Source organism: Acinonyx jubatus, chromosome A2, assembly GCF_027475565.1.
Source record: "Acinonyx jubatus isolate Ajub_Pintada_27869175 chromosome A2, VMU_Ajub_asm_v1.0, whole genome shotgun sequence".
In the NCBI taxonomy this organism is placed as follows: Eukaryota; Metazoa; Chordata; class Mammalia; order Carnivora; family Felidae; genus Acinonyx; species Acinonyx jubatus.
In genome coordinates this window covers 163,350,277-163,411,224 of record NC_069383.1, presented here as the reverse complement: position 1 = coordinate 163,411,224, position 60,948 = coordinate 163,350,277, and the positions used below count along the sequence as shown (strand labels likewise).

General features: G+C 60.1%; 3 protein-coding genes and 1 long non-coding RNA gene across 7 annotated transcripts; 2 read left to right on the top strand and 2 right to left on the bottom strand.

Annotated features, from left to right (window-relative positions):
* Positions 1 to 4,862: 4,862 nt before the first annotated feature.
* Positions 4,863 to 14,843, top strand: TLE6 (TLE family member 6, subcortical maternal complex member). Its single transcript, XM_053220144.1, has 17 exons — positions 4,863 to 4,920; positions 5,513 to 5,619; positions 6,158 to 6,216; positions 6,572 to 6,617; positions 7,618 to 7,659; positions 10,627 to 10,755; positions 10,843 to 11,161; positions 11,274 to 11,296; positions 11,576 to 11,636; positions 11,716 to 11,819; positions 11,890 to 11,927; positions 12,495 to 12,747; positions 12,841 to 13,091; positions 13,379 to 13,520; positions 13,942 to 14,092; positions 14,332 to 14,408; positions 14,564 to 14,843. Exons 2-17 carry the CDS (start codon positions 5,551 to 5,553, stop codon positions 14,666 to 14,668), a joined length of 1,869 nt encoding a protein of 622 aa, XP_053076119.1. The 5' UTR covers positions 4,863 to 4,920; positions 5,513 to 5,550; the 3' UTR covers positions 14,669 to 14,843.
* A 1,752-nt stretch (positions 14,844 to 16,595) lies between these two features.
* On the bottom strand, positions 16,596 to 39,314 carry TLE2 (TLE family member 2, transcriptional corepressor). Of its 3 annotated transcripts, none has more exons than XM_053220139.1 (20): positions 39,137 to 39,314; positions 38,965 to 39,062; positions 38,444 to 38,507; positions 38,006 to 38,050; positions 35,749 to 35,811; positions 32,778 to 32,852; positions 32,379 to 32,562; positions 32,005 to 32,024; positions 28,193 to 28,300; positions 26,926 to 26,970; positions 26,233 to 26,382; positions 24,637 to 24,781; positions 23,703 to 23,863; positions 22,562 to 22,638; positions 21,571 to 21,820; positions 21,131 to 21,378; positions 20,894 to 21,041; positions 19,198 to 19,348; positions 18,212 to 18,288; positions 16,596 to 16,916 (listed from the first exon to the last, which is right to left on the bottom strand). In XM_053220139.1, the coding sequence occupies exons 1-20, from the start codon at positions 39,158 to 39,160 to the stop codon at positions 16,809 to 16,811; spliced, it is 2,241 nt and encodes a 746-aa protein (XP_053076114.1). In that variant the 5' UTR covers positions 39,161 to 39,314; the 3' UTR covers positions 16,596 to 16,808. The 3 variants fall into 3 exon arrangements, with proteins under 3 accessions (XP_053076114.1, XP_053076115.1, XP_053076116.1); XM_053220140.1 differs by having other exon boundaries at positions 32,379 to 32,559; XM_053220141.1 differs by lacking the exons at positions 32,005 to 32,024; positions 32,379 to 32,562; positions 32,778 to 32,852; ... (3 more) ...; positions 38,965 to 39,062; positions 39,137 to 39,314 and adding an exon at positions 28,665 to 29,006.
* A 364-nt stretch (positions 39,315 to 39,678) lies between these two features.
* LOC128314976 (uncharacterized) lies at positions 39,679 to 43,994 on the top strand. Its single transcript, XR_008297355.1, has 3 exons — positions 39,679 to 40,519; positions 40,790 to 41,123; positions 42,742 to 43,994. It is a non-coding gene; the product is annotated as an uncharacterized LOC128314976 (long non-coding RNA).
* An 8,425-nt stretch (positions 43,995 to 52,419) lies between these two features.
* Positions 52,420 to 60,768, bottom strand: TLE5 (TLE family member 5, transcriptional modulator). 2 transcript variants are annotated; one of them, XM_053220142.1, is made up of 7 exons: positions 60,620 to 60,768; positions 59,408 to 59,505; positions 56,988 to 57,051; positions 55,591 to 55,635; positions 54,928 to 54,990; positions 53,481 to 53,555; positions 52,420 to 53,398 (listed from the first exon to the last, which is right to left on the bottom strand). In XM_053220142.1, exons 1-7 carry the CDS (start codon positions 60,644 to 60,646, stop codon positions 53,177 to 53,179), a joined length of 594 nt encoding a protein of 197 aa, XP_053076117.1. In that variant the 5' UTR covers positions 60,647 to 60,768; the 3' UTR covers positions 52,420 to 53,176. The 2 variants fall into 2 exon arrangements, with proteins under 2 accessions (XP_053076117.1, XP_053076118.1); XM_053220143.1 differs by lacking the exon at positions 53,481 to 53,555.
* Positions 60,769 to 60,948: the final 180 nt, after the last annotated feature.

Here is a 60,948-nt window from a genome sequence, read left to right as displayed (position 1 = left end):
TCAAGGGCGCGTGGGTAAACACAATGGGGTCCGTCCACGCAGCGGAATGCTCGTGGGCAACGACAAGGCACACGACGTGCTGATCCACGCAGAAACGTAGATGAACCTCAAAAAACTTACCTCCAGTGAAGGGAGCCAGATACAAAAGACACACGTTTATAAGCCCATTTATATGACATTTCTAGGAAAGGAGATACCCCTGGAGGACAGAAAGCTAGGGAATGGGGGGGGGGGGGGGGGTCAAAATGGACCAGAGGGACCCTTCTGAGGTGACGGAAACGTGCTAAGGTTCGGTTGTGGTGATGGTTGTGCGCCGGGACAAATTTACTAAATTTACGTGCGCGGCTGCAAGCTGGCGGCCTCACCGGTGCAGAAACGCTGCGGCAACAGCGCTGTAATAAAATATCTCGCCAGCAGAGGGAGCCAGAGACCACAAGTTCAACTATGAATGAACTTATAGGGCCTAGTAGGATCCACCTTCCCCTGTTCCCACCTCCTAAAGGCAAGGAACTGGCCCCTCCGGAAGGCGAATGCAGCCTCTCCCTGCCTTGGGGGGGTCTCTCCGGGACAAGGCTGCTGCCTTCACTGGGAGGACGTCACTGGTATTCACAACTGGCCACGTGCAGATCTGCTGGGAAGCCCTCAGCAGCCCAGCGCTCAATTAACCAGCCTGGGTTACACTTCGTCTTAAATCTCCCAAGAGCTGGCTGCATGCGCGAGTCTCTGCACTATGTCACAGGAAGCGGTGATAGGGGGGCCTCATTCGGGTCACATCTCCTCCCCAAGTCCTCTGACAGCCTCAGCACGAGCCCCAATGGGGGAGCGTGTCCAGGGCGGGGGAGGTGAAGTCACCTTGGACCCCACAACTGAGACACCGACATCCGAGGGAGAAGAACACGAAAAAGGCATGTGGACGGATGCAGGTGTTATCCACTTAGTCACCCTTAGGGCCGCCCATGAACAGGACAAAGAAGAATGAACTTAACAACAAAGCACTGGGTTGGGAGTAGGATTAGGGACGCAGGAAAGTGATGGGGCCTCACTGAGATTTTCAAATGACTTCTGGATGGCAGACCATGTTCACTGGGGAGGGGGGCAGGGAAGCTGGAACAGCTATTTTTTTTTTTTAATGTTTTTTTTTTTATTTTTGAGACAGAGACAGAGCGTGAGCAGGGGAGGGGCAGAGAGAGAGGGAGACACAGAATCCAAAGCAGGCTCCAGGCTCCGAGCCGTCAGCACAGAGCCCGACGCGGGGCTCGAACTCACAGACTGCGAGACCGTGACCTGAGCTGAAGTTGGACGCCTAACCGACTGCGCCACCCAGGCGCCCTGGAACAGCTATGTATCAGCCACCCAACGATGACCCAGCAAAGCCACCTCCAGATTCCTGACTACCGGAGCCTGTGTGAGACGATACATGTTTATTGTTTAAGCCACTAACTTTGGGGACAGTTTGTTATGCAGCAGTAGCTAACACATCTGGATTTCATCGGAAGCGAGAGCCAGGTCCAGGTGATCCCAAATCCACTCCTAGAACGGACACACCTCCCTCCATGTCCGGGTCCAGTTCAATGACAGGAACCTACTTTAGACCTGAGCATAATGGTGTCAGGGTTACAAGGATACTTCTCACAGCAAGGTGACCCGGGTTCAAATCCTGGATTAGCCATTTAATAACTGTGTGACCCTGGGGAGGTCAGTTAACCTCTCTGGATTCACGGAGGATTGAATGGGTTGATTTATCCACTTAATTTCTCTTTGAGCTCAGAGAGAATATAACTGTGCCCTTCAAACAGTTGCTTTCACACCCTCATCTCTCGTCTCTGGGAATGTGACCTTGTCTGGAAACAGAAGGACTTCGGGTGTAACTATTTAAGATGAGGTCCTACTGGAGCAGAGTGGCCCTAAATCCAATGACCGGTGTCCTTATAAGAGGGGGATCTGGACACAGACACACACAGGGAGGACATGTGGAACGGGAGGCCGGACAAGTGAGGACAGACACAAAGATTGGAGAGATGTGTCTACACGCCAAGGGACACCAAGGCACAGTGGCCACGCTAGAAACAGGAAGGGCAGGAAGCATCAGCACTGCTGACACGTTGGTTTTGGACTTCTGGCCTCCAGAACGTGATAGAGTAGATTTCTGTTGTGTCAGGCCCCTGGGCATGTGGGGACTGTTAGAGCAGCCCCGGAAACGAATATCAGGCTCTCTCCACCGGATGGCAGAAGGCAAACTTCAATCAATTCTGGGTAATTCAATCAATTCGCTTTTCCTGGGGCCAGGTCTAAGTTCAAGGGTGTTCCTTGTGGCCTTGGAGAGGGGCAGCTGAGGGGCCTCCTACCCTCGAGTGTCACTGGGCCCCGCCACTGTCTTGGGAGGGTCCCTGTCCTTCTGCCTGTCAGTCATTCATCTGCTGGCCGGACACCGAGGTCCTTCTACCCGCTGGCTTTCTACACCTGCTCCTTCACCTGTGTCACTTGCCTTTTGTCTCTTGCCCACGAAGGCCATTGAGATGTCCTGGGGATGGGGGAGAAAATGGAGGCCCAAGGCTGAAACCTGTCACCACCTCCCTGCTGTCACCTCCCCGTAGTCCCTTCACAGCCCCCTCTGCACCCCGGGCTTTCTCTTGAGCCTCCTGCCTGGCCTGTCCCCAACGCAAGTAACCCTGGGCCTCGGGGGGCTTGAGGCCATCTCCAAAGCTTTGGAAATGGAAACCCCTTTTCTGTCAAACTTTCATCCAGACCCTGGGGCTTCCCGGGCGACCGCGACTCAAAAGCCAAGAAGGAAGTCTTTGCTTCCTCCCTGCCCCCGCCTCCTCTGTGCCCTGAGCCCTTCCAAAGGGCTCAAGGAAGCCTGCGTCCCTGCTAGCCAGACCAGGGCAAGCAGGGGACAGCGAAAGGAAGGACAGGGTGAGCACAGGCCAGCCCAAGTCCCAGCCATCAGCCCACCGGCATGCGGGGCGTCCACGGGCAACAGGAGAATGGATCCCGTGGACGGCTCCTGACCTCTGTGCGGACCTAGGGATTTTTCTTTTTTAAGGACCTCAGATCTGCACTGTCCAGTGTGGACGGTCGTCCCCAGCCGCGGGTGACTGTGCAGAAATTGACACGCGGACAGTGAGCCTGAGGCACGGAGTTTTAAATTCTGTTTAATTTTAATGTGTTTGAATTTAAATAGCCACAGGTGCCCAGCGGATACCGTATGAGACCGACTGCCTTGGATAAACTGGTGTGCCCAGCAACCACGGAGAGGAGAGCCAAGCGCACAGGGGGAGGCAATCGGCAGACTGGCCCATAAATAAAATACGCTTCAATTAAGGGCCAGTTGAGGGATCGTGGGTGAAAACCTTTTCTGCGGCTTCTACGCGGCAGCCCTCGCTTTCTCCTCCATAGACCAGCCACAAAAGCCAAGTTGTGTGTTTACATTAGGACCTCTGGGGATGGCGCATCCCAGGATCTGAACTCCCAGGGTGCCCACCTCCCCCAGCCCCAGACAAAGCGCAGATGATGGGCAAGCGGACTGTTCACTCACTCACTCACTCACTCATTCCTTTGGATCCCAAGCCGGCACACCTACCCAGGTGCCCTGGGGCCTGTGCAAGGATGTCTGAGAATCCTATCAGCGTTGCGTGTTATGTGAATTTTGAACACAGCAGGACCTATAGCCACTGAGATTGCAAGATTAGTGCCAATTCAAGCCGCATTTGGAGAAAAATTAAATAAGAAAGGGAGAATGGGGGTGGTGGGGGTGTTGGAAGTTCATTTTTTAAAGGGAATGTGAGGGGAGGCCTCCCGGAGGTCTGGTGACCTCTGAGTGGCTGTCAGGGGGAGACTATTCCTGGCAGAGGAGAGAATGGTTAGTGCAAAGGTCCTGGGGTAGGCAAGACCACGGCACACCTCCAGTAGGCATTTGCAAACCAGGCCAAAACAGAAATCGAGAATCCCTGGCCTCCTACAACCCAAACTCCTGAATTTTCCCAACTCCCCCCCCCCCCCCCCCGGCTTATCTTTTTACCATCCCAAGCCTGGAATACCCACGACCCATTCCTACCCTGGCCTTGAAAAATGGTGCCAGAGTCAAGGCCTCTGCAGTTCCCGCTTTTGGTGCCCAGACGCCGGGCTGGCGGGGGGGCGGGGCGCGGGGGAGGGCAGTTGGGAAAATTCACTGACAAAAATACAGAGCCCAGGGCTTGGTGCTGGGTGAAAGAGACCTGTTATGTTTTCCCCATTAAGGGGGCTTGTAGCGTCCTTCGTCTGCACTGCACGTTATTAATATTGAGGGAAAAACGTTATCAGCCCCCGTGTGAGGACTGGAATGAGTGCGAAAGATCCGGCCCCCAGCCCCAGCCCCACCCCTAGCCACAAGCCAGTCCCGGGCAAGGCTAAAGACGATCCTCTCTAAACAATGCAACTACACGCCGCCCAGCTCCTTCCCAGGTTGCACCCTCTGACCCCAAGCCCCAGACCCTTCTAAACATCCTCGCCCCTGTCTGGACCCCAAACTGCCCGCGGCTCTGCCCGCTGCCCCCCCCCCACAGCGGTACCGCGAGGGTTAAGCGACGGCGCCGGGCGCGCTGATTGACAGCCCGGCCGGCGGCTGCGGCGAGCCGGCCAATCAGCGATAGCGGCCGTGGGCCACGTGGGCAAGCGGCCTCGCGATTGGCCAGAGCCTGCAGCGGCCGCCCGCGGAGTCCGAGCCCACGTGCAGCTGCTGCGCGTTCATTGATCGTCCTCGTGGTGCAGGTGGCGCCCGGCGGGGCGGGGCCGGGGCGGGCCGGGGCGGGGCCCGAGGGGTCAAAGGGCTCTGGGATGAGGGGAGAACTGGAGGGGCGCTCATTCTCAGCCTGAACTTGGTTGTCCCCCCCCCCCCCCCACGTAGCTTCCTTCTTGCTGTTCTGGGCCTCCGTCCTAAGGGAGGTGAGTGGGCAGGCGAGTCTCCTGGGGGACCCCAGAGTCCGCGGGTTTGGGGAGGAGGCTGGAAGGCTGGTGAGGGGCAGAAGCCAAGTAAAAAAGGGGGCTTGGTGCCACAGGAGCGACTGGGGTGGAGAGCGGTCCCTTTCCTCGCGTCTGAGACGTCCTAATTCCCCTGGCCAACTCTTACTCATCCTTCAAAACCCCTTCCCAGTGACGTTCACCCGCACTCAAATTTGTCTCACACTGTCTCAAAACTGAGGTTGAAGTTTAGCGTCCTTCTTGGGGGGGGGAGGGGGGGTCCCCCAGCCCTGGCAGCAGCTGGTAGGGGGGTGTAAGTGTTTGACACCATCTCCCTCCCAGCCCATGGGATGAGGCCCCTGGATGCGGCCCAGCATCCGTTGGGGCAGCTGGAGGCCCCGGCGTTTGGTAACTGAACACAGGATATAGGTCATGCAGTGCTCAGGTCAGGGAGGTGATGGGGATCCAGGCCTGGGTCCTGGAGGGGAGACTGGGTGGGGGGTGGGTGGGTGCTGGTTCTGTCCCTGGCTGCTTGGCCTTCTGCCCTCAGGACCTGCCATCACTTTGTCGCTTTTAGAGTCTCCTGGCTAAAGTCCTTGTGGCTACTGCCTGAAGATGACCTCTTGGGACCATCTCCGCCCCCAGGAGCACCCTCAAGGCATGAGGAGGCCCCCAGGAACTTTGGTGAGGAGGGCCTGGTGAGGCATTTACCCCTGTGGGTGCTTATTCCTGGAAGCTGGGCTCAAACCTGGCTGTCCTGCTCCTGCTGGAGGGTCACGGGCAAGTGGCCAGGCCTTCAGGCCGGGGGGGGGCGCTAACCGGTCACACCTCCCGACAGATGCCAAGGCCCTTTGTAAATTACACTTGCTTCTTATCCCCCAGGTGACGAGCACATGACTGCAGCATCTCTGGTTAATATTTTACAAGTAGAAGCCCCTTGCTCCAGAAACGACCCCTTTCCAACAGTGTGGGCAAACTTTCTCGCGAGGACTTTGCAGAGAGTCCGTGTTTGAGACTTTAGGCCAAGCTGCAAAATGGGAGATACTCCCGGGGTGAGGGGGGCTGGGTGGGGACTCACGTGACCGGAGAAAGCGAGGTCCCCCGGAGGTTTCAGGAGGCCCCAGCCCACCCCCTGGGGGGCGGGGAGGGAGGCGCGGATGGGAGCTGTGGCCTGAGGGCGGCGGGAGGCCGCGGTTCATCTACCTCCTCTGCCCTTCCCCAGGCTTCTCCAGAACTGAACTCCCCGGACGTCCTGGATCAGCTCCGGCGGCAGTTTCCCAGGTGACGGCCGCGCTCAGGGGCTGGAGGTCCCGCTGTGGCCCCCGGAGGGAGAGAGCGTCCCGTCCGCGCTCTCGGTGGCCCCGGAGCCCCTCGCCCCAAAGACAGAACGAGTAATGGCAGGCGGGGAGCCGCCTTGGAGCCCGAAGCAAACGGAAAACCGGCAACACCAATCCGGGCCCCCGCGTACATTTTCGAGTTGTGTTGTTTAGCGCGAATGTACTTGCCCCGATTGTCTGTTTCAAGACCTATAATCGCGTCTCCTGACGCCGCCTCCAGGGCCTCCCCGGGCGGGGGCGGGGCTGGCTGGGGGGCGGGGCTTGAAGGCTCGTCTCACCGGAGGTTTTCTTCCGCTCAGGCTCCCCCCTCACCTGACGGCGCAGGTGGAGAGCACGTACCACGCGGTGAGCCCCAGCGGGCGGCCCCCGGGCGGCCTGGCGAGCCGGGTTTGGGGACCCCCTCTCCTGGGCCTATTCCTGCTTCCTTTGGGCCAGTTTCTTCAAGGGGGTTCTTCGTGAATACTGGCCTCGCTGCAAAAGTTAGAAATTCCACGCGTTTCTTTGGCTGACAGTTCATCCTTGAAGGATAGGTAACAGGAGCCCCTGCTCCTGGGGAGGGTATGCGCTAGTATGGTGCCGTCTTCTAGAACTTTCTGCAATGAGAATGTTCTATATCAAAGGTGCCCAATATGGCACCCCGCCGGCCACACGCGGCCCATGGAGAACTTGGGAGGAACTGAATCTTTAACTTGACTAAGTGTACACTCTTGACTCGCGGCGAGCTCCTTGGACACAGGGCACCTCTAGGCGGGGGGAGAGAGAGAAGTGAACGGAGAAACCGGATTCATAAGCCGTAACCGCTATAAAGAAGCCGGAAGATGATGGGGGTGGACGGGAGTAAAGATTTTGAGCTGAGATAGTCAGGAAGGGCTTCCTGGAGGAAGTGATGTTCCCTGTGAGGTAGGGAGGATAAGGAGCTTTTCAATCCAGAGAGAGCAGGGAAGGGCATTCCAGGCTGAGGGTGTAGCCTGTGCAAAGGCCCTGGGGCTAGGAATGGGCCTGGAGGAGGAAAAGCCAGGAGGCCCCTGTGGCTGGAGCAGGGAGAGAGGGAGGGAGGCAGGGAGGGGACAGGGACAGGGGCAGGTGCGTAGGGCCTTGTGGTTCTGGGGAGTCTTTGAACTTCACCATAAGAATGAAATCCAAGGGTGTCCCTGATTAGCTCCCACTCTGTGTGGTGGGTGGTGTCCCATTTGATAGGTGTAGTGACCAGAGAGGTAGAGCACCTTATCCAGGATCACGTAGTTGGGGAGAAGCACGCACAGCGTTCGATTCCTACTCTTGTCCGCTTCCATTCGCCACCCCACCCCTCCCCCACCTCGGTGCAATCCCTGCCGTTCCCTTGCAGCTCCAGAAGATCCGGCAGGGTCTCCAGGAACATCACAAGCAGGTGAGTGATTGATGACCAGGAGCCGGGGTGCGGCTGCCCCTCCTTGAAAGACAGCAAAAATGGGGGGAGAGACAGAGGCTATGACAGGGGCAGGTTGTGGGGGCCCTTGTGGGGCCCATGGGGAGGACATGGGCTTTCACCCTGAAGGCGGTGGGAGCCCTGGAGTGCTGTGGGCAGAGGAGGGCAGCCTGACCCGGAGCCCCCACGCACACGCACATCGGAGCCCGTCCCCCATCCTCTTGAGGCTCCTCCCCGGCCTGCTCCCAGGTCCCTGCGTGGCTCAGAGGAGGCCAGGGACCTTTTCAGTCAGCACTCTGCAGGCCTGTCACTTCTGCCCCAAAGGGCCTGTCATGTGCCAGGCACACCCGGATTGTGGCCTTCCGTGCGCCTGAGGGTTCTCAGGGCCTGGATCGCACATGAGCTTGGGGGGGGGGGGGGGGCAGGTCTGCACGGGGGCCCGGGCTCCCAGCACAGGGCTCCGTGCCCGAGCCGAAGCCTGTCTTCCACTCCTGCCTGTCCTTCCGCCACCTGGCCCCTCTCTCCTGGGTGCTGGCAGGACTTGCTGCCTGTGCCAGATGTGACTGGCGGAAGGCCAGGTCCGTGTCTGCAACTTAGCAGGGCCTGGGGTGGGCAGTGCACAGAACAGGGAGAGACTGATGGGGGGGTGGCGGGGGGGGGCGGCAGGGAGCAACCAGAACACGGTTGTTCATTCAACAGCTCCTTATCCATCACCTTCTTGCCCAGTGTGGTTGCAGGCGCCAGGGAAATAGCAGAGAAGGACACAGACGAACCTGTGCCCTTGGGGTGATGAGAGCTTGGTAAACAAGAGTGTCGGATGGTGAAGGCTGGGCAAGGCGCGGGGATGGGACCGAGCCGCCCAGGGGGACATGAGGGCAGGGGTGGGAGTGAGAAGGCCTGCTGGGAAGGTGACCAGAGAGGGAGTGCAGATGTCCAGGATGGGAGGAGCAGAATGGGCAGAGGACACAGCCGGTACAAAGGTCCTGGGGCAAGGCCATGCCCTTGTAAGTGTCTGGAGCCTAGTGATGAAGGGACGAGAGGAAGGGAGGGGAGGTGGTGCAGGGCTGTGGGGGCCTCGGGGAGGACTGGGCTTTTCCCACAGGGTGCTGCAAGCCTTGGAGGGCTGCAGGCAGGGAAGGGCAGACCTGACTTGGGCGCTCATGGGCGCCCTTTGGAGGATGGACTGTGGGGGCAGGGCAGGAGAACGGGACCATCTGGGTGGGGTGGTCACTTAATGCTTTGCTGGTGAGAACTAATCAGACTGTGGATTTGGGGGGATCCCCACAGCACTTGCTGAGTATAAGGATGTAGGGGACAAGGCCCCCCGAGAGTTGCTGTTCAAGCCGGGAGCCCCCCTCACACCCACTCAGGGGAAGATCCCTAGAACCCTTGCTGGCCGCGTAGTCCTGCAGAGACTCCTCTGTCCTCTCCCCTCGGTCTCCCGCTCCCTGTTTTCCCAGCCTCCTTGCTGCACATTTAAAATCCCGAGCAGCAGGCTGGCCCAGCCAGCTCCTCTCCCCAGGGAGGGCCAGCTAGCAGGCAGGAGGGAGCCGCTCTTTCCATGCTGAGTGCACTCAAGTGCCAGTAAATTGCGGATTAACGAGCCAGGGCGAGTTGGGGAAGGCTCCCCTGGGCGCGTGCTGCTGGGAGGCCCAGCTGGGGAACCCATCACCGGCTGCCCCAGGAGGCAGCCCCAGCCCACGGCCACGAGAGGGGGTCCCACTGCCCGCCCCCTCCCTCACCATTCTGCCTGCCTGACCGGGCTCCTGATGGAAGCAGGTAAGCCCCATCCTGACTTTGAGAAGTTGCCTCTGCTTCTCTGGGCCTCTGTTTTCTCATCTGCAAAATGGGAATGCCAGTGGCTCCTGTTAAATGGGACAGACCACGGTTGGCACCCACACCGCACTGCTTTATCGGCTCTCTCTCTTCATGGATCAGAGCGTTTTCCCAGGATTTTGGAGGTTGCCCTGGGCCAGACAACTCTGGGCGGCTTCTCCGTGCCCACCACGGAGGGGTGCGCGTTGACAAGGCAGGGACGCTGCTGGCACAGCCACAGACCCAAGACCAGCTCCACGCCGTCTTCTCCGGGAGGCCACGGTTGCTGGGTTGACATTAAACACGTGGCACCAGCCACATTTCAAGTGCCCGGTAGCCACTCGAAGCTAGCAGCCACTGCATTAGACGGGCAGGTCTGGAACATTTCCGCTGTATTTAGTCTGGCACTGGACTAAATGTAGCTGAACTTTGTTCCCATCGAGGTCCTTATCTCACCACGAGGCGGGGGCTCCCCGTCACGGATTCTTGGGAATAGTGGCCAAGAGGGTTGGTCTGCCCGCAGCCCGGACGCAGGCACGTTCTCGGGACCCCTGCTTCTGGGGTCTGTGCTGTCCTGCTTGGCTGTTGAGCACCTGCCTGAGACTGGAGGAATTGCATTTTTTTTTTTAATTTTTTTTTAACGTTTATTTATTTTTGAGACAGAGAGAGACAGAGCATGAACAGGGGAGGGGCAGAGAGAGAGGGAGACACAGAGTCCAGGCTCGGAGCTGTCAGCACAGAGCCCGACGCGGGGCTCGAACTCATGAACTGTGAGATCGTGACCTGAGCTGAAGTCGGACGCTCAACCGACTGAGCCACCCAGGCGTCCCCCTCGTCGATTTCTTAATACGCTTCCAACACTTAAGCAAACGCACATGTCCCCACGCAGAGGGGCATATGTCCTGGGGTGAGGACCAGATCGGATCCTACCTTCTACCATTTTATGAGAATGACTGGCCTTTAAGGTTAGGCTTTACCACCTGCTGCTGAGTTCTGGGTACAAAGAACTCTCTTCACACTCAGCCCGGTGCCTGCCTGCCTGCCGAGGGCTCTGTGTTACCACCAATCAATCCGCCCAGAACCATTCAAGGCAGGCAGTGTGTCCCCGCCTCGCACACTGAGGGACCCTTGCAGGAGGAGGTCTGCGCCCCGGGGCTGTCCAGCTGCAGAGGCTTAGCTGGGACACGTCTGCCCCTCCAGGCAGAAAACTTCCTGCGGACCATGGAGACCTGGAGTCGACCCCGGGGCTTCCAGCCGGGGGAGGTGGGTGCCCGGCCCTCGAGGTGGGGAAGGGGACGGGCTCGGGGCCAAGGGCACCCCCTCCCACCCCTCCCAACCGTGTGCTTGTAGGAGCCCTCGAGCCAGGTCTCGGGTGGGCTGGCTGACCGGCACTCCTGGGGGCCCCCCAGCCCCGAGACGTCCCCGCACCCGGCGCTCCCGACCCCGCCGCGCTCCAGTCTCCGGGGGCCGCACTTCGAGGATGTCGTGGCCGTGAGGTCCTCAGACTGGCTCACGCAGCGCTCGGGGGTGGACGACGCCCCAGCCCACCAGCTGGACACGCCGGCGTCCTGGGACTCGGAGCCCCGGCTCTGGCAGGACGTCCTGACAGAGCAGCTCTGGCAGATCTTCGCCGGGACCCACAATAAGGGCGAGCGGCTGCAGCACACACGTGAGCCTCCCGCGGGCGAGGGGCTGGGGGGTGGGGAGGGAGGGGGCTGTCCAGGGGCAGCACAGTTGAACCTTGTCCTCCTGTTCACTCCCCCCCGCCCCCTTCGTCCTAGTGACAGAGCAGGCGCCAGGCCTGGTGAGTGACTGGTACCTGGAGGGCTGGGCTTCTGGCTGGCGGTGATCTGGACTGGGCCCTCGGGCTGGGTGCTGGGGTCCTGGGATCCGTTGGGTCCTTAGCCGCGCATGCCCTCGGGGGACTCAGGACTGTGTCCCAAGACTGTAGCCCCACCCAGGACGGGACTTGGGGCTGTTGGCGAGTGCTGTCTATACCACCTGGGCCTCCCTGAGGTTTCCAGGGTCTAAGACTGACCCTGGGCTGGTCTTCTGGTCTGATCGCCCCAATTCCCACGGGCAGGAGAGTCAGGACCTGGGACCGCGCTACTCAGGACCGGAACCCCATATGGAAGACACTTTGGGTAATCCCAGTGCGGGGAGGGGGGGCAGCCTGCCCTGAGGACCCACACCCGTCACTCATCTGCTCTTGTCTTTGCCCAGTTCTCAGCCCACCTGTGCCCTCCCTCAGCTCCCCTGAGGGCTCCCACGAAGGGAGCACAGAGCCAGGCACCGAGGCGGACGGGATGCTCTCCCGAGTGGCCCAGGTGAGGCCTCCGTGAAGGCTGGGAGGGCTGGGGCAGAAGTTGCTGAGCGTGACCGTGGTCCCGCCCACAGGAGCCTGCTGGGAGAGCCCGCCCTTTCCTGAAGCCCATGTAAGTATCTGTCACTCTCCTACCTGCACCTCTGTCCCTGGCAGGTAGAGGGGACCAGGGATGTGGGTGTGTCCTCCCCTTCTCCACTGCATTACTGTCCTCAGTAACCAGAGCTGAGGGATCTGGGTGGAAAGGGGCAGCTTGGAGACCGTCAGGCCAGCATCACTGTCCCTCCCCACGTGACTAGCTCTGGCTTTGCAGAAAGGACTCCCATGGAAAGAGGGTGTTAGAGCTGGGTGCAGACAGTCCTGACCTTGTGGTCTGAGGCTGGGGGAGCCCAGCTGGGGACGAGAAGGCTACCTGGAGGGAAGGGGCGTAACGGTTAGGGTCTTGATGGATGAGTAGGAGTTTGCTAGGATGGGGCAAAGCATTCCAGGTGGAAGGGGGTGATGTTTGGTTCTAGGAGAGGGAGAATACTTGAGGGGGCATGGGTAGCACCGTGGGGGAAGTGAGGCCTGAGAACCCCAACGTCTGCAAAAGAATGAAGCTCCTCGGGTTCGAGGGGTGGTCCCCTCCGGGCAGAGAGGCTCACCAGTAGGCTGGTGCCCCGGGGCTTCCCCTCCCAAGATGCTGGGACCCTGAGGACTTTGAGGACACGTGGAAGAGACCGGACGCCTTGCCCTGGCAATCCAAGAAGCGGGCCATCCCGCACAGAATGGAGAAGGTGCGGACGCTGGAACACGGGGAGCCCGTGCTGGCCACGGCTGTCAGCAGCTTCGTGCGACACGCCTTCACCTGTGGCAGGGGTGGTGTCAAAGTGTGGAGCCTGGCCAGCCAGGTGGTGGAGGACAGGTATCCCGAGAGCCACCTGTGTGTACAGGTGAGGGAGGGGCTGGCTCTGGGGGCGGGGCCTGCGGGAGCCAGAAGAGCCGCGGAGGACGAGGACGGTCCCCTGCATCTCTGCCCACCGCAGACCCGCCGGGCCTACCTGCGCACCTGCCTGCTGTCCTCGGACAGCACGACCCTGCTCGCGGGTGGCCACAACCTGGCCGGCGTGGGCGTGTGGGACCTGACCGCACCTTCCCTGTACGTGAGCGGTGAGCTGCCCTGCGCGGGCCTCACCTGCCAGGCCCTGGCCTCCAAGCCTGAGGACAGCCTGGCCTTGGCTGGTTTCACGGAGGGCACAGTCAGGATCTGGGACCTACGGGACCAGAGTGTCATCAGGTGAGGCCTGGGCGGGGGAGGGGCGCGGAGTCATGCTGAAAGCCTGAGTAGGGATCCAGCAGCCCCAAAGCAGAGAAACCCCTGGACCACTTACGTTTGTATCTGAGAGCATTGAAGGCCTGAGTTCAGACTTTGGCTGGGTTTCTTCAAAACCCAGTCCTGGCACTTTTGCCTGCCTCGGTTTCCCCATCTGTCGCCTGGGTGTGGTTCGGTGGGGGAGGGGAATTCCTGGGGCTTAAGGCTCAGAGTCTCAGCCCTGACCCTCTCCCAATACCCCTTCTGGCCAGGGACCTGCCGGGCCACCCGAATGGGGCCAAGAGCATTGCTGTCAAAGACCAGAACGTCTGGACAGGGGGTCTGGACACCTGTCTGCGGTGCTGGGACCTGAGGGCTGCCAGAGAGCCTCAGGAGTACCAGTTTGAGTCTCAGGTGTGCAGGCTGGGAAGGGTCTGGTCGGCCAGGTAGTAGTAGCTGGGTCTCAGAACAGAGAAGGAGGTGGATGGGGGCTGGGGAAGGGGGCTGGATGGGACCCCACATCTCAGTGGTGCTGGCGGGAATAGGGTCGTTAGAGATGTTGTCCCCCCTCCAGCCCCAAGAGCATCAGACACTTTCATATTGTTTCAGGTGCTCCTAGCCCCCTTTAGTCTCCGCAGTCAGCCCTTAAGGTAGAGGGAACCGACCTGCTTTACAGATGAGCAGCCTGAGGCCCACAGTGTGAAGTTGCTCATTAGGCCCTCGAAGCCGGGAGGCTGGCGGGAGGTCAGCCCCCAGGGTGGGTCCCTGTGCCCCTGTCCGCTTCTTGGGCCAGGCTGGGACCTGACTAGCTTCTTCCCTGCCGCCTGCCCCCCAGATAATGAGCCTGTCCCCTAGTCCCCAGGAGGACTGGGTGCTGGTGGGCACAGCCAATGGCCAGCAGTGGCTGCAGCCCACCAGAGGGGGCCAGAAGCACATGGTGGGGTGTAAGGACGGCACCATCCTGGGTCTGAAGTTCTCCCCCCTCGGTGAGTGGCCAGGAAGGGGCAGGCAAGTCCCCTGTGGTCCCCAGACTCCCACAGGATCCTAGCCCGCCTTCCTGACCCCTCCTGACCCCCCAACACCCTTCATCAGCAGGAACCACTCAGTGATGCTTTCCACAGAGGCAAGAGGGAGGTGGGAGGCCACCTCTGCGTCCCAGACCCCAGGGGCCCTGCCCTCAGATGCCGATTTCCCCCACAAACTGGTCCCTTCCGCCTCCTCCCAGGCCAGTGGTGGGTGAGCGTCGGGACGGACGACCTGGTTGGCGTCTATAGCATGCCCGCGGGGGCCGTGGAGCTCCAGGTACCCCGGGGGGGGGGGGGAGCGTTCAGGTCTGGGAGCTGAACGCAGGGGTCCTGATGCAGGGGCCCCCAGAGGGACCAGGCTTGAACTGCCAGCAGAGGTGAGGGGCAGGGTGGGTGAGCCTCCTCAGCTCATGCTGCCTTCTGCCTTCCAAGGTACCCGAGACCTCCTCCATCCTGTGCTGTGATGTGTCCCCCAACAACCGCCTGATTGTCACGGGGTCCAGGGACCACGCCTCTGTGTACCAGGTCACCTACTGAGGGGCTTGGTACCAGCTGTCCTGACTCGGGATCCTTTTTTTCTTTTTTTTGTCCTTTTCCCCCAGCAAGGTGGAGGCATAAAGGTGGAGGGGTGTGGTGGGCGAGCCGGGTCTCTTCCGCATTGCGCAATGGGGCCGGCGATCTGTCACATGTAATAAAGCAATTGGAAATAGCAGAGGGTTCTGTGCGTCCCCCCCCGCCCCCGCCCCCGCCCGTCTTGCAGAGGTTTGGAAGGACCCAGCCTTAAGTCCACGTTCACTGAGAATCTCCTCAAAGCCACTGACCGCCCTGTTGGGAGTGGGGGTGGTCGTGGACCGCTTCTTCCTGTCCCCTCATCTCCCGGGGACGGGTCTCCCAGCCATTTGTGCCATCGAGGGGTGGGGTTCTCCGCCCGTCCCAAGATGCCCTATCGCTTTAGATGGGTGCATCTCGCCTGGGGGTGAACTTCACCCCCGGGGGGGCACATGGCAAATCTGGACATTTCTGGTCGTCGTGACTGGGGGTGGGGGCTATGTCTGGCACCAAGTGGGTGGGGGCCGGGATGCTGCTCAGCCCCACGGTGCCCAGGATGCCCTCCCGAGAGTGATCGGGTCCCTCCCCACCCACCCCCCACCCCTGTGGGGCAGGTGCAGAACACAGTAGTTCACAGCAAAACAGCGATGAGTCTCTGGCAGGCTTGTCCTCCCCCCATGGGGACTCTGACCCCACCTGCTCGCCCTGTCCCCTCCAGCATAAGCACCCCAATCGTGCCAAGAGGTCTGCTTTCCTTAGAGAATTGCCCTCTCCCCCAAAAGGCACCTCCAAAACTCCACCCGGGGACCCTGCCATCTCCCTCCAGAAGGTTCCCAGGGGCGTCTGGGCCTCCCACCCAGCCACCCACTCACCGTCCTGCACAGCAGCCCCTAGGAGCTTCAGGAACCCAGACGTGTCATGTCCCCGTCCCCGCTGGCCCGCATTTCTAGGGGCTCTCTCTGCTTAAGCCTGGGCTGGAGACCCGCTCCCCCTGTAGCCGAGGAGCAGATTTCCCTCCATGTCCACCTGGCCAAGCGCCTGACCTCTGAGCCTTCGCACATGCTGTTCCCTGTGTACCCACAGCCTTGCATGACCCTCCCAGCTGGTGGTTTCTCCTGTTAGCTCCCGGCTTGCCATCACCTGCCCTGGGGTTCCGGTGTTTGCTTGGCAGCTTATGCCCGGCCCGGTGTCATGGCGCACCAGGCTCTCAGGAGGTACGGTGGGTGGGCCTCAAAGGAAAGCTGCGCCCCGAAGAGCTCCGTTCTCCTCTACACTCCCCACCCTTTGCACACGGGCAGCGTCTTTGGGGCCAGGGCACTGAAAAGCCACGTGTGGGGCACCTGGGCGGCTCAGTCGGTTAAGCGTCTGCTCAGGTCACGATCTCGCGGTTCGGGAGTCTGAGCCCCGCGTCGGGCCCTGTGCCGACAGCTCGGAGCCTGGAGCTGCTTCCGATTCTGTGTGTCCCTCTCTCTCTGCCCCTCCTTCGCTCACGCTCTGTCTCTCAAAAGTGCACGTTAAAACAAAAATGCAAAGACGTAACTAAACACAAGCCACGCGTGACTTCCTCTCCCCTGCCACGCTGGATCCTGCAGCTGCACGTGACGGCAGAAACGGCCCCGAGTGACTCCTCGCCGTCGAGCCCCGCAAACCACGTGGACACGAGCGGGAGAGAAACGTCCGCCGCGTTCAACCACTGAGGTCTGGTGGCTCCTTGTCACCCGGCACCACGTAAGCCCTGCTGCTCGACAGCACTCTGACTCTCCCGGCCGCCCCTGCAGAATGCAGTCCTCCGGGGTCCAGAGGAGGAAAGGGAGGCGGAGGGACGGGATGCCACTCGCCCTCGGCCGCGCAGCCTTCCGCGGTAACAGCGCCCGAGAAAAGCAACAGCCCTGGTTCCCCAGCCCGGGACAGAAAGGTAGTTGCGATAAGCACATTTATTTCCCCGAAGTCCACCTGCCCGTCCAGCGCCGTGTCCAGCAGGGGAAGATGGCAGGGAGCCAGCCAGAGGGCAGACGAGGCTTGGCGCTCACGGCTATGAACGGAGACGGGGTCCCGGGCTCTCTGTCCTGGATGCCCCTCCCCCAGGAGCCAGGCCAGGGGCGCAGGAAGATGGGGGGAGGGGGGGTGCTCAGTAAACCACCTCGTACACCGTGGCCTTCTTGTCCCCCGAGCCCGTCACAATGTACTTGTTATTTCCGGAGATGTCACAGCTCAGCACGGAGGATGACTCCTTGGACTATGGGCAGGGGTGGGGGAGGGAGAGAAGGCGAGGTGAGGCGTGGCCGATACTAGCACCAGTCCGTGCCCCTGACCGCCCTGCACGACGTTCAGAGGGAAGAGGCAGGGCCAGTGGGATTGGGTGGACGGGTGACAGATCCTGGGAAGGGCGGGTCCCCTGTTCTCCTGACACCAAGAGAGCCCCAACTGAAGCCCCGCCCTTTCCTAGGAGGCTCAGAGAGGGTGTGGACCGGGCATGAGGCCACACAGCACAGCAGAGGGCCAGCCGAGGCTTACAGCGCAATGACCCTACACCAGCAAACGTTTCCTGTAAAGGACCCGGCAGTAAGTTTTCAGGCTTTGCCAAAGGTCCAAATGAGTCTCTAGCCAACAAGTCCGGGGGCCAAATAAATCTACGTCACATTATCGTCCTTTCGTTTTACACCCCTTTAACGATGTAAAACTCACTGCACGCCCACTACAATGGCTGTAACAAAAAAAGACACAATAACAGGTTGTTGAGGACGCGGAGAGTTTTGAACCCGCGAACACTGCTGATGGGATGGAAAAGTTGGAGGACAGTCCAGAGGTTAAACAGCTCCCAGCAATCCCACCCCAAGACCTCTCTGCCCACGAGCAATGAAAACACGTCCACGGCAGCGCGACTCACAGCAGCCAGAACGCGGAAACAAAGCCGGTGTCCATCAAGTGGTGGATGGATAAGCAAGACGCAATCCACCCGGACCACAGGCTGTGACCCCACCTCAGGAAGGAAGGACAGCCTGCCGCCTGCCACCACGTGGGCGGACCCGGAGGACACTGAGCAGTGACAGAAGCCAGACACAGAAGGACACGTCCCGCGTGACCCCATCACAGGGGGTCCCCAGGGGAGTCCCGTCCAGAGAGACAGAGGGCAGACAGTGGGAGCCAGGGGATGGGGCAGGGGGCGGGGAGTCCGTGCTTCCTGGGGACAGAGCCTCAGTTTGGGGAGATGGAAAGCTCTGGAGACGGATGGCAGGGGTGGTTACGCAACAGTGTGAGTGTGTGTGCGCTTAGAAATGGTCACGATGGCAAGTCTTAATGTATTAAAAAAAGGAAGCACGCACAAAAAGAACCCAGGCTGCACGCGGATGTGGCCCGCAGGCTGCAGTTTGCAGGCCCTGCTTTAGTGGCTTGCTGGCTGGCGGGGAAGGGGGGAGGACCTCGCAGGACCCGGGGGAAGTTCCGCGGCTTAACCACCAGCTCAGCCACCCCGGGGCCCCTGCGTGCAGCACGTCCTGGCCTGCAGGGCGGTGGCTGCACGCGGCTGGGTACCTGGAAAATGCTGGCTCCGTATGGCGTCCTCCAGGCATTCAGTAAGTTGTCTTTCCCGGTGCTCACAAACCAGCGCCCTGGGGTAGGGAGAGCAGGGGGTTCCAGCAGGAGAGACCAGAGAGCCCCCCCTCCCCCCCCCCCCCCCCCCCGCCTCCTCCCCGGCTGTGGGCCGCAGGCAGACAGGGTCCAGCAGGCCTGGTCTCTCCCTTTCTTTCTGGCACCTCCGCTCTCACAAAGGGAACAGTGGGCCCCTCCTTCCCCCCCATTTTCCAGATGGTGAAGTCAAGGCCCCCCGGGGGCGGGGGCCCATCTGGCCTTCAAGAAGGGGGAGCCCCCAGGAGAGCGTGGCCAGATAAAACATAAGATGCCCAGGTACCTTTGAATCTCAGATAAATCACAAACCATTTTAATACAGATGTGCCCCAAGGATTTCATTATTTATTTTCTTTTAATGCATGCGTGTCCCATGCGGTACTTGGGGCACACTTATGCTGAAAATCATTTGGCTGCTTTTTTTTTTTTTTTTTTTTTTTTTTTTTTAGTGTCAGTGTATCTCGGGCGATATTGGGGATGTATTTGTATTACCAAATCAGTTGCTTTTAAGCGTAAGCATGTCCTGGGTCGCACTTGGGAAAAACTTCCGCTAACCAACGATTCGTTAAGATTCAAAATTCCACGAGGGGGTGCTTGGGTGCCTCCAGTCGATTAAGCGTCCGACTTGGGCTCAGGTCACAATCTCCGGGCTCGGGGGTTCGAGCCCCGCAGCAGGCTCTGTGCCCACAGCTCGGAGCGTGGAGCCCGCTTCGGGTTCTGTGTCTCCCTCTCTCCCTGCCCTTCCCCTACTTGCGCTCTGTCTCTCTCTCTCAAAAATAAATATTAAACAGAAAGATTCCAATTCCACTGGGCGTCCTGTGTTTTGTTGTGGGGGCTGTCCGGTGGGTGTGGGGTTTCGGTCGCCCCGCCCCGCGCCCTCCAGGCACACACACCGCAGGAGGCGAACTTGAGGGCCAGCACACAGCTCTCGTGAAGGTGCAGCTGGTACTTCTCGGGCTTGCGCACGTGCAGGACCTCCACGTTACTGCTCTCCATGCCCACGGCCAGCCAGTCCTGGTTGGGGCAATGGCCCAGGGAGAAGATCTGGGGGTGCAGAGGAAAGAGGGGACATCGAACCCCCCCTGCAGAGGTTGGAGGAGGCCCAGAGGGGCAGGGGAGGGGCCCACCGCTCTCCCGCGGCAGCCCTGCGTGGAGAGGCAGCTGGCCCAGGGCCTGGAACGCAGCAGGCAACTGCATGTCGGATCATTAATATTAATCAGAATTACACGGAACCCTGGGGCCTCACATCCATTATCTGCTCAGAACGCACAACAGCTCTGGGAGGGAGGGAAGGAGGGAGAGGGAGAAGCCGGGCGAGGACAGTCGCCCCCCCTTGAGCAGATGGCAGAAGGGAAGCTCGAGGCCAGGGCTCGCTCAAGGTCAGAGATCCGTGAAAGCCGAGGCCTTCGGACTCCCAGCTCGGAACTTTTCCCCGCTTGCCAACACCTCCTTTTGCTTGGATGTGAAAGGACTCAGTGGCCTCATCGTTCCGTGCCCCACCCCAAGCGAGGCAGAGAGGCTTAACGCCCTGTTCTATCCTAACCCTGTCGAAGTCCTACGGACAGGATGCGTGTGGAAAGAACCACAAATGGACAGCAGAGAGAGGACTGGAAGTTTTCACGTGTGCTCTCCTGCCCGTACAGAGTTCCTGCACAAAGACGGGGGCCCAGTGGGATGAGAGATACTCACCATGGGGTCCCCAGAGAACAACCCATCTAAGTCTCAGGGCCAGGGGATGGACGGCCATATCCACCTGCACCCTTGAGTTCCTTATCAAAGAAACTTTTAAGCTAAAGAGAAGAGAAGGTAGAACAGAAAGAGTTTGGGCGTTAGCTACTATCTCCAGGCTTCACGGAAGGGGGCAAAAATGGAGATGGGTTTTGAAGGATGAGTAGGAGTTCACCAATTGGAGAAGAGGGAAGGAAAAGCATGTCAGCTAGAGGGAACAGTAAGTGGAGAGGTCTAGATGCATCCGAGGGCATGGTGTGTGTGAGAGAGACTAGAGCACAGAGGCCTTAAATGTCAGGCCAAGGAGCTCACGTCCTGCCCCCAAGGCAGTGGGAGAGAGGATCTGGGTGACTCTGTTCAGCCGTGAGGAGTCTCCAGATCCTGTCCAGCTCCTTCGCTTCATCCTTTAGCCTGGATTCTCACAGAGCCCTCAACGGAGACCTCTCTGCCCGACTCCTATGTCAACCTCTCCCTGCCGACCTACATCAGTGGCTCCCCAGTGGGTCCTGGGGGGTGGTCAGGAGCTCTCAGTCGGGTCAAGAGATTGAAGGCCGGGAAGAGAATTGGGCTACCAGAGAAGAGGAAGGAATGAACGGGGGCGTGACTTAGCAAAAGCATCTGGGAAAGTGATCTGAGGGTCTTAGTAGACCCACAGCTTACTCTGAATCAGTGCCTTTGTGTTTCCACGGGGTTGGGGGCGGGGTAAGGCCTATGGATTTGTGAGAAGGACAAAAAAGATGGACACGGGTCACAGGTATCTGGTCCCCACTCAGTTTCCGGAAGTGAGTGCCTTGTGGGGAGGGGAGGGGGCTCCGGATTCCTGAAGCTTCTATCGCCCTCCCGGCAGACCCACTGCGGCACCTGAGAGCAGAAATCGTGCTGCTGCAGCTGGCGGCCCTCCCGCAGGTCCCAGCAGCGCACCGTGTTGTCCAGACCCCCGGTCCAGAGCCGAGTGCCGTAGTCGGAGATGTCGATGCAGCTGGCACCATCGGTGTGGCCCTGGAACTGCCTGGAGGGAGAAGGGCCCAGGCGTCAGGCGTCCGTCGTGGGGGCTGGTTCTGCTCCAGCGCCGAAGCGAGGGGCGCGGGGGCCACCCACCTGACCATGGTCTGGTTCTGCAGGTCCCAGACCACGATGTTGCCGTCGCTGCAGCAGGAAAAGCAGACCTTGGCGTCGGGGCTGACGGCCAGGGCGTAGCAGGCCGGGGCGGAGGAGGTCAGCTCGGCCTTGATGCGCGGGGTGGGCGCCGCCAGGTCCCAGATGGACAGGGTGCTGGCCTCCCCTCCCACGATCAGACTGCGGCCGTCCGGCAGCAGCTTGCAGGAACGGATGTAGTTGTCCCGGTTCTGGGACGGGAGAGAAGCGACGGTGTGGGGCCGGCCCTCCCCGACGGGGCCTCCCCCCGAGAGCGCCCCCAAGCGCGCGGCGCCCCCCCAACCCGCCCCCGCTCTCCCCGAGCCTCGAGCCCCGCCCCCGGCGGCCCGGAAATCCCGCCCCTGCGGACAAGCCCCGCCCCCGCCGGCGGGCCCCGCCCTCACCAGGCAGTCGAGCTGCGCCACCGGCGTCTTGGCGCCCGGCTGCCCCACGTCCCACACTTTGACGCAGCCCTTGCCGCCGGTGTACACGTGCTGCGTGGAGCCGCTGATGGTGACGGCGCAGACCACCTCGCCGTGCGCCAGCGTGTGCAGCTGCCGCGCGTGCCGCGGAATGCCCGCGCCCACCAGCGCGTCCGAGGGGAAGGGCACCGGCTGCATCTGCCCGTCGGCAGACACGTGGAAGGAGTAGGCCCTGCACGGGAGGAGGGCGGTGACGCGCGGGGAGGGGACCGCCCTGGGGGTGGCGGTCCGGCCGGCCTGGTGCCCGCCCCGCTCCGGGGGCTCGGGGGAGTAGGGGGCCGGGGGGGGGCGGGGGGGGGTGGGGTGGTGCGGGGAGGAACCCTGGATCCCAGGTGACGGACGGGACAGTCAGCGTGGCCTAGCCCGTGGCCCGCAGCCTGGCAAGCAGGCACTTAGTAAATGCGTGTTGAGTAGCGAGGATCCAGGGAGACGCCTTGAGAGCTCCAGAGACTGGGACCCATGGGGAGCCCCCAGCCCCGGGTGGCCAGTTAGACTGAAATCAATTTACAACTTCAGTGTCTCCGTGGCGAAAGCCACAGGTGGCCAATGGCAGTCAGGTTGGACAGCTGTAGGTATAGAACATTCCCATCATGGCGGAGAGTTCCTGGGTACTTGGGGCTGGGGCGCCCTGGGGTTGGAGGGGGGGGCATTCTGCGCACTGTAGGATGTACAACTGTATCCCAGGCCCCATAGAGGCGGGATGTGGGCCTGACCACCAAAAATGTCAGACATGCCGAATGTCTCCGGGGTGGGGGTGGGGAAGGCAAGAGTACCCCCCACCCCCGTTTCTGCATTTTTCTTGTTACCTACCTCTCTCTCCAGAGACTTTCTGGAAAGACAGCAGGGAACCCCAGCCCCCACCCTACAATGCAAGCACCCGACAGGAGGCAGGGATCCCTGAGCCAATACTCACGGCTTCCCCCCAGGGATAGTGGGCAGGGAAGAGGAGATAGATGACCCTCGGAGATGTGGATGAGACTCAAATGCCATCTGCCAAAATGCCAAAGAGGAAGGGTCCTAGGGCAGGTGACTCAAACCCACCTCTGCCTTCCCCCATGCTCACCTGCCATATTTCTCTGTTTATCAGAGGATCCCCAATCTGATCCCCAGTCAGCCCCTCCCTAAGAAGGCAGAGATGCCCTCTCCTCCCGCTGCACTACAGACAGGAGAGCAGAGGCTTGCGCTTGAAGGAACCCCAAAGCCTCTGCCCCGGGAATCCTAGAATCCCAGACTTGGAAGGACCCCGAAGAGTCTGACCGGCTCTAGTGCCAAGAGTTGGCAAACTATGGCCCCCTGTTCGTTTTTGTAAATAAAGTCTTATCGGTACAAAGCCACACCCGTTCATTTCTATGTTGTCTATGGTGGCTCTGAGCTATGAAGGCAGAAGTGAGTAGTTTTGACCCAGACCAACTGGTCGGCAAAGCCAAAACCATTTAATGTCTGGCCTCTTGCAGAAAACACTTGCTGACCTCTTTTGCACGACATCCCTTGGGTCTGGGATGTCCCCCGTGACAGCATTTTCTTCCCTCTGGAGGCCCCCTTGTCTACTCCAGGGTGGCTCACTCTGTCAGCCATCTGTCCTTGTGCTGCCCTCTGGGGCCCACCCAGTCCCTGTCTGCTCCCTCCGCCCCAGCTCAGGGTCTCGGGCCCTATTCCTTCAACTCCTTCTCATGAGACCTCGCTTCCAGCCCTCTCCCCAGGTGAGTCCCTCATCAGGAATCTACCAGAATCATCGCAGCCCCTTAAAAATCAGGGCCAACAACTGTATGCCCTCTGCCAGGAGGTTGAATGGGCCCCTTGTGCCCCGTGGCTGGGGCTCCCTGCTCCTCATAATGCGGCATAAGCACAGCTGCTCTTCCCAGTTACATGGCACTTGTATTAAGCTTGTGGAGCTCCTGAGACCCTCAGATCATCTCCCCGCATGCACTGGCCAAGCCAAGATTCCCGTCCCTTTCCCTATCCCCTTGTCTCCTCCTGTGTAACTGGTTTCTCCTCCCGGCCCCCATCCCCTGTGCCCTCCGATACCTCCCGGTGCCCCCACACTGAGGACTCACCATGGGGGACCGTCCATACACCACAGAGCCGCTGACCTGGGGGGACAGGTGGAGGCTAACGTAGGAGCTGGGCACAGAGAGGTCCCCATTAAGGGCGCTGTGGGAGCTCAGGCTGAAGGACGTGGTGAAGGGACTGGACAGGGTCAGGGGGCTCCTCAGGGCTGAGTGAGAAGAGACAAAGATAGGTCTTCAGACACCTTGGACCCAGATCTGGCCTTCCACTGCCCTGGCTGGTCTTTCGGGGCTGCTGCGTTCCGGTCCAGCATCCACCACACCCTGTCATATGTCCAGATGTTTGAGAATACCGTTCCCTCTGGCTCATATGCTGTTCCCTTTCCTTCCTCAGTTGCTGAACTCCTACTCACCCTTCGACACCTAGTAGACCCAAAGTCCAGCAACATCTCAGGAACATCACTGAGCCTGCTCGCCCCACCCCTAGCCCGTTCTGGCTCACTGCCTCCATCCCCGCCACGATCACATGGGGCTAGAAGTTTAGGGGTCTGCGTCTCCGTCCCCACTATCTGGGAACTCCTCAAGGGCGCGTTCCAGGGCTGATTTCGTTCTGGGAACCCAGAACCAGCGCGGGGCCTGGCCATATGACAGCAGAGCCCACGTTAATGAGGGGGGACCCGAGGCTCAGAAAGTTTGAGTCGCTTGCCCAAGGTCATGCGGCTGACGAGTAGTATCCAAGGCCGGCCTCAAACCCCAGGCTGTCTGACTCCAAAGCTTGTGTTGTCCGTGCAGAAGGCTAAACCTCTTTGAGTAGATCGCCTCCCCTCTGGGCCTCTGTTTCCCCAGCCGTCCAGCCAAGACAGGAAACCGAGGCCCGGGGTGAGGCGGCACTGGGCTCAGAGTCCTGGAAGGGGTCAAGGCCATCCCAGAGCTGAATCCAACCCCCCAGAAGAGACCTGCTCAGGCCCCAGTGGACACTCACCGACACTGTCCGTGCCAGGCCCAGGCGTTGGCTTCGTAGCAAGCTGGCGGAGGTGACTGGCTGAGCTGGGCCCTGGGGTGGGCGCGTCCTGGGGCGGGGAGGAGTCGCAGGACTTGGGGGCGGGAGTGCTGGCGGGAAGATCATTCTGGGGAGAAAGGTCAGGACTGAACGCCCCACCCCCACCCTGGCACCAGCACCTGGCCCCTTGCTGCCCACGATCTGGTGAGAAATTGGCACGGGAGGAGGGAGCTAGGCAGGGGCTCACAGGAGGTGTCTGCACGCCGAGCACGTGGGGTTCAAGGGCATGGGCCCCACCGCTGATGCCCTGAGCGCAGGGACACGCGGGGTCCACAGGCCGGGAGCACCAGGCGGGCAGCAGAGTGGGAATGGGCACGCACTGCCCGCAGGGCTGCACATGGCGGGGGGGGACCGGCACCCGCTGCCAGAGCCCAGCGGGCACATCAGGTACGAGGAGTGCGGGTGTAGACAGGCCTCAAGCAAGGGCACACGGGGCAGGGAGCGGGCATTGCTGAAGAAGGCGACAGTCGGAGGACTCAGGAGGGGGGGAGCACAGGCCTGCACCCAGGCGAGGGACCGGCAGCCAGCACTGGGGTGCCCCTGGCTGCTCTCAGGGGGCAGGGTGCCCCTGCAGCTGTCTCTCCCTGCGGGGACACCTGAGGAGAGGGGGAGGGGATCTCCAAGGAGGAGCACCCGCGCTGTCGTCTCTCTGCTGTCACCTCCTTTGCCTTTCAAGAAACTTCACGTCCCCGTCCCGTCTTTCCACTACACAATCACGTGTTTCCTGCCAACCCCACTCCACGAGGGGGAGTGGGTGGGGACACGTGGGACAAGGGAGGCCTTCTGGGGGCTTCTCCCGGAGAGCAGAGCTGCCCCTCCCCCTCTGGCCTCCCGGAGTGGAGGAGGAGGAGGTCACAGGAGATGCAACCGTCAGCCCCAGCCTCGGCGGTTGCCATAGCAACCTGCTGGGAGGGGAGGCCTAGAAACCGACGCACTCTCTGGGTAAGCGCAGGGCAGGGGTCTGGGGAAGATTTGGTGAGGGCAGGGGTGGGACCAAACGGAACCCGGCTCGGAATGCCTAAGGGGCGTGCTCTGAGGGGTTCCTACACCTGGCACTGGGAAAGTTGTTCCCATAGTAATGCTCTTGCCTTTCGGGAAGGGGGGGAAACAGGGGACAACCTCTCAGGTGGGGCTGCTGTATCTCCCGCTTCTCCAAGGCCTTAACACTTGCCAGGCTGGAGTCAGTCCCAGAGCAGCCATTCTGCAGCTGAGTGTGTTTATTTCCAAGGGATTTCCTATTTATTGCAAGAGATGCTTCCCTTTCTCCCTGAGAGGGTGAGTGGTCTTTTGATAATGTATTTAGGTTCAACAGGGCACGTGGACTTGGGGAAAATACCTGGATAAAGTCGAGGCAGATTTTAGGAAGGTGGCAAATAATCATGAAGGAAATGCTGGACAACCCGCTGGAAAGACCCCAGCCGGGCTGGTGTCTCCTTGCTCGACATCTAATCGAGTGGCATCTGTTTCCAGGTCCCCAGGGTGCGGAAAGTGAGTTTCAAGGCCTCCCCTACTCCTTACCAGGACAAGCTCCTTGGCTCTGGGGAGCGGGGAGCCGAGGCTGGAGGCCAAAGAGGCCGGACTGTCCACGAGGTCCCGACGGGCGGGGACGCATATGGGCGCCTTTCCACATGGGGTGATAGCTGGGCTGGGGGGCTCCGAGGGTTGGTCCTGGGTTTGAGGAGGTGACATTGAGTGGAGGTGAACTGGGCAAAGAAGGAGAGCCCCTCTCTATATACCCCTCCCCAACCCCACCCGCACTCCAGCCTGGGTCCCTCCTACGATCCACCTTGGGAGGATTATGAACCCCCCCCGCCCCCATGCCTTACTTTACGCATCTGTAAAATGGGATTGATAGTACCTATTCCGTAAACCCACATAGAAACGGCTGTGTAAGGGCTTGGCTCTGTTGTCCCCCATTAAACAGATGGGGAAAAGTGAGGCCAGGGACGGGGGCGTACTGTCCCAGTCACACAGTGAGCCAGGGCCGGATGCTACTTCTGCTGCCCCATTGCCAGGGTTCTCTGGGCCTGTTTCCCCACCTGTGCTATGGAGAGGGGGTCAGCCTGGGGTGTCCCTCTATCCCCTACTCCCCCTACCCCCACATCACCCTCAACACAGCCATCCACAGAGGGGGCCAGGACCCCCCCTTCCCTCTGGGTCCCCCAACACTCGGGAAAGCCTGCCACCCTCTGTGCCCAGACCCCAACTCACCTCGTCCACCACCAGGTTGTAATCGCTCTTGTCTTCATCACTCTCCTGGGGGGACACGGGGGAAAGAGCTTGCCCTGGCCATGCCACTACCTCCGTGCCCCCTTACTGATCTCAGGAGACCGCCAGCCGCGGTCTGACCGGGATTCTGGGGCTTCAGAGGCCCATGTGCTTAGTTCAGAAAGAAGGCTGCCATTTGCTCAGGTGCAAGGGGTTGGGGGCGGGTCTCTCATGGAGAAAAATGAGGGGATGGAACTTAGGGCCCAAGACTTGCTGTGGGGCCCTGAGCGCCTCCCGGCCCTCCCTGGGTCCCAGTCTCCTCCTCGGTGACGGGATGGGACGGCCGGGGACCAGGACTCATCCATAAACTCCCAACTGGCTCTCTCTCCACGGAGCCAGTCAACCTCTCGGGATCGTCTGCCCACCACCATCCCCATGGCCTAGCACAGACCTCATCCCCTCCTTAGGCTCCTGGCCTTCAGCCTCGCTCCCTCCAGGTAGCCTTCCAAGCTTGCCCCAGAGGACTTTCTTTACACCTGTCCCCACATTTGTACTACGTCCTTCTATGGCTCCCCACTGCCCTTGGGAGAAACCCTGGCGTGTGGGGCTGCTGGAAAAGCAAGGGAAGACCAAGGCTGCAGCCTGAAGGCCACATCTCCCAGCGGGGGGGGGGGGGGGGGGGACTGCCCCCTGCCCTCCACCCCCCACCCCGTCCCCAGTTTTCTTCTTTAAAATACCCGCTGCTGACGGGTATAGAACAGGCTGCTATGTTTTTTAAAGATCAAAGGCATCTCTGAGAAACAGCAGGACTGGCCAACACCCAGCAACTCCCAGCAGGCAGCTGGGAGAAGGCTGTCCCTGTAGATGGGACACGTGCTTTCCAGCCAGCCAGTCCCAGCCCCAACTTGCAGCCTGGCCCCGAAACTGCAGGTGCAGTGAGGGGCGGGGGTGGTCCTGACCCAGGAGGAGGGCCCCGGAGAGAGTATTCTGTGCCTCGTGGAGGGGCAGAGGGAGGGGGATGCCAGAGCGCTGACGAGCCGGAGCCAAAGCCAGGAGGTGGGCAAACAGACATGTGCCCCAGAGGCCACGGAGACAGAGCAACTAGAGTTGGGCCTGGCCCCACAGCTCCTCTCGTTGTTCAGTGCTCCGTGCCCAGTGGGGAGCTATGGAAGGCCCCAGAGTGAGAGCGTCACGGCCAGAGCTGGGCTCTGGGAGGCCCTGGGGGGCGGGGCTGGGGGGCCCACCCATCTCCCGCTTGCCCCCCACTTACATAAGGTCCCGACAGATCCTTGTCCTCAGCTCGCGGCTTCCCACTGCCCCCTGGGCCACCGGGTCGCACCTCTTCCACCACGCTCTCAGGGGGGGAGGGGGACGCGCTCTGCAGAGACACAAGGGCCCGAGAAAGGGTCAGGGCCCTGGGGCCCCAGACTCCGTCCTGGCCCAGCCCAGACCGAGGGTCCCCAAACACAGTTGTTAGGATCTGTGCCTCAAGCTTCCCATCTGGGAAATGGGACCTTCCAAGGGCAGGCTCGATGCTAAGGTCTTGACCCCACAGCAAGTTCTTTGGGGAAGTGACGATTAATCCCATTGCACAGACAGGGAAACTGAGCCTGAGGAAGACAGGGCTGCACAGCGAATTAGGGGCCAAGGCAGGATGCCAAGCCAGCCCACCAGATGTCGACAACCAACCTTCTAAGGTCAAGGGCTGGGTGTGCCAGCACAGAGACACAACATCAACCTGCCTGTGTGCCCTCGGACAGTTTTCTCCTTCCCTGGGACTCAGTCTCTCCAGCTGTACACAGGGGATGCCCCACACAGTGATTTCTCAAGCACTGCAGTTCTGGATGGAACCATTTCTTCAACTGAGATCTTATCTTGAAACCTGATTTCATGGGCAGATAAGACGTTGGGCCCTGAGAGCTGGGTGGCTCTGTGCAAACCACACACAGGATTCAAAGCCACATTCAGCAAGATGGGCCACTAGGAAATAAAGCAGGCCACAGATGCAAAAGCGTGCAGCTGCTTAAAAAAGAAAGCAGAGGGGTGTCTGGGTGGCTCAGTCGGTTGAGCCTCCGACTTCGGCCCGGGTCATGATGTCACAGCTCCTGAGTTCGAGCCCCGCGTCGGGCTCTGTGCTGACAGCTCGGAGCCTGGAGCCTGCTTCGGATTCTGTGTCTCCCTCTCTCTCTGCCCCTCCCCCACTTGCTTTCTGTCTCTCTCTCAGAAATAAACAAAGATTAAAAAAATTTTAATAAAAAAATAGTAAAATAAAATCTCTTGTTAAAGATAGTTTTAAAAAGTGTTTTTATTTATTTATTTTTTTTTGAGAGAGAGAGTGAGGGGGAGGGGCAGACAGACAGGGAGACGGCGGATCCCAAGCAGGCTCTGCCCCGACAGCAGAGAGCCCAATGTGGGGCTCGAACACGCGAACCGCGAGATCATGACCTGAGCTGAAGCTGGCCGCTTAACCAACTGGGCCACCCAGGCGCCCCAAAAATAACATCTTAAAAAAGAAAAAAAACAAGCAGAGACGTCAGAGATGTGACAGCACGGAAAGATGGCCTCAATGTATCACTGAGGCGGAAATCGGCCGGCAGAGAGGCGACTGGCTGGGTGCAAATCCCAGCTCGGCTTCCCGTTGGCTCTGAGACCTCGGGCAGGTTACGCAACCTGTCGCACGCTCAACCCGTGTCCCGTGTCCCGTGTGAAACGGGGATCATCGCAACAGCGCCCGCCTCCTAGGGTTGCGGGGAAGATACAGCGAGCTGCGGACGCTTAGCCGGACGCGGGGCCCGGCGCGCGGTGAGCCCACGTTCGTTCGTGCAGGGAAATGCAGAAACGCACAGCATGTCCCTGAGTTTCCCCCCAGTCGGCACTGTGGGGGCTGAGCAGCGACCCTGGCCCCGCCCACTCGATGGCAGGCGTACCCCTAGTCGTGAGAGCCACAGATGTCCCCAGACACGGGCTGGTGTCCCTGGGGGTGGGATCTCTTGTGCGACAACTGCCACTTCCTCGTACCCCTTCCCTCTCTGGCAATTATGTTCCCACCACGGAGCCTCTGCTGCCTCGAACTTGTGTCTCTGTGTGTGTGACACGTGTTACACTGGAAGGAGGCGCTGCAAAACGACTGGGGTCGTTCAGGAGACTTGGATGGGAGGGGGCTCGGGGCAAGGGTCAGGGGGTCACGGTCCCTTTACGGGGTTGAACAGGGTCCACCAAAGTCACGTGCCCATCCAGAACCTCACTAGGAGACCTTATCCGAAAGTAGGGTTTTCGAAGAAGTGATTAATTGCGATGAGGGCATAGTGGGTGGGGATAGGCCCTAACGCAACGGGACTACGGTCCTGTTTTTTCAGTTTTTTTAATGTTTGTTTATTTTTGAGAGAGACAGAGGGCAAGCGGGGGAGGGGCAGAGAGAGAGGGAGACACAGAATCCGAAGCAGGCTCCAGGCTCCGAGCTGTCAGCACAGAGCTCAATGTGGGGCTCGAACCCACAAACCGTGAGATCATGACCTGAGCTGAAGTCGGACGCTTCACCGACTGAGCCACCCAGGCGCCCCACAATTGTCTTACATTAAACAAACAAGGCAAGTTGGCAACTGGCAGCATTTATCGCAAACTTAACCTCCGCCTGGGCAAAGGCATTTACAGCTGGGTATTCTCTGGGCATTCTCTTCTCCGACCCAAAGGTGAGAAAGGGCCACTTGAAGTCGTCTCCAACACACTGTGTTAAACAGACAGGGCCCAGGGCGGGGACGTAAACTGGTACCACTGTCACCTGTACTTAAACATACACGAACATACGTGTCACACATAACAGAGACACGGGGATCGAGAGGCCCATCTCTAGGCCCAGCGAAGACTGAGGGTCCCCGCCGCTGTTCTCAAGATCTGTGCCTCAAGCTTCGCATCTGGGAAATGGGACCTTCTAAGGGCAGAAGCCATGTGGTCGTGACAACCACAGATGTCCCCAGACACTGCCCAGTGTCCCCGGCGGCAGGGGGTGTGGTGGGGGCCTGGTGCAAGCTGAGATGAGCTCTAAGAGCGCAACGCATTTGGATCGTGGAGATTTAGCACAATAAAAAGGACATAAAACATACCGTTAGTAGTTTTCATGTCGATTATACGTTGAAATATTCTGGATACATGACGTTAAGTAAAATATACTATCGGAATTCATCTCATCTGTTTAACTTTTTAAACGTTAGTGGCTTAGTCAGTTAAGATGCGACTTCGGCTCAGGTCATGATCTCGAGGCTCGTGGGTTCGAGCGCCGCGTGGGGCTCTGTGCTGACAGCTCAGAGCCCGGAGCCTGCCTCGGATTCTGTGTCTCCGTCTCTCTCTGCCCCTCCCCTGCTGACGTGCGCGTGTGCTCTCGCTCTCAAAAATAAACGCTAAAACATTTTTTTTAATTTTAAAAATATAAATAAACGTGGCTACTAGAAAATATGCAATCACATAGTAGATTGTGATGCTGCGAACAAAGGCAAAAAAACCACACAGAACCCCCCCCCCCCCCCAACACACACACACCAAGCTCACAGCACAAGGACGGATGCTGAGGAGACTGTGGGCTGCACCTGTGTGTGGTTTCCTGCATCCTGTACTGTGTTTTATCCGACACATTACGGTTGGGGGAGGCTGGGTAAAGGGTACACGGGGCTTCCCTGCACTTTTCTTTGCAATGCCCGATGCATTGGTAACTGTTTCCGAATTAAGCAGTTTTTTTTTAAAAATTACACACAGGGCTCACCTCTATTTCCATTGGGCACCGCTCTGATAGATGGTGGTATCGAGTGGATGATGGATAAGTTCATGAGCGGAAGGTGCCACGTGCATGCATTTATTCAATTGCAAAAAACCAAACAAAACCTCCAGAAACCAGCTCACGATTGAAAACCTTCCATAAAGAAAACTCTAGCGGTAGGGGCATCTCCGATACCAAAACGCTCCAGACGACCCAGCTGCAACACTGGGCGGGCGTCCTGCTGGGAGGACCTTAGCAGCTCAGAGCCACTGGTTTCAGCCACATTCGAATGCAAGGCCAATATCACACAAGTTCCCGGATGCCTTTCGACTTACCCTGCTCCGAGCTCTCTCCGCTGGCCGGTTGGAGGTGAGGCAGAGAGAGAGAGAAGAAGAGGTGAGGGTTTCACAGCCCATGGTGCCAGAGGGCACACCCCTCCAGCGTTGATAGAGCCCTCTTCCAGGCTCAGGATCTCCCTTCTCCAACACCCTTGCAAAGGGGTAGATCGTTCCTTTCCTGAACCATTCAGGTAGGTGCCCAGAGAGGGGCAGTAACTCGCCCCAGGACACACAGCCAGTGGGGAGTGAAGTTGACCCCGACGGCCCTGCAGGCCCTCCCCTTCACTCCCTCACCCTTAAGTCCCCGTGCCACCCTCCCCCCTCCCCCACCCCCTTCTCCAGCCAAGGCCGCCCCGTGCTGCCCCGCTCACCTCTGGGTCCCTCGGCCTCCACGCCTGCCCGGTCTTCCTTGGCAACGGTGGCCAGCTGAGCCTGGGCGGCCAGGGCTCCGGACAGGGCCAGCAGCCCCGTGGCACTGCCACCCACCAGGCCAGTGGGGCGAGGGGTGAGGGGCACGGGGGGAGCATGGTGAGACAGCGGCTGGAGCTGCTGCTGCTGGAGAGAGGAGAGGTGGGCCGGGGCCGGGCCACACGGGCGCCCAGCAGGGCCCCTGGGCCGGGGGGGGGTTGGGGGGGTGCCCCAGAGTCTCCAAGGAGGCCGGAGCCCAGGCCAGCTGCCCGCCCGGCACCCTCCAGCTTTAGCACCTACTGGGTGCCGGGGACCCAGGGATGGGGTCTCCCCCGGGCAGGGCAGGGGCTGGGCGGACTCACCCCGATGAGGCTGTTCAGCTCCCCCACCGTCACCTGCTTGGCCCGCTCCACGGCCTGGAGCACCTGTTGTTGATGCTGGGAGGTGGGGAGCCGGGAAGGGGGTGCTCAGGCTCCCCGTCTGCTGGGAGCCCCCACCCAGCCAGGCAGTGCCCTCTGAGGCCCCCCGCCTCCCTCCACCCCATCCTTGTTCCCAGAGCTTTGTTATTTCTCTTCTGTCTCTCTCCCTTTCCATTTTTTCTTTAAATTTTTTTAATGTTTATGTTTATTTTTGAGAGAGAGAGAGAGAGAGAGAGAATGAGCAGGGGAGGGGCAGAGAGAGAGGGAGACACAGAATATTTGAAAAAGACACACACACACACACACACACACACACACACACACACACACACCGGGGCAGGGGCAGAGAGAGAGGGAGACACAGAATCCGAGGCAGGCTCCAGGCTCTGAGCTGTCAGCATACAGCCTGACGGGGGGCTCGAACCCACCAACCCTGAGATCATGACCTGAGCCAAAGTTGAACTCTTAACTGACTGAGCCACCCAGGTGCCCCTAAAACTTTTTTTTAAGATTTATTTTTGAGAGAGAGAGAGAGAAACAGAGTGAGAGTGGAGGAGGTGTAGAGAGAGAGGGAGACAGAAACTGAAGCAGACTCCAGGCTCTGAGCGTCAGCACAGAGCCCGACGCAGGACTTGAACTCACAAACCGTGAGATCATGGCCTGAGCTGAAGCCAGACGCTTAACTGAGCCACCCAGGCGCCCCTCTCCCTTTCCATTTTAAACCGTGAAACAAACACAAAGCCAAAGAAACAGGCACACAAGCGCAGTGAACACCAGTAATTATAAATCGGGCTTTCCTGGGGCACCTGGGTAGCCCAGTGGGTTGTGTCCGACTGCAGCTCGGGTCACGATCTCACGGTTTGTAGGTTCGAGCCCCGCGTCGGGCTCCGTGCTGACAGCTCGGAGCCTGGAGCCTGCTTCGGATTCTGTCTCCCTCTCTCTCTGCCCCTCCCCTGCTCATCCTCTCTCTCTCAGAAACAAATGGATTTAGAAAAAAAAAAGAAATACAATTTAATGTGTATTTAAATGGCCACATGTGGCTGGTGGCTCCTGTATGAGTATAAGGCTGTTTATCCACACTCCTGAGGTCGGGGGTTTGAGCTGCTCCCCGAGGACGTGTGAAACACAGGAAGCTCCTGTGTGTGGCACACCTGTGTGTCAGCGTGTCTAAGCCAAGGGTTGGTAAACTTTTTTGGCAAAGGGTCACAGAGAATATTTTCCGCTTTGCAGGTCAGAAGTTCTTAACTTCTCTGCCATTTTATCAGGAAAGCTGTCACAGAGATCATGCACATGAGTGGACATGACCCTGTGCCAATAAAACTTTATTAACGAAACAGGCAGAGGGCACGCCTGGGTTGAGCACAGGACTTCGGCTCAGGTCAGGATATCGTGGTTCGTGGGTCCGAGCCCCGCATCAGTCCCTGTGCTGACAACTCAGAGCCTGGAACCTGCTTGGGATTCTGTGTCTCCCTCTCTCTCCGCCCCTCCCCTGCTCACGGTCTTATCTCTCTCTCTCTCTCTCTCAAAAATAAACATTGGGGCGCCTGGGTGGCGCAGTCGGTTAAGCGTCCGACTTCAGCCAGGTCACGATCTCGCAGTCCGTGAGTTCGAGCCCCGCATCAGGCTCTGGGCTGACTGCTCAGAGCCTAGAGCCTGGAGCCTGTTTCACATTCTGTGTCTCCCTCTCTCCCTGCCCCTCCCCCGTTCATGCTCTGTCTCTCTCTGTCCCAAAAATAAATAAACGTTGAAAAAAAAATTTTTTTAAATAAATAAACATTAAAAACATTTTTTAAAAAACCAAAACAGGCAGAGGGGGGGATTTGGCCCTTGGACTGCAGTTTGCTGAGTCTCGATCTAGAAGAAGGGAGTCGCTGGGGCACAGATGTGTGTCTTTATTCACTTCTTAGTTTTTTTTAATCTTCATTTCTGCCGTTTTCTCCCTACTCACTAAGCCACCTTGTCCCCACCCCCGGCTTCAGACACCATGTCTACAATCTCAGCCCAGCCAGGACATCTCTCCATCCCAAGCTTCCAGAAAATCTCAGATTCAGTGGGGTCCAAAATTTTTGTTCCCCATCACAGTGAGGCTGCCCTACTCATCCACCCCGCAGTGGAACCTGCCCTCATGTCTCTTGCGGACGGAATGCTCCGGATGGAAGCAGGGGCAGCTGATGCAAAGGTCCTGAGGCTGGCACGCACTCAGAGCATTCTTAGAAGGGCTGATTTTTTTTTTTTTTTAAGTTTCAGTGAGCTGTTCACACTGCTTATTATGTCACCTTCCCTGATTCCAGCTTTTTAAAATTATTATTGTGGTTACAAACACATAAGCATTATCCTCTTAACCATTTCTAAGTGCACAGCTCAGCAGCAGCAAGCACATCCACGTTGTTGTGCAACCATCCGTCTCCAGAACTTTCCATCTCCCCAAACGGAGACTCTGTCCCCATGAAACACTGGTTCCCCGCCCCCTGCCCCACCCCTGGCTCCCACCATCTACTCTCTGTCTCTGTGGACAGGACGGGACTCCTCTAGGGACCTCCTGTGAGTGGGATTGGACAGCATTTGTCCTTCGGTGACTGGCTTATTTCACTGGACATATGTAAGGGCTAACTTTTATCGGGTGCTTCCTTAGCACCCGGTATCACCCTTGCACGGATCAGCTTGTCTGATCACCACAACGACACAGACAAGGCAAGCCGCCAAGGGCACAAGGCCAGGATTCGGACCCAGGCAGCCTGGTTGCACCCGCTCGTCACCGTCAGCGATCACCTCCCTCCGTCCCTGAAGCCCCTGCCCCAGCCCCGTACCCTCCAGGCCACCCGGCAGAACCAGTGCCTGTGGCACCGGCATCGGCATCGAGCCAGCCCCCCGCCCCCCATCTTCCAGCTCCCCTCCGTCCCAGCAGCCCACTCACCTCCTGGGTCAGGAAGGGGATAATCTGAGCACAGATACCACTGAGGCGCTTCACAATCTCGGCCTGGCAGGAAACAATGAGGAGGAAGCTTGGAGGGGGCGGGGGCTGTCACCCGCAGGTGCAAACGGAGGCACTGAAGCCAGAGTGGCGCACAGGCTCGGGGGCAGACGGAGGGGCTGCTGAGGAAGTGATCTGCTGAGCTGATGCCCAGGGCGGCCTTGAGCCGGAAGGCAAGGACAGATACACCAGCCGCGAGACACCATCGACAGATTCCCAGGAAGCAGCCACGCAGACGCCCAACTCAGATGGAGTACTTAGAAGCCGTGGGGTCATCATGAACAAAGGAGTGTCCCTCACCGGGCCCGCGTCTCTGGGTCTGGGTCTCGTCTGCAAGCTGAGGCCACTGCCAGGCAGAGACCCCCATGCACCACACTCAGCAGGAGGGCTTTGTAGTGTTGGGATAAAAAACCTGTTTACTTTGCTTTGTCCCCAGTTCCTGGCACAGAGGCTCTAAAACTCTTGGAATTTCTCAGTGATGGGTAACCGCAAGGGGTGGGGGGGCATTTTTCTGTCCTCAACAAGCCCCTTTCGATCATACCTGAGTTTACTAGAGGGATGAAGGTTGAGCTAATCACCGATGGTCAGTGATTTAATCAGCTAGGCCTGTCCAGTGAAAGAAACCTCCACAAATATCTGTAACTGGGTTGGTGGAGAGCTTTGGGGGGGTGACCGCATGAAGGTTCTGGGAGTGTGGTGCGCCCCCGCCCCCTCTGCACCTCTCTTGCCCCTGGCTGTGCCCGAGTTAGATCCTACATAACAAACGGGTGATCCAGGAAAGTGAACCATTTCCTGAGTTCTGTGGACTGTTCTGGCAAATTATTGAACCCGAGAAGGGGATTATGGGAACCCTTGACGTGTATATATAGCTGGTTGGTCAGGAGTTTGGGCCAGAGACCCAGACTTTTTGATCGGCATGTCCGACAGAGGCAGTCCGGTGGGGCTGAGCCCTGAACTTGGTGGTGGGGGGGGGGAGGGGGTCCGCACTAACTCCAGGCAGAGAGTGTCAGAACTGAGCCAAATCGCAGGACATCTGCTGGTGCCAGGGTGCGAACTGGTTGGGGTGCAGAAAACCCACATATTTGGTGTCAAAGTATAGGGGGTGCAGTAGAGGGAAATCCAGGGAGTGGAGTAGAGACAGTCTGGTCTTGCAGGTTTCATCGGGGGCAGGGCCTGGGCCAGGGGTGCCCCGCGGGGGCTGAGCACAGCGAGGGCTGTGTGGGTGGGGACGGAGGGGGGGGGGGGCAGCTAGGGCACATCCAGGTGTGTGCTCGGCCAGTCCATGCTTTGCTTCTTTGCTTCTGCCTGGGTTAGAGGGGTGCTGGGTGCTGGGTCTGGGCAGAGTTTGAATTCCCAGCAGGAGGACAGAGACTGGATCCTAGCACATGCCCCTCACCCTGCAAGAGAGTCTATTTCACACACCCAAGGGACCACACCATGCGGACGAGCCCCCTCCGGCGCCCACCAGATCCCGTAGAGCCCACACATCCCAGAACAGCACACCAGGGCAGGCACCCCCAGGCCACCCCACCCTCTCAGCCCACCCCCCTCCTCTTCCCACCCAGTAGGCTCCGCCCACTGCCCTGATAGTCGCAGGGACCAAATCTAAGATTCTATCAACCTCAGAATCTTTCAGGGCCCCTCTTATCTATCAGAGAGCCTTGAGTTCAGCCTCAGGTTGGAGGGGTCAATCTTGAACAACTGGAGTCAATTTCGGAACCTTTTGGTCTAACTTAGAACCTTGAATCAGACTTAGAAGCTTAGGAGAGTCTCAGAGAGTCTCAGAACATCGCGGTCAACCTCAGAACCTTCAAAGCAGCAACAGAAGCTTGAGGTCCATCGCAGACCATCAGGTTCCACCTCCAAACATCAGACCCCGTGGGCTGAATGGGACCTCCTCCAAGACCGTGTGGCCGGCCCCCACCCTGGGACAGATGTCTCCCCTACCTCCTCCCCGACCTGGCTGCCAGCCTCTGCCACCTGGCCCCTGCCGTCCCTGCCCCCTTCTTGCCTCTGCTGAACCATATCTCTAGAAGTTCAGAAGTGTTTTCCTTTCCTTCGTGAGGCTGAAATCGGGTAAGACCCCTGTTCCCTGGGTCTGCTTCGCCTCAGACTGCCAGATCGCTGGGTCTCTCCTCAAGCTCCAGACCCTCACCCTTCTCACTGAGCACCCCCCTCCCCGACCCCCCACCACAGTTACCTGCTTATGCATTTCAATGTTGAGCCCGTAGGACATCTCATAGTACTACAAAGGAAAAACTCAATGGGGATGTACGCTGGGCCAGTGGGTGCCCAGCCCTGCTCAGGGTGAAGCTGGGTTTTGCAGGGGCTCCCAGGCTCGGGGATCACCGCAGGGAGCAGAGCCTCCCAGCCTCCTGGGAGCCCAGAGGGCAAGACCAGAGGAAGAAGCAGGGAGGGGGGGCAGGTAGGATGTGCCCGGAGACCCTGGCCCCTCAGAGATGCCAGTGGGGAGAGGGGACATCCTTGTCCCATTGTTTGTAAGAGTTGGGGGGCTCCCAACTTACAGACAGGGAAAATGAGGCCCAGAGTGGCAGGGTGAGTGGGGATTCACACCCCAGGCGCTTTTACTCACAGGGAGCCCTCCCGCTGCCCCATCCTGGCGCGAAAACCCCCTCACCATGACATAATGTCGCTGCATTTCCGTCTTTTCACTGGCCAGCTTCTCACATTCCAGCTTGAGGCTGGAAAGGAGACGGGGCATGGGGGTCCTGCTCCCCCCGGCCTCTACCCCCACCCCGCCCCCACCCCGCGAAAGACCCAGGGACACCCCATCTGGGCCAGTTTCCAAAGCGATGGGTTTGGCTCTTGGCCCCCTCCCCACTTCCTCATTATCGGCCCACCTCCAGGTCCCGGTCCCTTCCCGCCCCTTCTCAGGCTCCAAGTGTCCCAGCACTGACGGTCCCCAGCCACCTCAGCTGCGCTTCCACCTGGAAGCCCTCCCTCGCCCCTGGGGGAGGGGGGTCTCCCTCGGCCCCGCACCCTGGAGGCCCCGCCCCCGCCTGGCTGCGCACCACCCCCCCCCCCCCGGGCCCCCAGCGGCCCGGCCGCTCCCCCCGGGGGCGCCCAGGTGGGCTCCCAGGTGGGCTCCCGGGTGAGCTCCCGGGTCCCCCGGGGCGGGGCGCCCCCGCCCCCCCTCACCTGTGGTACTGAGCCTGAAGGAACTGGAATTCTTCTTTGATGCGGTCGCAGATCTCCAAGATCGAGAACTTGAAAGGCTGGCCGGACTGAAGCGGGGTCTGGGGGGGACGGCGGCGTCTGAGCTCCCGGACGCCCGCGCCCCCCACCCCGCGCAGCCCGGGCCCCCACTCACCGGGTGCCTTCCCTGGGGGTACATCCTGCCGGTCCGGAAGCCCCCCACCCACGCCGCCGCCGGAGCCCGACGATCCGGGGGCGCGAGGCGGCGGCGGGGTGGGGGGGCGAGGCCGGGGGGGGGGCCGCCCGGAGAAAGGAGGAGGGGGCGCGGCGGCGCGGGGCAGGCCCCCCCTCCCCGGGCGCGCGCGGGGGACGGGGACGCGGAGGGGCGCGGGCCGGGCGGGGGGCGCGCGGGGTGGCGCGGAAGGTCGCGCGAGCCGCGGCCGGTGTCGGCGGAGGCGCGGGCGGCGGGCCCCGCGCGGAGCCGCCTCCCTCCGGCGGGGCTCGGCCGGGAGCCGCGGGCAGAGCCGCCTTAAGGTGGCGCCGCCGCCCCCGGCCCGCCCACCCGGCCCGCCCGCCGCGCCCCTGCCACCTCCGGGCTGCGGGCACCCCCCTCCCCCGGGAACCCACCCCTTCCCCCACCCCGGGCCGGCGACCCGTGGGGAAACTGAGGCTCGCGCCCAGTCCCCCTCCCCCTCCCGGAACGTCATCCCCCCCCCCCACCTCCCCGAGGGCCCAAGCGAGAGAGACAGGCAAGGAAACCAAGAAATACCTGGGGGCCCACAGTGGGGAGCAGCGTGGCGGGCAGGGGACAGTTGGGGTCAGAAATGGCCTTTCTGAGGGAGTGGGCTAAGACTTAGGAGGCGGCCTGGCCCGGTGCTGGCGGGGACACCTGCGTCTCTCTGGGCCCCTCTCTGGGCCTCAGGGTTCCCACCTGTAAAATGGCAGACACAAGGGCTGCTTTTGCCGAGGCGGTACACGAACAGCCCTCAGCCTGGCCTGGCACAGAGTAAAAACCCCCACAGGTGGGATTTGGTGTTTCCACTGCTACCTCCAGCAGACTGGGCTGTCTCCTCCCTCAGACTCAGCTCCCAGGAGAAAGGCAGTTGAATCCCTGCCATCAGACTCAGGTGTCTGAGGGCAGGGGCTGCACCTCCCACCACAGACCACAGACACCTGACACTCACCTGGGAGGGGGGACATTCTTATTCCCATCCTGCTTATGGAAAACCTCATGGTCTTTTGTTAAGTCGATCAACAAACGCGTATCGACCACCTGTTGTGGACAGCACACTGCGCTGGGCACTGGGCACAGCAGAGAGCAAAACAGAGAGAAACCCTTGCTTTGTATCAATCCCTGCATCTGTGTCTGCAGGGGAGTGAGCAAATAGTGCCCCAAACCCTGTTAAACTTAAGAGCATTGCCTTCCAGCCAACAGGTGTTTCTGGAACATCTATTACCCGCCAGGCACCCTTCCAGGTACCGGGAATATAAGGGACAGCGGAGGAATACAGATTCCTGCCTTCTGTGAGCTCCGGGAACAAGACAAGATCACAGCTTGGTAATTATGGAATCATTTGTGTGTACAAAGGAAGAGTTTGGGGAGCAGGTATGGAAATGAATGAGAGGGAACCTGCTTATCCGGGGTGTCTGGGAGAGGCGTCTTTGAAGAGGTTTACATTGGAGATGAGATCTGGAGGATGCGAGGGTGGGGAGAGGAACAGAGATCCTGAGGATAAGGATTTGAGTGTGTGTGTGTGTGTGTGTGTTGGAGTATTCAATGGCTCCCTATTGTCCTCACAACAACACCCAAACTCCTCCCTCTTCCCAGGGACAGAGGGACGTTCAGGCCCTTCACTGTTTTCCCAGCTGACCAGACTGGGGCCTGCCTCGGGGCTTTCGCACTTACCGTTCCCTCTGCCTGGAATGCTTCCCACCATTTAAGTCTCAGCTCACATGTCACCTCCTAAGAAGACCCCCTTCCAGCTGCCCATTCAAGTGGTGTTCACCAAGGGCGTTCACGCCTCCCGTCTTGTGATCCTCCAACACTGTGCCCTGTTCTGGATCCTTCTGGGCCCCAGCACGGTTTGTTATGTTCTGTTTTGACAGGATCACGATGAGGCTGTGTGGGGACAGAGCCTATCCCTGGCAGAGCCAGGCACACAGTAAGCGCTCAATAAATGAATAGAACAGGCCGGGCGGTGCAGCCAGAAACAGAAACAGAGCATCCAGCTAAAGCCAGAGATCCGCTGGCCACACTCGTGCTGGGAACTTGTAACAAACAAGAGTTCCGCCATCCTGCAGTGCCAGGAACTTCAGGTTCTGGGGGGGTCTGTGAAGTTCTGTGTCCAAAACCTTTCCAGGAAGTGTCGCGCCTCCCCTGGATGTCCCCCCGGGGCGCTAGATGTAGCAACGTAGCATCCCCCCTCCCCCCCGCCCGCCGTGCCTCACCCTGCCAGGCCCCACAGTCCATCCTGCTCCCCCAACACAGAGCTTCAACCCAGCCCTGTCTCTCCCCTCCGCGTACCACTGAATCCTATTCCCTCTCCCCACGGCACCCCCCTCCGGCCTCCTCACCCCTCCCATCTGAGCTCAAGCCACCTACCTCCCCCATGCGAGTGGATTTCACCCTTGTCACCTTTTGTGAGGCTGGCCCTCCCTCACTCCAGACATTCTCGGGGCTCCCCATTGCCCTCGGGACAAATCCCCAGGTCCTCAGGCTAGCATCAGATGCCCTGCACACATTCCCACCCCCCCCCCGCCCCCCATCCAGGTTTCACCTCCTGTCCACCGGTTCACACTCTGCTGCAGCCACACCAGTCCCAGTACCTACTCTGTGTTCTCTCCCACCTCTGGGCTTTTGCCTGTGTTGTTACCTCTTCCTGGGATTCACTCCTGCTCCTTTTCTGCCTGGAGCAAATCCACATCTTCCAGGCCCAGCCCCAAAGCATCTCCTGCAGGCAACCCCTCCATTACACACACTGAACTCAGGCTGTTCAGGGAGGGATTTGTTCTAGAACCCATCCTCCTAAGGGAAGATGCTGGGGTCCTAGGGAGGGCCCGGGGGGCAGGGGGTGGGGGGCAGAGTCAGGCACTCACTCCTGGGCCCACCTAGTTAGTGTCATGACAGAGGGAGCAGCATCTGGAGGGACCAGGGCCTCTGCCTGGTGAGTCCAGAGGAGGCTTCCTGGAGGAGGGGACCTTTACCCACCAGGCTTTAGATGTTTCTACCAGGCACATGCCACAAGGGAGGGTAAATACAGATTTGTGGATTGCCTGAGAAGCCACAAGACCACACACACACACACACACACACACACACACACACACACACGCTATGGTGTATATGATCTGCCAGGAAGGAAGAGACATTCTGCTCTGAGCAGCAGCTGTGAGAATTTGGGAAGACTTAGCTGAGAGCAACCTGTGAGATGGGAGACCCCCAGGCAGCCCATGACTCCATAACTCGCTGAAATGTCACATCCAGCCAGAGCAGGAGGCAGGGAAAGCACTCGCCAGGGGTGAGTTACAGTCTGGGCAGTCTAGCACAACCTTCCCGCTACACCGAGAAGGCTGCGTGCGCCCAGCTAACTCTTGGGCCTTACACGGCTTCTCGCCCCACCTCCCGAGGTCTCAGTTTCCCCATCTGCAGAATCCAGGGAGAAGCTGCAAAATGGGGGAAGGGACTTAGCTTTCGATCTCTCTCCTTCCACTTAGGAAAGCTCAGCCCCGGTTCCTGGCTGGGTTTTTATGATGTGGATTTTTTTTTTTTTTTTTTTAAAGGAAAAAGCTGAGAAGCAGCGCTGGGACCCGGGATTGCTCAGACCACCTTAAATCAGCCTCGCCGCCTCAGCTACTGTGGAAATTCCTTTCTCCGCGGTGGTTGGCTGGGTGTGCCAGCCAATCCTCCCGCGGCGCTCCCACATGGGTCCATGACATCACAATGGGCACTGGCCAATGGAAATCAAGAAACCCGCGACCAATGGCAGGAGGCTCTAGGATCGGCTGGGCCAATCGGAAGGCTGCCAGCGGGGAGTGCGGGTCGCCCCCTCCCTTGGAGACGCTGAGAGCCTCGTGGACACCAGAGCGCACCAGGAGTGGGGGTTGGGGGGGATCCGGTCCGTTTAGTATCCGAAAATCCGGAGACGCCAGCCACCCCCTGAGCCTGGCGAGTCTCTCCTTAAAAGCAGGAGCCCCTCGTCCAACAAAGTGCCTTGAAAAAGCCCGGCCAGCTGGCGGGGCCCACTAGGCGCCTTTCGCCCTATTTCACAGATGGGTAAACCGAGGCAGACTTCAGCTCAAGCTGGACACCTCCCACCTCCAATCCCCGGGAAGAGCGGAGACTCTCAGCCGGGACTGGAGGCCCCTGGCACGACTCAGCTTTTGTTTCCAGGCCCCGCGGGGGGAGGATAAGCCTACGTGTAGGCGGAGGGGAGGGACGTGCGCGTTTCCGTGCCTCAGTTTCCCTGAGCGCAAACGGGAGAGGAGGCGGCCGCGGGGTTCTCGGAAAGACTACGATCCCCAGAAGCTCCCGCGCGGCGCCCGCCCGGGCTGTCAATCAAAGTAACGTGGGTCCCTCTCCCGGCCCGCGCTCCCCCGCCCGCCGCCTCACTCCTGCCAGCTCCCGCTCCCTCCCCGCCGGCTCCGGGCCCGGCGCGGTATAATTACAGCCCATTGATCCGACCCGGGCCGGGAAAGCGGCTCCCTCGGGGAGGCCAGGCCTTTGGCTTCCGACTTCGCCAACCTCAGCCTACCGCCCCCGCCCCCAGCCGAGCTCCTGGGCCACCAGCCAGGCCTGTCCCCTCCTGAGGGCCAGGGCTCTCAGGTGACCTCGGAGCCTCTGTTCCTGCCAAGGTTGGCGGTGAGCCCCCCTCAGAAGAATCACACACGTTAACTTCCACCTGGGAACGTGGGGAGGCCTCCCCCTTGTTCTAGCGCCCCCCACCGTGACCTTAAGACTTGCGCGCCTCTCTCTGAGCCTCGGTTTGCTCACCTGTATTGTGAGATAGTTGGGCCAGACTTGTTCGTGAAACCAGTGTGCTGGCTCTCTGCTGTCCCGTGTGTGAGCAGCCAGGCCGGGCCAGGATGGGGACTCAAGGAGGGGTTCCCGAGATTGGGAAATGGGGCGTGTGGGAGGCCCACAGAGCCGAGCACTCTCAGCCCCCTGCAGTCAGGGCTGAGATGGAGGTAGAAACGGGGCTGTGGGTGGGGGCAGAGACAGAGCCAGGAGTGAGGTCCCTGCTTGGGAAGTTGGGAAGGCTTCCTGGATGTCAGATGGGGGTGTGTAAGCTGGGGTTCTGCAGAATGCATAGGAGTTGCCTCGTTTGAGCAGTGCACGTGTAGTCGGGGACTGGGTGGCCAGTGTCGGGAGGCACTAGGATTGGCTGAAGGCTCCCAACCCCAGCTGCTGCCTCTGAAAGAACTGGGCAGCTCCAGAAAGAAAAGAAGGGGCCTCAGGCAGTCCAGGATGGCCCCTGCTCAGTGGGTTTCCTCACCTGGAAACCGAGGTGGGTGACAGAATCTTCTAATACACTAACACACACGCTCCCTTCCCCCTACATTTTTGATGATGCATTAAAATGGCTCAGCCGGTAGAGCCTTCGACTCTTGATCCCTGGGTCCTGAGTTCGAGCGAGCCCCGTCTCGGGCGTAGAGATTTGCTTTTAAAAAATGTGATCAGATCCCATCCTTCCCTCTGCTTAAAAATCTTCCAGAGCTCCCCATCACCCTCAGAATAAAATCCAAATTCCCACCTGTGTCTGCATGGGCTGACCCCTGTCCTCTCCTGCCCTCACCTCCTCCCTCTCTCCCCATCACTCTCACTTCCCTCCAGCTTCTCAGCCCTCTTGGTTGTTACTTCTAACATACCAGGTAAGGCCCTGCCCCAGGACCTTTGCATGCACTGTTTCCTTTGCCTGGATCACGGCTGACTCTTCTCTCCCTTCCAGTCTTGGATGGAACATCACATCCTAGTGAGTCCTGGTCCGGCCAGCCTGGCTACAACAGCCCTCAACCTCCCGACATGGTCAGCCCCTCTCATTTTATTTCCTTCGGTAAAGTCTCATCCCTCTCTGGACACTGATTATTTTACGGTCGGCCCAGGCCCAACACAGTGCCTGCCCCTTAAATTTGCTGGGAGGATGAAGAGGCAAGGCTAGGGAGGGGCAGAACCCCTTCCAGGTCACCCAGTATTCATATTCGGGGCAGGGATCCAGAGTCCCTGACCTCCTGCCCATTGCTAACCTAGCCTGCAGGGGTCAGTGGCCACCTGAGGTCACGCCTCCCTTGGAGGCCTGGGTTCCAATCTGACTTTGCTGCTGTGCCACCGTGATTCTGTAAACTGAGAGGAACAATAGGACCTTCCTTGTGTTGTCATAGGGTCAAACAGCTGGATGGGGAGGCTGGCTTTGCCTGTCCTGTGAGTGTGTGCAGGGGGGAAGCAGGGCGGGACCTGGCCCAAAAAGGCAACCTCTATTTGGGGCTCTCCTGGTCCCAGACCCCACATCACACGCAGGGGCCCTCCATCCCAAGTCTGGGCCTCACCCTCTACACCCCCCACCCCCCCCCCCCGCTCCCGGCATCTCCGCGAACCCCGCCTCCATCCCTACTCCGGGGGGCTCCTGCTGGACCCCAGATTCGCCCGGTCCCCAGCAGGCATCGCACAGACGTGTGTGGAACATACTGTGTGGCCCAACCGGAAGCTTACTCTCTCCCAGCTTCAGGTTCGCTGGGAGCCCTGTCTCCCCGGGCCTCAGTTTGCTCATCTTGAAAAGGGGGTGAGCCAGCCCTTGATAATGGTACCTCCTGCCCTTACTGCAGGGCCAGCTGGATTATTCCCTTTACTTTGTGCAGGAACCTGCAACAGAACAACAGTCCTGCTGCCTCTGGGCTTTTGCCCTCTTGGTTCCCTAGGCCTGCAGCCCCTCCCCCCATCTCCCTCCCCTCCTCCCCCCACGGGCTCCTGCCATCCAAGTCTCAGCTGAGATGTCACCTCCACAGAGAGAGGCCTCTGTCATTCTCTGTCTCCAGCCCCTGTTGGAGCTTTCTTTGTGGCATTTGGTCTGTGAAATCATCTTATTTTCTTATTTGCTGGTTTATTATCTGTCTTCCTAGACGCTGTGGGCTCCACCACGGTCAAAAGCAGCTCTGTCCTGGGTCCCTGGGCACCCACCCCAGGGTCTATTACACAGCAGGCGTCCAATAAATGCCGGTGACCAGTGGGTCTGGCTGCAGGGCAGGGTGGCGTGGAAGCGGCCAGGCCCAGAGACGCCTAGGGACCTGTGCGGGGTCACACAGCGCCAAGCTCACTCAGGGTGGGCGCTCAGCGGCCCGGGGGCCATCCCCGCCCCGCGTCCCAGGTCGGCCAGACCGTGTGCCATGTAGCCCGCCGCCCAGGCCGGGAAACCCACCATTAACCACGCGGGCCGGGCCTGCACGTTACCCAACAGGCCCGGTCAGGCCCAGCAGGGCACCGGGAGCGCGGGCCCCGCCCCTCCTCGGGGCCGGGATCGGGAAGCGGGGAGGGGAGGAAAAGGGAGGAGGGGAGTGGGGCGCGGGGAGGAGGAAACGCTGGGGACCCGGGGAGGAGGCGGAGGGTGGGCAGGAGGGGAAGGGTGAAGGGGACGGGGGAGGGAGGGGCGGGGGGGGGGCGGGGGAGAGGGGGTAGGAGGGGGCGGGAGGGTCAGGGGCGGGGGAGGGGCGGGCTTCCAGGCCTGGCTGGCGCCCCGCATCCGGGCCCTGGGGCCGGAGTGGGTGGGAGAGGAGAGGCGGTGGGTGGGGGGTGGGCATCCAGGGCGGGGGCGGCTGCGGGGCGGGGGTGGCGGGGAGAGTAGGAAGGAGAGACAGACAGGGAGGGGAGGGAGAGCTACAAAGACCTTGAAGGACGGTGGGGGGCGGGGCGGGTGAGGGAGAGAGACCCGGAGAGACCGAGGATCTGGGACACCCAGAGACAAGGGCGGAGACACACGGAAGGGCAAGACTGCGACAGCCCGAGAGACCGTCGGGGGGAGTCCTCGGCGGGCAGGGCCCTATGGTGCCTGGGCTCCCTCCCGCCGCGTCTAAGGTCAGAACGCGTCTAAACGCGGCGCGAGCCTCTGTCTCCCCTCCAGCCTGGCCCCTCCTCCGCTCTAACACCTGCCGTGGCTCCCAGGCTGGCAGGCGGGGTCCGGAGGGGCTGGCTCGTGCGCCGCCATCTCGCCCGCTCGCTCGATCTTCCCCGAACACCTACCGCGAGCCAGACACAATGCTAAGCCTGGAGATGCAGTAGTGACCACATCAGACCGAATGCTTTTGTCACAGACTCAGAGTGGGGGTCGGGGGTGGGGGAAGGGAGAACAAGGGAGTATCTGTTGCCTTAAGTTGTGCATTGCGATTGATAAAGCCAGCCAAAGAGGGGGTGTTGATGGCAGTCCCCGGCCCTGGGGACAGTGTGTTCCAGGCCAGGGAAAGGCCCTCAGGTGGTGTCAGAAAGAGGCCAGGAGCGCTTAGGGTGAAGGCCTGCACAAAGTCCCTCCCACTCCCCCCTCACCCTTGCCTCCTGCCCTGCCCTGCCTGGCACTCCCACCCTTGAAGCCCTGCTCTCCAGCACTGGTTCCAGAAGCTTCCTCTTTCCCTTAAACAAAATGGCTAAGACCCTGGACCCTGTAGCTTGGACCTTCCTGCATCAGAACCCAGGTTCCTGGGTGTGTGCTCTTGGGCAAGTCACTGCCTCCGTTTCTTTATCTGTCTAATGGTCCTTCCTTCACAGGTATTTTCAAGAATTAACTGGGAGACAGGAGCCTGGCTGGCTCTGTGGGAAGGGCATGTGACTCCTGCTGTCTGGGTCACGGGTTCGAGCCCCACATGAGGCATAGAGATTACAAAAATAAGTAAATAACTAATAAACTTAAAAAAAAAAAAAAAAAAAAGGAGGGGAGCCTGGGTGGCTCAGTCGGTTGAGCGTCCGACTTCGGCTCAGGTCCCGATCTCGCGGGATCTCGCAATCTCGCGGTCCGTGAGTTCGAGACCCGTGTCGGGCTCTGTGCTGACAGCTCGGAGCCCGGAGCCTGTTTCGGATTCTGTGTCTCCCTCTCTCTCTGACCGTCCCCCATTCGTGCTCTGTCTCTCTCTGTCTCAAAAATAAATAAACGTTAAAAAAAAATTATTAAAAAAAAAGGAATTAACAGACATGTAGTCAAAACCCTCAGCCAAGGCTGGGGCCTTAATAGATGTTCAAATCATAGCTGTTTATGATTTCTGTTATCCTGATGACCAGCTTTGGCTTCCTGATTATTTCTGGTTGCTCCTAGTGGGGCCAACAGCTCCTTTACCCGAGGTCGGGTGACCTTCTGAGGCGCTGCCTTGTTTTGTGGCCTTGACAATCTGTTGTCCGTCTTTGGGCCCCAGTTCTGTTGTCTGCGAAATGGGCAGCGTGATGTTTCCGGGTCCCAGACTCCACCAGCACTGTTTCTCCCCCAAGACTGCATCCGAGTCCAAGTTGCTGATGCCCAGAGGACTCCGGAAGGAGGAAGGCTGCAGGTGCGCCTGGCCGGCCGGACTGTGGCCATTTCGTGGATCACGTGGGGAGTTCCAGCTCAAACCAGGAGCCGGAGGAAGAGGGCTGGCTTTCTGAGCCACTGGGGTGCTCTCAGGCCTAGGAGTCGGTGGAGGTACAGAGGGGTGTTTGGGGACAGGGGCTGGGTTCGTCTCAGGCCACAGGGGCCTGGGGGAATTCTCCAACACTGAGGACATTAGCACACTCGAGGACAGAGGAGGGGGGCGGCTCCCACCCCTGATGCGCACATCCCCCTGCTAAAAAGCCCCTTCCAAAGGGGAATGATCATAGAAGGGGAGGGGCTTTTAAGAAGAAGGGACCCCCCCCCACAAGGGATGGGGTCTGAGAGGGGGTTGGGTGGCCAGAAGTGGCTGGGTTCATCCTGTCTGCGCGGCTCCCCTCTCCTCCAGTCCTGTGCCCAAGGGCTGGGGGCATTGCCCCCCCCCTCCTCTCCCTGGGCCCCTCCCTCTCAGCCTTCCCCCTTCCTGCTGTGTTCCTCCCCATCCTCCTCCAACTCCCCCTCCTCTCTCCCTAACCCCTCCCCGGCTCTTCCCTCCATTCGCTCCCCCTCCTCCTGTCCTCCCCTCCCTTCTCTCCCCCTGTCCTCCCCTCCCTTCTCTCCCCCACCCCCTCCCTCCACCCCTCCCTTGTCTTCCTTCCCCCTCCCTTCCTCCTCCCTAGACCCCTCCTCTCCCCCTCCCCTGCACTCTCCCCACCGCCCCCTCCGCCCCCTCCTCCCGCCTCATTAGGCGCGGCCGCGGCGCGGGGCCCATTAGCGGATCAATTAGCCGAGGTCGCCGGCGGCGCGGTCGTTAAGCGCGGGAGGCCGCGGTGGGGAGGGGGCACCGGAGGCGGCCCCTCCGCCCGCCAGGCTCCGCGGCCGCGCTCGCGTACCCCCCCCCCAACCTTCTTGTCAGCCTGCTCCACCGGGGGCTCCCAGATCCAAGCCCCGCAGGTGGGATTGGGCGGGGGTGCTCCGAGGCCCAAAGGGAGTCCCCCGAGGTCCTAGATCCTCCGTGGCTGGGCAGGGCGCCCCTTCTCCGGAGGAAACCCCTGTTTTGGGGGTGTCGGATTTGTGACCCCCCCCCCCCCCCACGGAGCCCTTCATCTGCCAGCAACCTCAGTAATAATAACACCAGCTGACAGCTTGTGAGCCCTTGCAGGCTTCCTGCTAATTCTCGGGAACAGTTTCCCAGAAACTGAGATCAGACAAGTGACTTCACTTGCCTCAAATCACTAGTTAGGGTCTGAGATGGCTACAAACCCAGGTCTGCCCTCAGCAAACTGCTAACGTTTATTGAGCTGCTTCTATGTGCAAATTAGGAAAAAAAAAAAAAAATTGCAGCCAACACTCCCCATCCCTTCTCTGCCTGGCTCTCCGTCAACACATGTGCTGACACATTTTGTGTTTTCCTGGTTATCTGTCTGTTCCAGCCAGAGGACAGGAATTTATGTCTTCTGTGTCCCTGGGGCTCACAGTAGGTCTCAATGAAGGAATGAAGGAACGTGCCAGGCTGTGCTGTAAGCATTTCCACGGATTAAATAGTATGGCCTTCATAACAAGGAGTAGTATTGAGATTATACCCATTTTACAGACAGGGAAACCAAGGTCCAGAGGGGAGAAGCCACTTGTCTAGATGGCCCAGCTATGAGAGGAAGAGCCAGGATTTATTTATTTTTATTTTTGTAATGTTTATTTATTTTTGACAGAGAAGGAGAGAGACAGAGCACGAGTGGGGGAGGAGCAGAGAGAGAGGGAGACACAGAATCCGAAGCAGGCTCCAGGCCCTGAGCCGTCAGCACAGAGCCCGACGCGGGGCTCAAACCCACGGACCTCTAGATCATGATCTGAGCCGAAGTCGGGTGCTCAACCTACTGAGCCACCCAGGCACCCCTGAAGAGCCAGGATTTAAATTGAGGCTAGAGACCATATGCCTGGAACCACCATGTGACATATTAATGGCACCTGTTGTTCCCTGCAGGACCTGGGTGGAGGGGCCTGAGAGGACTTAAGAAACATGTCATCCAGGGATCTGGGGACACCTGGGTGGCTCAGTCGGTTAAGCCTCTGACTTCGGTTCAAGTCATGATCTCACGGTTTGTGGGTTCGAGCCCCACATCAGGTTCTGTGCTGACAGCTCGGAGCCTGGAACCTGCTTCGGATTCTGTCTCCCTCTCTCTCTGCCCCTCCCCTGCTCGACTTGCGCTTTGTCTCTCTCCGTCTCTCAAAAATGAATAAACGTTAAAAAAAAAAAAAAAAAGAGAACACTGTTCCAGACAGACGGAACAACATGTGCAAAGGCCTCTAGGCAAGGAATGGCGAGATGTTTCAAGCTGGTTGCCGCCTGCGGAAGAGGGATGATTGGAGGGGTGGGGAGCAGATCCAGCTGCCACGGAGGCCACAAATCTATTTTTTATGATTTTTTTTAAATTGTGAAATGTAACACACAAAAGGGTGCACAGGTTGTGAAGTGAACAAATTCATGAATTATTACAAAGTGAACACCCTCATGTAATCAGCAGGCAAGTTGAGAAGTGAAACACGACCGGCCCCATTAGAAGCCCCCTGTGCCCCTCCCCCTCTGCCAAGGGTAACCCCATGACACCTGACAGTACAGGTCACTTGGGCTGGATTTTGTTCTTCATATAAATGGAATCACTCAGTACTCATGCCTTTTTTTTTTTTTTTTAATGCTTATTTATTTATGTTGAGAGAGAGAGCGCACACACAAGGAGGGGAGGGTCAGAGAGAGAGGGAGAGAATTCCAAGCAGGTTCCGCGATGTCACTGTGGAGTCCCAGGCAGGGCTCGATCTTAGGAACCGTGAGATCGTGACGTGAGCTGAACCAGGAGTCAGTGGCTTAACCAACTGAGCCACCCAGGTGCCCGAGTTTGGAGTTTGGGGTTTGAACCCGAGGATAAACGTTAGGCAGGGAGTGACCCCATCACACTGGCGTTTTTAGAGGTGCTGTGGCTGCAGTGGGTGCAGGGGCGCCTGGGTGGCTCGGTCCCTGTCCCCACTCCTCTGTCATGAGCCATTTCTTGTGCGGTGAGCAGTCCGCCTTCCCCTCTGCCCTTGGTCCCCCATGGGAACCCACTGGATGGGGGACAGGTGAGAATTTCTTGGACTTGAAAAGTCCCTAGGTGCCCAGGTCCCTGAGGGTGGGAATTCTACGCCCCAGCCCTCCTTGGCTGCCCCGCCCAGCCCCACCCTTAGCTTCTCCCCACATCCTGGGTGGGCAGCCTGAGGGCCTCTTGGCCCAAGCGCCAGATGCACTCTGGGAACCTCCTTTCCTTCTGGCTCCCCCAGGTGGTCCCGCTCAGGGGGTGGCTCCAGGACCTTCAAGAGGTCCTGGCACGGTCACGTTCAGCTGGGGGTCTGTCTTCTCAGCTCTGGAAAAAGGGTCTTCGTGTGGGCAGTGGCAATTGATCCCGGCAGTCTGGAAATCTGTCTCTAAGGGAAAAGAATGCCACTTCGGAGCCCTGTGGCCTGGTGATCAGAAACCAGCTCCATTAAGCCTCCGGCACCGGGGCGTGGCTGTGTGACTTAGATCCTCCAGCTGACCCTCTCTGGTCTACGCACCAAGTTCTGCAGACAGACTTACACCGACGAGCTGGACTCACCCGGGACTCTCGCTAACCCGTCCCTCATAAGGAGGGAGCTCAGACGTGAGGGAACCCCCTCCTCCCCTGGGAAGGGGGGCACCGCGGCAGCCCGCAACACAGAGGCAGGAACAAGGCGACCAACCTTCTCACATCTTTATTTGAAAGGCACAGCTAAGCCCACCCTCGACACAGCATTGTGACTTCGCAGCGATCAGACGACTGAGCACAACAAAAGCTGACAGTCTAAAAGGCTATATACAGACACAGGTGTGGGTGTTGCTTGTTTTTTTTTTTTTAAACATTTTTCTGTCTTTTTTCCCCCCCCCCCGTAATATCCCTTTTCTTGAAAGACAAGCTAGTATACTGGAGAAAGGAAAAAAATAAAATAAAAACCAAGACAACTTGAATACCCTCATCTTTATTCGGGAAGGGGAGAAAGGGAATTCTGGGACGCCCGCCCCCCCCCCCCCCCTGCTCCTGGCTAAGCTCACTCTCCCCGCCCCCTCTCCTGCGGGGCGAGGGGCGAGGACAGGTGGGCGTGGGCTCCGGAACGGGCAGAGGAGGTGAGGGAAAGGGGAGGAGGGGAGGACGGGAAGGGGGGGGGGTGCCCAGGGCAGGAAGGGGCAGCTAGCGTGTTGTCTGCATGCAGTGCCGGGGTGAGAGGCTGGGGGGCGCGCCCTGAGGGGCCCTGCGGGCGGACGTCAGGTGCGCGCATGTGCGGACGGGGAAGTGCAGGGGTGCGGGGCTTCTGGAGGCTTTGCTCTCCTCTGACCTGGCTTCCCGTTTGTGCCTCCAGGCCTCAGCTTGCCTCCGGTGTGGAATGAGCATGAGCAAGGTATTCACCCACTCAGGCTGCAGGGGTGGGGGGGAGGAGGAGGAGGAGGAGGAGGGAGGAGGCCGGGGGTGTGAGCGAAGCTAGGGGCGGCCCACAGGCAGGGCTAGGGCCCCAGCAGGCGGCTACCATAAATACTACCGAGTTCAGCCAATCCCGAGCTCTACTGTGTCTTGCGCTAAACGTTCCTCTCTCTTCCGTTGTCTGTCTCCCCTCTGTCCCCCCACCCTCCCCATCCCGGCCGCCCACTAATCCGACTTCTCGCCGTCATCCTCCTGGTGGGTGTCACCGTCGTGCCCGTTCTTGTCTTCCTTGGAGAGGTGGGCCTGGGAGCCCAGCGCGGACAGCGAGAGGAGGCCGGTGCCCGCGCTGACGGCCGGCAGCGAAGGCGGCTGCAGCCCCACGGGCAGCGGGGTCAGAGGCAGGGCCAGGGCCTGCAGCTGGGACAGCTGATGGGCTTGGAGCTGCTGCTGCAGGGCAGAAGGAGGGGAGCATTAGCTGCCGGGCCCACCCGCCCTCCCACCTGCCCGCCCACCCGAGACCCAGACGTACTCGGATGATGGAGTTCAGCTCAGGAGCCGTGACCTGCTTAGCTCTCTCGATGGCTCCCAAGACCTGCTGTTGGTGCTGGAAAGGGGAATGGGGGGCAGAGAGGAGCCAGGTGCTGCACCCTGATCTCAGGTGGAGCTCTGGGGCACAGAGCCCAGGAGAAGCCACTCTCCCATCCAGGCTATTAGCGCCATGCAGCGTCCCCCCCCAACCCCCATGGCTCTTGACCCCACCAGAAAACCCCTCTCCATGCCCTTCTGTTTACCAAGCCTCAGCCAGTGCCAAACATACTTAAGAAAACGACACTGGGTGAATCTGAGAGACACCCTGGATCTGCCACCTACAAAGAAATAGATGCACAGTGCACAGCGTGGCCAACTGTACAGGCAAGTCTTGATCCTAAGATCTTGCAGATTGCAGTCGAACACCTGCTAATCCAAGCTCCTCTCCTTCCATAGCTGAGGAAGGCCCGGAGGATTCTGGCAGTGCCGGAGTAGGAGTCTCGGTTCAGCGCAATCCCTCCCCAGAGCAATCTGCCCCCTCCACACCCCAGCACTCCCTGAACGTCCGTCTCTTCTGCCATCAGACGCCAGAATCTGCCAATGTCTCTTTCTGCCTTGCCTCCCAGGAAGCCCCCGTCATGCAAGGAAAGCCCAAGTCTAGGTCTTCCAGGCCCCAAGAACCCCTTTCTCTGGGGTTTTCACAGTGTCCTTCTGGAACTGTCCCTGGGCACGCAGGTTCCCCAAGGGCCCCAAGATCGTCTGGGCTTAAAGAGGAAATGAATTATCGACAGCAAAACCTGGCAGGTGCGGGGCATGCGGAGCAGGTCTCACACCAAGAGTCTTAAAATCTCAAAAAGCAGAAGTGAGAGCCCGGTGCCCGGTTCCCCAGGGCGCGTGCGTGTGTCCACGCGTCCACCTGTGGGTCTCTGCGTGGCTGCACGTACGTGCATCTGCGTGCACACGTGCATGTGTGTGCCTCGTGTATCTGGGTGTCGCGTCTGTGCACGTCTGTGTGCACGTCTGCAGATGTGTGCTGAGTGCCCTCCCCGTACACACACACACACACACGCTTCTGGTGTTGTGGCCTGAGGTGGCCCGCGGGGCCTGGCAGACAAACCTCAGGAAGGTCCGAGGCAGAAGCAGGACAGGCAGGAACAACTCTTGGGCATATCTGACATTTTCACCAGTGAAGTGACTCACTCCAGCTGGAAATTCTGCAGCAGGGGGAGGCCCCTCCCTCCACTGCCCTGCACCCCCGGGGGGTTTCTCCAGCCTGGGGATTCTTCCGCACAGGCCAGGCTGGTGTCTGGGAGGTCCAGAGAGGGGAGGTGTGTGGTCCGGGCAGCCGGCTCCGCGCTGAGGGCTGCAGCGGGGAGGGCCTGGGGCAAGTCCACGGTCTGTCTACCTCCTCCTCCCAGAAGCCCTTGGGGGGGTGGAGGGTCACTCACCTCTTGGGAAAGGTAGGGTAGGACCTGGGCACAAATCCCATTCAGCCTCTTGACGATTTCAGCCTGGAACGCACGGAGGGTTCAGTCCAGGGCAGGCGGCGGGGGCAGGTGCAGACTAGCCCCAGGAGGCCCGCGAGGTTCTAGCTAAGAGGCCAGCTCGGCCCAGGGTCAGATCAACACCTCAAGCCTATGGGTACCCAACCAGCGGTAGAGGTGGGATCTGAGGCTGGCTCCCGGCCCTGCCGCTGACAGTGAAGACGCAGGACCGGGCTCGGGGGGCCGGGTGGCCCTGAGATGATGGCCGGCGCCTGGTAAGGAGTGGCTGCTTGTAGGGGAGGGGTGGCCAGCATCATTGTTTTTATGACACCCCTCCGCTGGCCTCCTCAGCGCACGGATGGCCAAAGCAAGGCTGCAGGGTGAGGGGCAATTTGGGGGTCCACGGTGCGCTGGCATGTTACCCTCCCCCACTGTTGTAAAGGGGGGTCAACGGGGCAGGGGGCTGGTAGGTTGGGGGAAAGTTTCTGCCCCTCCCCCTCAGGGAGATAAACCTCCCAGGGGGGCCCAGGAAAGAGCAGACAGAGGGCTCTGAAGGACAGACTTGGTTCATAGCCAAGGGGCCGGGCCCACCTGCCTGGGGGTGCTCAAGGGGGGCGGGGGGCGTACCTGCTTGTGCATCTCGATGTTCAAGCCGTAGGACATCTCGTAGTACTATTGGGGGGGGGGAGAGAGAGAGAGAAATGGGGGGTGGGCAAAGGATGGGGGGCTCCAGAGACAGAGATGGGGGAGTGACAGAGAGACAGGGCAGGAGGCAGCCAGATGAGAGTGTGAAGGCAGGAGAGAGGAGAGGCATGTAGGAGGCACCCAGACCCGGAGCAGTGGGCCCAGGCCCCTGGGGGAGGGGGGGGGGGCACTTGAGGGAGCTGGGAGGGGGCTTCAGGGCCCCAGCCTGGCCTGGCTCCCCTGGGTTCTGGAATAATTATCCAGCCCCTCTCCGGCACACAAACATTCCAGGGCTCCTAATCTTTTCTCTTTATGTGTCTTGTCGGCGGGTGGCCCCAGACTCCCGGGAAGTCTGCCTTCCTGGGTATAAATAATCAGGATAAACAAAGCCTGCTGGGTCTGGCTCTGGGGTCAGGAGCCCCCCTCCTCACGTCCCAGATCTGACCCTGCCCCCTCCCCTCCCCTCAAGTCCCTCATGGCTCCCCATCATCCCTGAGGGTGGGGCAGGGGAAGCCAAGTTCATTCCCAGGACATTGCAGTTTCTCCTCTGCCCAGAAAGCTCCTACTCATTCTTCAAGACCCGAGCCGCAATGCCCCGTTCTCCGTGCAGCCTTCCTTAGGCAGTGTGCCCCTCTCTGGAACCGTCCCCCCTGCCCCCCTCCCCCACCCGTCCTGGGTCCCTCTCTCCGCCCCAGCCCCATCCCTCTGGGGCCAGGAGGGAAGTATCTGCCTCTGCCTCCCCTGTAGCCTGGGAGAGCCGGGCTCTGGGCTGGACCAACGCAGGGGTTTTTGATGTTTCTTAGAAATTGCCACCTGGTGGGTGTGGATCCCGGCAAGTGATTCTGGCAGCGTGCACAGGCAGGGTCTCAGATGTCAGGCAAAGAATGCAGTGTCACCCCCTCCCTCCCTGGGACCTCAAAGGATGTCAGCTTCCTGCCCCCCCCGCCCCCCCCCCAGTCCTCCTTCCGAAGCCCGGGCCAGGAGGGGTTAAACGCTGGGATGCCCAAACTGTGGGGGCAGGGAGGGATCCGGCTGCTCCCCCACGTCAGTTCCTGGCCTTGGCTTTCACAGCAGCTGCCTCCTCTGCTGCCAAGGACAGCCGGGGGACCTGGCAGGCCCAGGCTGCAACCCGGTGGTTTGGCACCTCGGCCACCGCCTGGGCCGGCGGCCAGGCCGGCAAGGCGGACTCAGCCAGGCCCCGGGGGCCGGCTGAATGGAGAGCAGACCCCGAATCCTCCTACATCCCGCAGGAGGCGGCCAGGGTCAGGCAGCTGCCAGGGGCGGAGGAGGGTCTGGGGTCCCCCCACCAGCCCCCGCCCGCCCACCCGGGGCCAGCTTACCATCACGTAATGACGCTGCATCTCTGATTTTTCACTGGCCAGCTTGTCACATTCGAGCTTCAGGCTGAAACAGAACAAGGAGGGAAGGGCCAGGGGCCGGGCTGAGGTCCCCCCTACCACCGTGCAGGGGAGCCCAGAGCTTTGGTGGGGGCAGAACGACGCGCCCCTCTGTGGAGATGGGGCAGGGGGTGGGTTGCCTCGGGCTCCCGGGCTGTAAACCGAGGATCAAGAACTCAGCCTTGGAGACACGGCTGCAGAGAAAGTCGCGGGTAAGCACACGGATTACAAACACCCTGACCCCAGGTCCGCCAGGGACTCAGAGAAACTTCTCCCCGTCCAGAAACTCGATGAAATCCGTGATATTAGCGTCGACCCTTGTGCCACGGATGACGCAATGGACGCCCAGAGAGGGTGAGTAAGTGGATCAAGGTCACACAGCCAGAAAGCTGGCTACAGAGGCCACAGTCCCAACCGCTGGGGACAACGATGCAGCCAGGGAGGAAGGAATAGAAACCACAAAAGGGCAGAGAGGGTGCAGGGCTGGCTGGCTGGCAGGGAGCTGGGTTGGACTCACCGAGGAATCTCCAAGGGGACCGGCCAGGCCCCCCTTACAAGCCTTGATTTCACTAGGGGATTCAAGTTCCACTTTTGGGTAACAGAAGTGGTGAGCCCCTGGCCTCTTGCAGGCTCTCCCGGCAAGGATGAGCTTAGAGCATTTCTCAAAGCCCACTTGCCGCCAGCCCTACCGAGGGGGGCAGAGAAAGAGGCAGAAAGCAGACGGCCGACTCGAGCCAGGCACACTGGCCTCAAAGTTCGGCCCTGCTGCTTCGACGCTGTGTGACCCTCTACCTCTCTGGGCCTTGGTCTCTGCATCTATGAAGTACCAACCTCCCAGGGTGGGGTGGGGAGAATGCAACCAATTAAGACAAGGAAAGCTTCTAGAACAGCTCCTGTTCTACAGCAAGCACCCAATAAACGCATGTTGGTCTTGTGGGGCCTAGCGTCTCCCTCTACCAAACTGACTGCCTTGTACATCCAGGTTCAGAGACAGGCCACAGTCTGTGACGCTAGGGGCCCCGTGAGTTTCTTTTCTCTCATTTTCTTTAACAACACTATTTGTTGACATTAAAAAAAAAAAAAAATCAGGCACTTCCACCGCAAACTCTGAATTTCTGGCCCTTCTTGGAGATCTGGTAAATCCCGTGTGTACCCCCAACACGGTAGGACCCCTCATTGTATAGAGAGAGACCCAGGTCCAGTGGATGGAGATCCCAAAGTTCAGAGAGGGCATCTGGATTACCTGAGGTCACACAGCACTGTGACCGTACTGTGACCTCCAGTCTATGGGACTGGACCAGGCCCAGTACTCCTGGGCACGGGCCAGGCAGGGAGGGAAGGACCCCCTGGGGGGGGGGGGGGCTCATAAAAGCCAGACCTGCCAAGCCAAGCCCCTAAACTCTCCATATCAGGGGATGGAACAAAGTTCAACTGCCTGTGCCTCAGTTTCCTCATCTGTAAAATAGGCCCAGCAACAGGACACTGGGGGAAGATTAAACAAGAGGATGTAGGTTGAGTATTTACCACATGGGGAGCGTGGAAAGTACCCTCAAAAGGTGAGATTTTTGTAAATATCTCTATCTCACTATTTCCCTTTCTCCTTGAAGAAAACCCAGGAAGCTTCTTAGATCGCTTTTGTGTGGGTAAACGGAGGTCCAGAGAGGGCCCGAGGCCCCACTGGGATTCGTGACCAAGGACCCCCTTCTGATTCCCAGGCAAAGCCCCACACTCGGGAGCACAGCCTTGAAGGCTCGCATTCTTCTACCCAGGGACTGGGTGCAAGTGTCTCTGTGCCACTTCCTTGCTGGGCATCCCCAGAAAAATCTCTGAACTTCTCTGGGCTTAAACCTGTTTAAGTGGAAGGCTGAAGGTAGTACCAGTTCCTTCCCCTTAGATCCTGCACTTGGCAAGCCCTTCACAACGTTAGAAGATTAAATTCTGGAGGAAGAACCACCTTGGAGCGTCAGGACCCCAGGAACTCTTTCTCCAAAACTAAGACACAGAGATCTCCTGTGGGGTGGGGTGGTGGAGGGTCCATCCCCCAACTTCTTGGGAGGTCTTCTATCCAATGGGGGTGGGGGTGGGGAGAGAGGCTCTGAAGCCACGCAGGTTGCCGCGGCTCTGGGCACATAATTTCACTTTTTGCGCCTCCGTCTACTTACCTGCGAAATGGGCTGTTTTGAAGTCTAGGGGAGTTTAATATTGGAAAAGTGTTCACGACAGCGCCTACCACATGAAAGGACACTCTCTACCTACATTTTTTCAAGTCTACGTATACAGTAGGGGCCGCAACCTCCCCTCTAGGCCTCCCCTCTAGGGGTGCCCACCATCCCCCCCTGCAGGGCCCCTGGCCCCCAGCTCACCTGTGATACTGAGCCTGCAGCAGCTGAAACTCATCCTTGATGCGGTCGCAGGAGTCCGAGGTGGTGAATTTGAGTTGCTGGGGTAGGTGAGAGGAGCCCTGTGGGGAGGGGGCGGCCCGGGTCAGGGCCGGGCGGGGCGGGGCGACCCCCGAGGCAGCGGCCGGCCGGCGGCGCAGCTGCAGCGCGCGCCCCCCCCCCTCGCCCCACTTCCCGGGCTCGTGTTTACAGCCCCTGGCGCGGCCCCCGCCCTCGCTTCCTGCCCCCGCCTCTCCCGGGGGAAGGCGAGGGGGTGGGTGCGCCCGAGCCGCCTCGTTCCCCGCCACCCCCAGGCTGTGGGGGTGCGTTTTAAGGTCCGCCCTTGGTGGGGGGCAGCGTGCGCCCTCTACCGCCCCTCCACAGCGCCGGAGGGGGGTGCACATCCGAGAGAGCCCCAACTGCCTCTGCGATGGGGGGAGAACGTGTCCTGGAGTGCCCCTCCCCAAGTTGGTGGGGGAGCAAGGCCTCCCCGCAAAGTCCCCTTGGGGAAGGGGCCTCTCCCAGCGCCCGAAATCACCCGGCGGGGGGGCCCTCCACCCCAGATTCCCAGCACCCTTCCTCCGGGCTGCGCTCTTCCGGGAGGGGTGCGCCTCGGATCTCCCCCCACTCCTAGGCCCCAAAAGCAGCCCCGGTGTTAGAGGTGCCCGATGGGGCTCCCGGGGAGCCCCAGGCCCGAGGCCAAGGCCGCCCCAAGGCCCTGCCTGCCTGGCGCGGGGGGGGGGGGGGGAAGCATGCCTCAGGGGCTGGGGGAGGGGGGAATCCGGGCCGCGAGCTGGAGGGGACCGGGCCTGGGAACTGGGGGTGGAGGGGGGGGAATCTGGGCTGGGAGCTGGGAGAGGGACCGGGACCTACGGGGGATGGGGGGGAGCCCGGGGGCTGGCGGCGATGGGGGCGGGGGAGTAGCGCTGGGCCGGGAGCTGTTGGGGACCCGGCCCAGGAGTTGGAGGGGGGGGGAGGCGCCGAGCCGCGAGCCGGAGCGGGGGTGGGGGGGGGGGGGAAACGGCCCGGCTGGGAACTGGGGTGCCAGGCGCCGACCTGGGGGAGGTGCGCGCGGCCCGGACCGGAGTGGGGGGGGGATGGCCCGGCTGAGAACTGGGGGTTCCAGGCGCGGACCTAGGGGGATGCCGGGCCCGGACCCGGGGGTGGGGGGGCGCCGGGCCGGCGGGCCCCGCTTACCGAATGCCTGCTTTGTGGAAACATCATGTCAGTCGCGGCGGGGGGCGCGGGCTGCGCCCCGGCTGTGCGCCCCGGCTCGGGCGGCTCGGGGCGCCGGGCGGCCGCGCCTTTGTCCCGGCGCCGATCGGCAGCTCCCGGGGCCGCCGCCGCCGCCTCCCGCGCCCGGCCTCGCCCGCTTCCTGCGCCCCCTCCCCGCGCGCCCGGCCCCGGCGCGCCCCGGGCCCCGCTTCCTGCGCGCCCGGCGCCCCTCCCCGCCCCTCCCCGCCGCCCGCCTCCCCGCACGCCCGGCCGCCGCTCCTATTGTCTAATGGCGGCGACGCCGGCAGTGG

Excerpts from the sequence above, each read along its gene's own strand:
- TLE6 (XM_053220144.1), top strand. The coding sequence starts at position 5,551 with ATGACCTCTTGGGACCATCTCCGCCCCCAGGAGCACCCTCAAGGCATG. Across the intron at positions 11,297-11,575 it reads CAGAGCAGGCGCCAGGCCTG|GAGAGTCAGGACCTGGGACC; the intron begins GTGAGTGACTGG and ends TCCCACGGGCAG. Across the intron at positions 11,820-11,889 it reads TGCTCTCCCGAGTGGCCCAG|GAGCCTGCTGGGAGAGCCCG; the intron begins GTGAGGCCTCCG and ends TCCCGCCCACAG.
- TLE2 (XM_053220139.1), bottom strand. The coding sequence starts at position 39,160 with ATGTACCCCCAGGGAAGGCACCCG. Across the intron at positions 28,301-32,004 it reads CGGAGAGAGCTCGGAGCAGG|AGCGCGTCCCCCTCCCCCCC; the intron begins GTAAGTCGAAAG and ends GTGTCTCTGCAG. Across the intron at positions 18,289-19,197 it reads CCTCAAGTTCGCCTCCTGCG|GGCGCTGGTTTGTGAGCACC; the intron begins GTGTGTGTGCCT and ends TCCCTACCCCAG.
- TLE5 (XM_053220142.1), bottom strand. The coding sequence starts at position 60,646 with ATGATGTTTCCACAAAGCAGGCATTCG. Across the intron at positions 59,506-60,619 it reads TTCCACAAAGCAGGCATTCG|GGCTCCTCTCACCTACCCCA; the intron begins GTAAGCGGGGCC and ends CCCTCCCCACAG. Across the intron at positions 55,636-56,987 it reads TGCAGCGTCATTACGTGATG|TACTACGAGATGTCCTACGG; the intron begins GTAAGCTGGCCC and ends CCCCCCCAATAG.